This window comes from Triticum urartu, chromosome 5A (genome assembly GCF_056163025.1).
Source record: "Triticum urartu cultivar PI428250 chromosome 5A, HENAU_Tu73, whole genome shotgun sequence".
In the NCBI taxonomy this organism is placed as follows: Eukaryota; Viridiplantae; Streptophyta; class Magnoliopsida; order Poales; family Poaceae; genus Triticum; species Triticum urartu.
This window is the reverse complement of record NC_141877.1, coordinates 639,142,419-639,212,104: the sequence shown is the minus strand read 5'-3', so window position 1 is coordinate 639,212,104 and position 69,686 is coordinate 639,142,419. Positions and strand designations below refer to the sequence as shown.

The following is a 69,686-nucleotide window of genomic DNA, read 5'->3' as shown; positions in this document are numbered from 1 at the left end:
TTGGGTGTCGAGGAACTTCAGGCACTTGTGAATCCACGGCCTCCCCAGAAGGGCCGAGTAGGAGGTGTTCGCTTCGATGACAAAGAACCGCACCTTGAAGCTGAACGTAGACATCTGGATCTTCACCGTGATGGCGCCCAACGTTGCCTTTCCCTGGTTGTCGAAGCCGCAGATCATTACATCTGTGGACTCCAAGTCGTCCACCGTGAAACCAGCCCGCGTCAAGCTCCGAAGGGGCAGAATATTCACGGCAGACCCTGGGTCGATGAGGATCCTGCGAAGGTGTGCAGTGCCAATGTTACCTTCCACGTAGAGCGGTCGGTTGTGGTCACTATCATCTATGAGCTTGTCTTCCTCGTCGAATGTTATTTCATTCACGAATAGGGGGTTGGAGAAGAGGCGATGCTTCGCCATGGACACCTTGTATAGCTCCGGAGCTTGAAGCGCCTTGATGAGGGCTTCGCGAATGTCGGGCACCATCATCAGGGCATCATGCACACTCAAAAGTGCGGGGATTCGCTTGAGGTGGGCGATGATGTTGTAGTCGACGTCATGTTGCTTTGTCTTCCCTTGGCCTTGTTCTTCATGCACTTCCTCTTGCAAGGGCGCCTCTTTTGAGGCAGCCGACTTGGGCACCCTTGTTGGCTTGATCTTCAGTGGCTCAGGTAGAACCTTGCCTCCACGCAAGTTCATGTTCACCTCTTCTGCTTGCACGTCCTTCTTCGTGTCTTCGGCATGGAACACCTCTTGCTCTTCGAGTGTGAACACATCTTCTGAATCAGAGCTTGGTGTGTCGCTATAGCTGAGGATGGCGTTGCAACTTTCGATGTTTGATGATTGGGATGGTCTAGCTCCTTCTTGGTCTTCTTGCCTCCCCTTTGCCAGTACCTGCACTCGAGCGCGTGGCATGAACTGCTCCAAGGTGGGTAACACGCGCCCTGGCCGTGGGAACGACTCGTTTCCCTCCGACTTAGGGACGAATCTTTGTGGAGGGCGGCGTTGACTCGGATCAACTCGTCTTAGGATCCTTGGGGCGGCTTGCGCCATGGGAGCTGCGCGTGGAGGTCGAGGTGGAAGGTTCCTCGGGTACGGCTTCTGGCGAACCATTTTCCAAGGCTCCTCCTTGTGGATGGCTGGGGTTGCCCCCTGATGGAGTGAAAGTGCTTGCGTCGTGGACAGAATGAGGCTAGATAGCTGGTCTTCAACCTGCGCGAGTGGCACCCACTTTTCTTCGTGCTCCATCTCTTGACCTGGTGCAGGGGATGAGGCCACACTCACCACGTTCACCGTGTGGTAGTCCGGGTTGATGGCTTCTGGGTCCAAGTTGATCCTCTTCTCATTAACAGCTCTTTGGAGCCATTCTTTGAAGGCGACACAATCCTCGATGACGTGACCCACATACCTGTGATATGGGCAAAACAATGGATTATCAGTCATCCGTACCTGATCGGGCCTCCGAGGTTCTGGAAGGTTCAATGCTCGATGCTCCATTAGCTGACTGAACTTGTCCTTGACAAGTTCACGACGGAAGATGTACTGCTTCTTGAGGAGCTCCTGGATCGATGGGCGTTGTCTTCCTGCTGCTTGTTCGCCTCTTGCTCCCAAGACGGGCACCTGGCCTTGGGGTGCAGACGAGAAGATCTTAGTGGTGTTTGCTTCCGCCGGCGCCTTTAGCTTGCCCCCATTGTTAGCTTGCTTGGATGTCGCGGCGAAGCGCTTGGCAGGGTCGAATGCGCTGGCATTCTTGTAGAGCTCCATTATCTGCGGTGATTTCTCGAACTCAAGCTTCGTGGCTGCTACCGCGGTGCTTAGGGCACTGAAGGTTCTAGGCTCGCGCCGAGAGACCTCAAGTGACCAATGTTGTTGCATCCCATGGACACACATCTCGATGGCGTCCTCAAGGTGCATCTCTCTAGCGAGGCGCACATAGCTGTTGCGGAATCTGATGATGTAGTCGTCGATGGACTCATCTCATCGTTGTCGAACTTGCGCCAGCTCAACGATGGAGAAGTCCTTCTTCATGGTGACGAAGTGATTCTTGAAGACTTCCTTCATGCCCGCCAAACTTCCAATGGATCCGACCGGTAAACGACTGTACAAATGGAATGCAGGTCCCGTTAATGACCCTGAAAATTGACGCAAGAGGAGTGACGAGTTGTTTGTCGTGTCGCCGCATGCCGCCTCAAAGTACGCCAAGTGCTCCCTTGCATCACCGGTTCCATTGAACTGGCGGAACTTCGGTGGGTGCCACCCTGAGGGGTATGCCACCATGTCGTGCCACGCCTCATAAGGCTTCTCTAGCTCGCTCTCGGAGGTGCGAGGTGCTTGATCTATCGTCATTTGCTTGAACTTTTTGGCCACCATATCTTCAACAATGTCGTGGCAGTCCTTCAACATGCTTGCATTTGGCGCCACATTGGCAGAACCAATGGGGCTAACCAATGGTCGAGCGTGCATGCTAGGGTCTTGGCATTGACGTATATCATTAGGAGGCGGCACTGCATGAGTGTCACCAAGTAGCTCTTCTTCTTGTGGATCCACCACCCGTCGCGGCGCGCCTCGTGATGGAGCACCTTGGTTGTTCATCATGAGCTCGATGAACTGGTCAAGCTTTGACGACAACTGGTTGATTGCCTGCCGCTGGTCCCTGACCTGTTCTTCTAAGGAAGCTTGACGCGCCGCTACTACATTTGCGGCACCTGGCTCCTGGACGACGGCACCGGGATCTTCAGGGGCACCGCCACTGTTCACCATGCGAACTAGCGCGGTGTGGAGATCTCCAATGCCATCTTCGGAGTCTGAGAAATCAGACAGGATAAGCTCTTGGTAAGGAGGGGAGTTCGGGTGCCTCTCCAACGAAGGCAAAGAAGATGAGTCGGAGAAGCCCTCTTCGTCGTCAGGGTCATCTTGGTGCTCTCCACCTCCAGCAGGTCCATCTGTTACACTCCGATGTGCAATGGACCTCAGTCGCGTGTTCGCTCCAGGCCGACTTGCAACCTGGTGAAGTTCATTAAGGTCTTCAGGAAGACGAGCCTTGATGTCGGTGTAGCGGCATGGTGATATGTCTCGATGTCGTGAAGTGCTTCCATCCGCTAGTGATCCTTTGCCTGCAGTTACGGGAAGACATGGGGCCTTGGATCTTGCGCCTTCTTGTGATGACGAAGAGCTTGTCTTAGGGCCCCCCTCTGCTCCTTTGAACCATGCACACACATGGCCAAGGCGGGGTAAGAAAGTCTTCCGGAAGTTCGCCTTAGGGTTTGGGACTATCTCTTCATCTGAAGGATAGCCAAACTCGTGGGTGATGCGAGGAGGTCGCCATCCATTACTTGACTCTTGACTGGGTTGCACTCCTAGTGTACCACACAAAGCAAGGTTCTTCTCAACTGGTTCCTTCACTTTGTCTGCCTCGTGCTGAAGCTTATTAGCCTCCCCATCTTGGTCCAACCTATCAAAAGGGACAAGAGGAGGATTCGTGGGAAGTGTTGCGTCTGGTTCAAGAGCGGACTTGGATGTAGCATCAGGAGCCGCTTCATTGTTGGTGGAGGTCGTAAGCTTGGTTACTTCGATGTCGTCCATCGGTGTGGCCGTCGGGGGCGGTGTCTTCCGGTCCTCCAATGGGGGTGGTGTCGTGGCCGCCTTCACCTGTTCACCGTCTTTTGGGGGAAGGGATGAAGAAGGCATCTCCTTGCTCCTTTGCTCTGCGCTGCTTGTGGAGGACTTGCGCGGTTTCGGCGCCAAACGACTGAGCAGGTAGTTATACCGCTCGTGCCGTTCTAAGTCGGGGGAGATGCGGAACCTGATTCTGTCATTTTCTTGAACGACCGCGCCATCGGGTCATAGGCGTATCTGGGTGTGTCGAAGGACTAAGTCCTCGAGTTCTTTATATAGAACTTGTCGGTTTCTCCGGCGCCGCTCGCGCTTGCGTTGGTTATCCGTCGGCACGCCGCCAGCCCTTACTGGCACTGGTGGCATGGGGAGAAGTGGTGGTGCAGGTCGCCACGTGGATGAGGAAGTCCTGTCCATCGTTACCTGTAATTGTGGTCGATCTCCCCGCCTGGGAGAAGATGGTCGTGGTGGGAGCGTCGGTCGCGAAGGCTCCCGTGGTCGCCATTGCTGAGTGGGTTGTGTGTTCCTTTCTTCCTCCTGGTGTCTTGACCATCGGTTCCAATGTGGGGGCATGTTGGGATGCCTCCATTGTTGAAAGTGTCGGGTTGGTGACGGTGGTCGTCGAGGTGCCAATGTGTGGCGCTCATGTTGAGGGCGATGACTCAGGGCCTGACGTCTGGTCCCTCCTGCACCCTGTGTTGATGATGTACTTGGTGCCGCGGGATCAAGTAGCCGCCTCTGGATGTTGTTCATCTGCTCTTGGAGTTGGCGAAATTCTTGCCGCAGGTCTTCGTCACGTGGCGCTGGTGCTTCATGGCGAAGGACAGAAAACCTGTTGTTGTTGGTGAGAGATCGTCCGTCAACCGCTGAAGTGTGGAGGCATGGCGCCCATGCCCCCCGTCGAGTATCTTCAAGGTTGATGGAGACTGTAGGGCCCGGTAGAACAGGCTCCTTGCGTGAACGCCGCTTCCAGAACTCCTTCATAATGGCCCGCCTCACCAGCTGCTTGATCTCGGTTGGCTCGTACGCCCAGTCGTCAGGGAACAAGTCGTACGGAGGGGCCTGGGTGCTCTGGTAAGTGAACACCTTTTCCGCCAAGTCCCTTGCTCCGAGGAACCAATCATCCTCAGGCACCGTGCTCTGAGCAAGGCGTGAGGTAATTTGCTGGTGGAGTCGTTGTACCTTGCGATACTTCCTCCTATAGTTCCGAAGAGGGTGCGGGCTTTCCGACAAACGTGCGTTCGCCATGAGTTTCCGCAAGTTCTGGGCGATGGCCTCCAAACCTTCGAGCAGCTCAACCTCGGTGCGTCGGGGTGCTGGTCGTGAAGGCTTCAAGTGTGGAAATGGGGTAGGGGCGTGATGGGACGCTGCTCTTGCCCGCCTGTTGGCAGCCTTGGCGCGAAGGCGTTGAGGTGCCTCCACGTCTCCTTTCATATCCGCCCTTGTCGACTCCTTCAACAAGGCACGTGCCTCGAGCATTAGCTCGCGACGCTCCTTCTTCGCCTTGGCGGCCTCCCGCCTTTGCGCCTTCCTCGATTGCACAGTTTGGAACTGCGCAGGATCTTGAGCTTCATACACGTAGACCTTGTCACCGAGCTCGATGACGATCATTGCTGGCATCGATCCAAACTGAAGCACCGATGGCTCCGAGTTGCATCCGTGTGAGAGTCCACCTGCAGAAAAAGGGATCTCGATCAACGGAAATCCTCGTTGATGCCTTGTCATGCAGCATGTTGTGTGGATTGGGAGACGGGCGAAGACGATTCAGACGACCACAGCAAAGCAGAGATGGGAGGAGAACCACGTCCCACCGGGCGTGCCAATTTGTTTGACACGAGAAAAACATCTAAAACTCCTGGGAGAAGGGAGAAGGGAGTGTGTTTCTTTCAGACGCCGGGAAAAGAAAACTGAGTATGCGGGCGTGCCAGTGTACCGTAGTACACAAAGAAAAAGAGATACGGGAACATGTATTTCATTAATCTCATTGGAGAAATAAAATTACAATATCCCATAAAAAAAGGTGCGCTCCGTGGCCTACTAGCACGGCCAAGCTGGTTGTGGCGATTGTGTGATCTCCTGTTTCCCGGGGCCTCGGAAGGCTCCCGGTTAATTACTCCCGCGGGTTGCTCCGCGGGATACCTCCGATTGAGCTGTGTGGTCGTTTTCGTCGTCTTCGCTTCGCGTTCTCCATGCATGATGATGGCGATGTGTGTGTGTGGGCGGCGGCAGAGCCCGTGTCCTCGTCGGTACACGCGCCGCAAGTAGCGTGGCCTTTGCGGTGGCCGCGCTTGCCCTTGCCGTCGTGCCTCGTCAGTCTTGACGGTGTTGGAAGAGTTGTTGTTGGGGTAGCATGGATCGCGCTCGGCTCGGACTTCTCGACGACCAGTAGCTTCTCAGGGTGTGCAAGGGGCTACGCCTTGCGAGAGTAATTGTCGGTGGAGACCATCATCGGTGATGACTGTCGCGTTGCTCGCGCCAGCGTGGCCTGAGTGGTCGACACCTTGTCCCGGCCAGACGCTGAGTCCACGACAGTCGGCGTAGTCAAGGCATCATCTCACGAGATCATAGAGGAGCGGTGTTGTTGTTGAAGTCGTGTCGCCCTGCAGCCGCGCCTTGTCCTCGGGCGGTGCCAACCTGCTCGGCTCCGGCCTATGAATGAGCGTGACGCGTGTAGCAGCGGCACCGCGGCAAGGCACCATCTTCACAAGCAGGATACAGGCGCCGTTGTAAGGTGTCATCTTCACGATGTGGCGTCACTTGCAGGGACTCTTCCTTGAGCGTGCGGCGCCACGAATGTACGACGCTGTGACGAGCTCCACCTCTTCTTCTTGAATGATGTAAGACGCGCTGAAGCGAACGACGACCAGCGGTGAGCATGCCACCTCGCCATTGGCTACGTGCATGGCCCATGCATGTGCAAAGGCCACTTACGTAGTGCACTGCCACACATTCAGACGTACTTAATGTTCAGTTTCATTCTTCTATAGCATTTGATGTAGACGAAATCCTCCGGCTGGAAATGGACGGCATGTGCGGCGACATCCCGAGTACCACGTCCATTGCTTCATGCGGTGGTGAGCCAAACGGCCATCTTCACGCCTTAGACGCACACGAGTATGTATCAGGAGCATGCCTTCTTGTTCTTGTGTAGACCACTTCATGATGTTTGGCTGGACTAACGTGACACCATCACCAAGGCACCATCGAGTCCGGGCGAGATGAAGGATAGGCACTACCCCGATGCCAAATGGGATCTCGTTTCCCTTGAAGGAGACGCGAGCAGCACCGTCATGCCACGTGAAGGAGTCGCTGATGTTGACATGGTCCGCGGCTTCGTCCTTCATGGTACCGGCTCGTCGAGGTGGGCGAAGGGTGTGACGGGTGATTTGAACGCCGGGAGGCATCGTGGCGAGCACCATGTCGTGGTCCTCGGCATGATGAAATGGAGGTGAGCAGTGTGATGGCGAGTTCTGCGTCGTCGACTTCTACGGCACCATCTTGATGAAGTGAACTAATGGCCCGACGGCGAACTCCAGATCACCGTCTTCAGCGGCGTCCCTCCAGCGCGACGAAGCGGACGACGGGCTCCATAGAGCGGTGAGGTTGACCTACGTGTCATCGACCTCCAAGGCACCAGCTTGACGATATTGACGGTGGGCGGCGCCGTGACGTGCCCTGTGTCATTGTGTTCCGCGGCACCGTGTGACGAAGTGGGCGCGAGGAGTGGGGGTGGTCTCCGTGGCATCGGCCTCCATGGCGCCGGCTTGGCGACATCGAACGGTGGGCGGCATCGTGGCATGCTCCGTGTCGTTGTCCTTCCACGGCGCCTCGTGGCGAAGTGGGCGTGAGTGGTGATAATGACTTGTGTGCCGTTGGCCTCCATGGAGCTAGCTTGGTGAAGAATCCGGTGGGGAGCACCACGGTTGGCTAAACGGCATCATCGTCTAGCGGCGATGAGTGGAGGGCGGCCATCGTGGCGTTGACCTCCGGGACATCGACCTCGATGGCGTCAGCATCCATAGCGCGGGCTTGGTGAAGACGAGCTCCCGCGACGCGTCGTCCTCATTGAGCGGTGATGAGTGGGGATGGCCACCGTGGCGTCGACCTCCGTGACATCGACCTTGGTGGCGTCAGCGTCCATAGCGCGGGCTTGGTGAAGATGAGCTCCGGCGACTCGTCGTCCTCATCGAGCGGTGATGAGTGGGGATGGCCACCGTGGCGTCGACCTCCGTGACATCGACCTTGGTGGCGTCAGCGTCCATAGCGCGGGCTTGGTGAAGATGAGCTCCGGCGACTCGTCGTCCTCATCGAGCGGTGATGAGTGGGGGTGGCCACCGTGGCGTCGACCTCCGTGACACCGACCTCGGTGGCGTCAGCGTCCATAGCGCGGGCTTGGTGAAGATGAGCTCCGGCGACGCGTCGTCCTCATCGAGCGGTGATGAGTGGGGGTGGCCACCGTGGCGTCGACCTCCGTGACACCAACCTCGGTGGCGTCAGCGTCCATAGCGCAGGCTTGGTAAAGATGAGCTCCGGCGACGCGTTGTCCTCATCGAGCGGTGATGAGTGTAGGTGGCCACCGTGGCGTCGACCTCCGTGACACCGACCTCGGTGGCGTTAGCGTCCATAGCGCGGGCTTGGTGAAGATGAGCTCCGGCGACGCGTCGTCCTCGTCGTGCGGTGATGAGTGGGGTGGCCACCGTGGCGTCAATCTCCGGGGCATCGACCTGGCGACCTCGACGGTGGGCGGCGTCGTGGCGTGCTCCGTGTCGTCCTGGCCGAACCGTCGTGACGAGACGAACCGCAGGTGGTGATGACGACCTCCTCGTCGTTCTTTGTGGCGCTGGCTTGGTGAAGACCATCTCCGGCAACGTCGACTTCATCTTCCGGTCCGGCGGCTCCATCTCCGACGGGGTCCGATCATGCGAACATTGCTTTTGGCAACGCTCCTGACCTGTGTGCGTGCATGCTATATGCAAAGAAGGAACAAGGAAAGGGGTGGGTTAGATCAAAGTTTTACCCTCGGGGAAGGTGAGCTTCTCGTCCATGTCACAGCCGCCGAGCTCCCTGTACGCCGGCCTCCTCTCTCCGTGTATGCCGGCTCGGGTGCCTGCGTTCTTCCTCCTGCCGGGTATATGCGAGCCGGTGCGTGAGGGAGTTCCTCTGCAGGCTTGCGTGATGAATGAATGGAGTGTTGCGTGGTGGATGAACGGGTGCTTGAGGTGTTGTGCGATGGATGCGTGCTGAAGGTGTTATGCGATTGCCTTCAGAATGGGTGTGTACGTGAGTCCCCTCTGCGTAGCTAGGTGTGTGTATTTATAGACAGGAGATGGGCGACCCGGCGGATGGAGACGGGCCAAACGTCCCGATTTTCTTGGACTAGATATGGATGCAATCTCCCCGAATCTTATCACCTCGCTGATGTTTATCTTTCTTCTTCTTGACGCGTACGCCTGCACACAGAAAATGAAAACCGTCTCATGCGTACCTAGCTACCTGACTGACGGTGGGCCTGGTTCCTTCGATCGCCACCTTCATGCTTATCTCCGGTGTTTGCTAGTTGAAATAATCACAAGTATTCAAGTACGTATACGCGCGCTTGCCGGCCGGTATATACGGTACTTAAAGAAATACGCATACTATATGTAATCTTGTGGGCGCGCCGTAGATATGGACTCAGCCTTCTGATTGTAACCTGCATGTGTGTATAAGTCTATGCCACGGAGCATCAAGTGCAAGTATACATTGGTTAGTACGTGAGCAAACTCAAAATGCATGCACGTACCATTGCATCGAGAATTGCCTAATGCGTGTGTGTACGTATACACTCAATATAAAACATAGATGTGCATAACTTGCAATTAAAAGAAAAAAAAATACATTTATACTTATATCTTCTGAAAATAGTAATCACAAAAATACGTCGAACAGTGCTGACCGGTGTTAGTTTAATTTGGTGATGATAGATGGACTGATCCAGCTAGCACGGTGGTGAGACTAACATGAGAGAAAAATGCACCGTCGCCGTTGAACTGAATAACCGCCGGGCACTGGATAGTGATGGTGGAAGCACGTCAATTTCCCGGCGTGAGACATGCAAATTCCGCATGGTGGTACTAAGGCTCGATTGCTTCATGAGTTGGAAACACAACTCATGGAGGCGTTTTCTACCACGCATGCCAATCTTTCTAGAACATCTGGTACCTTGTTGATCCGGGGCTCTGAACTGTTGGTCCAGTGGTAGACTCCTGCTGGGGCGGGCCCACGTTGCGTCCCTGGAATGTACCGTTCGAGTATTATATTTTAAAGGGTGGGGGAGGCGGCTCGGATAGAGCGGGGTGGAAGGTGACGGTGGAGGTGACGCTAAGGCGGGGGGGGGGGGGAGGGGGGAGGGAGGGGGGGTGGCTAACGCTAGGAAGCCCGGCCTCATGAACTACAAGGGGCCCACTAGGCCCAAAACAAGGAGCAAACCGTAGGACGCGAAGACGACCTTCGTGGCCTCCAAGACTAGAGGGCGGCAGCGCCACAAATCGCATCTACCGCTATGTAAACCCTAGACCACGGCTGCCTATATAAAGGGAGGTCTAGGGTCCTCTTCATCATCTGCCGACGGATATGAAACTCTCGGTAGCAATCTCATACACCATCGTAACCCCTCGTACGAGGTATCCCTCGACCATGAATAACGAAAACCAGCAGGACGTAGGGTTTTACTCTCTGGAGGCCCGAACCTAGATAAACCCCTCGTGTGACCCCAGATCCAGGACTTCCAGCTATGCTTGGACCCCTACCGAGGGATCTAATAGTATTTTGCACCGTTAGTTGGCGCGCCAAGCACGGGAGGCGCCGGCTGGAGACAGATCTTGGATCGGATATTTTTCTGCTCCTGGCGGCCTTTCGCCGGGAGAGAGCCTGAGCTTTGGCTCCCTCATGTTCGCCGCTAACGGGGCAGGCCGGGTCGACATCAAACCGCCAGATCGCCCCACACGCACCATCTACATCGGCAGCATCCCTTTCGTCAACAACGCCCGCGGCAATCTCCGGTTGTGCCTACCACCTATCTGGCACGAAACACGGTGTTAGGGTATATTTCCTCCTTAGTGGTTTTGGTGATTGATGACACAATTCTTTTGCGAACTAATCGTGTGCATTGAGTATTTCAGATAATCTATCATATGACACAAGACGATTCGTGACCCTGGAGATATAAAGTCAAGATGGTTATTTTTCATGTGTTTCTTTTTCGGCGGACTTGAGTTTTGGGAAACCATACTATTAAGAAAGGGTCCACTTCGAAAAAGTTTGGGTGAAATAATCAAGTACACATCTTCTTTTGCACCCACCTTCCATCTCGCTTGGTTGCAATTCCATCATTTTTCTAAAAACTTGTCCTATGGCTACCCAGCGGTAGTACCTCTCTGGGCAGCGGTAGTACCACTTGTAAGCAGTACTTCCGTTGATCCTGTACCACATGTACTCAATGGCGGAGACAGGGGGTGGCACCACGGGCCCTGGCCCCCCCTAACAACATGAATTTACTACTAAATTACTGGTGAATAGTGCTGAATTAGAAAAAAAAAATTACTACTAAACATCTATTTTTCTATGGATTGGCCCTCCCCAACCTATTTCAGTGGCACTTGGCCCCCCTAATCTAAATTTTCTGCCTCCGCCACTGCATGTACTACCGCTTATTTAGGGTGTTCTATTGTCTATTTGAGCTCAGCGAAAGTAGTGCGGCAGTAAGGCTTGCGGTACTACCGCCCCTACCACCGCTGATCTTGCTGTAGCTCAGAATGCTAAGCGGAAGTAGGGCGACAGTGGGACTGATCCTGTAAGCAGTATGTAAGCAGTACTACCGCCCAGACACTACCGCTTATTTTTATGCCTCTGGACTGCTTTGCCACATCGCGGTAGTAGGGCGCGGGCTCTGCTCTACCACCGTTGTACCAAAACGTTTACAGCATCGCTCGAAATAAAATTACATAGTTCATCCACACGATCTGCTGCTGTCTAAACTTCCCCGGATGGTTCAGCTGAACGGTTGCTCTCTCAGCATCAAGGGGATGTGAGTGGTCAGATGAATTACTCCCATCCGTTCCCACGTCCCCGGCCAACATGTCTGTTGTGAGCAGTACTGGTTGTGAGTATTGATTGTGTATGTTAGTTAGGTCAAGGTAACGAGCGAATGTTAGTTATGGTCAAGGTAACGAACGAATCAGGCAGCCGCAGCCAGCGACTCGGCGGTGGCTTTTGAATTGCAAATTTGCCACAGAGGCAGTAGAGTCATTTCGCGTGGTAAAAACAGAGATAAAACATCAAAAATGATTACAGTAAATAAAAAAGTCAATATCATCCAAAGGAAAAAGGAAAGTTGGGCAAATAATACGTATAATCCTATGTAAAGTAGGGCAAACTATCAAATGCCCAACTAAATTGGGGCAAATAATCCAATCTCCCCACCCAATGTTAGTAGTTTAAGTTGGTGATGGTAGATGGACGATGGTGAGACTGACCCGAGAAAACTGCAGCGGAGCGTGCTATCACCGTTGACCTGAATAACCGCCGCTGGATATTATAGTGGAAGAAATTAAGCTTTCTTATGTGGAGTTCATATATCCACATGAAGAAATGCATTATTTTCTGTATGAAAAAGCTTAATTTCTCCATGTGTATAGACATGGGGGCGTTTTCTACCCTGCCAACCCTTCTAGAGCATCTGCCTTGCTAATCTGAAGTTCTCAACTGTTGGTACAGTCTTAGGGCCTCTTTCAAGGCTTCTTTGATTCAAAGGATTTTCTCGAGGATTAGAATCCATAGGAAGTTTTTCACTTTGGTCATTTGAATTGTAGGCTTCAATCATTTGGGATTTTTTTTTCTTAATTCATAGTAAATCTAGCATCTACTCAAACCTCTCAAAAGAGTCCCTAATTGTTCTGCAAACAAACTCAAATCTTGTACGGTTCGAATGGGTATGACATTCAAATCATGTGTTTTTACAATACTAATGTGAGACAAAGAGGCTCTCTGTGTGTGTGCGGGTGGGCGCGGGAGGGGGGAGCTCAAATGAGAACGTCACATGTGAAACAGAGAAATCCGTGCAACCAATGCTTCCTGTTACTTTGGGATACCTCGGGTTTCATCGAAATCAATCCACTATAATGAAGTCGTGGTGCAAACTGAACCACGGGTTGATTTTGAAGAAATATGATGTTCTTTTCGTGAAATGTGTTCACTTGTCCATTGCTTTCTCATCTAGCGGCCCAAATCAGTTTGATGCATTGGGTGCATAGGAAGGATCTCTCGTCCCGGTTAGATCCGGGTAGAGGGTGATGGTAGTTCGACGGTGTCCGAAGTGGGTCGATGGTGGAGGTGGTGCTGCTTGCAAAGGAAAGGCTGAAGGAGGACGGGGTGGAGGCCGACTGGCGTCAAGATAAATCTTCATGCAACTCACGAAATAGCTAGTCCTATTTCTGGAAAAAAAAATATCAGGTGATACGGGAGCTAGGATGCTCCGGTGCTCCAGGAACGTCTCTGCCGTTGGATCCTGGATCCTGGATCCAGTAGTCAACAGGAGAGCTTCCACAATTCTGCAAAAACCCTACAAGAGTGCTGCAATTAAATCTTGGTCCAGATGCTTCGATGTAGACCGTTGGATCCACGGTCCACGGTCAAAAAGCTCCTTGCGAGCATCCAAGTTCCAGTATCACTTGATACACTCCATATTTATGCTTAGAGCATCTGCAGCCGGCGCCTCGAACCCCCCTCATACACCCAGACGTACGTCCCGGCCATTCTTCGGTCAAAAAAAACAACCTAGACGGGCTCCTCAAACCAGTATCAAACGCTCAACCTAGACGCATGGATGTCGTCCGATGCAAAGATGGTGCGACGTGCCCGATGTGCGAGGTATGAGCACGGGATGCGGTGGCAGACGTTGACGAGGCGGAGTCGCATTCCCGGCGCCCCGTATGGTGCACGGACACCTCAGGCACCGCACCCGCGTCGTGGTGGACGTTGCTGACTCCTCCCAAGACGGATCCATCATCGACTTCACGTCCATCGGCACCGTGAAGGTTTCAGACTCTGACAAGGAAGAGCAGGGCATGGGAGACGGCGGGGCCTCAATTCCCGTGAGTCGGTTCGTGTCCTATGTCCTACTCTACATTGTCGACGACCGGCCGCCGGACATGGACATGGCCACGGCGGAGCTGAACACGGCTCCGCTTTAGATTAGGTTTTCCGTGCATGTATAATATGGATTTTTTTTAAATGAGGCAAAATAATTGCCATTTTCATTGATTAAGAAGAAGATAATTGCCCGGTTAATTGACGAAAAAAAGGGCTAAAACCGATACAACACAACCCATATGACATGGGCATCACCGGCCAACCCGGCCACCGACATGGAACAGAAGCCACGACGGCACATGCCAACGGATGGCCACACGCGCAAGCAACTGACTGCTCCGACTTTGACGACGAGCAACACAAGGGAAATATGCAGGACTTGCGCCGAGCGTGCCCTCTACAAAAGACCACCGAATGCCTGTCATCGTCACCACCTGAACTCGCTCCAACGCAGCTCCGACTTCCAAGCAACTACGGAAGAGCACCTCGGACACGCCGGGAAGAACCGACCGCGGAAGACCACGCCGCGACCCAAGCTGGTTGTGGAAGAGAACATCTGAGGCATGACAAGTCACTGTTCACGCGTGCGATGTGGCTATAGAGGACGCGTATCAGATGCTCCGAGTGAGTGCATGCAGCCTTGGGAGCTTCTTCTCAGATGACCGACCGGGCGCTTTGCTTTTGGACTTTGCTCGCCGTTGCTTCTAGAGCGCAAAGACTTCCATGCTTGCAACCCAAGGCACACAGCGCACCCAGATGCCTTCGCTTTCACTTTCACCGAGCAGGCCGGAGCCACAGCTCGTAGCAAAGCTGACACCTTCGCCTTCTAGCAGATAGATCCCAGCGTATCCGGCGCGGTCACCATCGGCAGATCACGAGCCCGCCCCTGTGGCCCGGATCCATACGCGTACGCGCGTCCTCGTCTCCACGCGCACCGCCTTTCCCTCCTCCCCGGCCGGCCTCCCTCCTCCTCAAGTACCAAATCAGCCGTCGCGCTCTCCACCACCACCACAGCCACCTCCCCCTCCCCTCCTTGCGCCGTCGCGTCAGCCTCGTAGCCGAGTCGACGTCGACGACGCGCGCGCCCACCCACAACTGCTGGGCGCCATGCTGCAGGCGGGCTCGGAGCGTGCGGCGCCGCTCCCGGGCGCGGCGAGGCTGTGGGTGCCGGGGATGAGCCCCGTGGCGGCGGACGGGGCGGGGGCGTCGGCCAGGGCGCGGGAGATCGCGCGGAGGCGGGACGAGATGCTCGGCATGCTGCGCGACCTCCCCGAGGCCGACTACGAGCTATCCCTCACCGACCTCGTCGACAAGACCGCCGCGCCCGGGGCCAACGGATGCGTGCCGCCCTTGCCCTTGCCGGTCGAGAGGAAAGAGGCGAGCCCGAGCCCGAGCCCGAGCCCGAGCCCCTTGGGTCTGGCCGAGTCCGGCGGGCAGGCCGAGCCGCAGCCGCAGCAGCAGCCGGCGAGGGCGACGGAGAGGAAGGGCTCCGCCTCCGCGAGGCGGCGCGGGGACGGCGGCAGCGGGGGCGGGAGCAGGAGCGGCCTCCGCAGCAGCAGCGACGGCGTCCTGCTCAACTTCTACATGCCGCGCTCCTTCACCCGCAGCTTCACCGCGCCGCGCCCCGCCCGCACCCCCTCCTTCTCCACCTCCGGCCGGGCCGCCAGCGCCGTCGCCCCCGACGACTGCAACAAGAGGTAATTCACTGGCCACAGAGCACGTACTACTTCCCTAGACATTCCATTTCATGCCACGGAACTCTCGTTCGGTCAATTGCCGCCAGAGCACGGCAGGAAGAAGAAATTCATCCAAACATGCACATGCGCGCGCACAAGCAAACTCATCCATACCAATCTCGAATTCTGGATGATTAATTAAGGTTGGCCTGCAAATCATCCGTCGTGCTCTCGTTTGCCCAGTCGTGGATAGATAATCATTACCACTGGTCACTGGATCGATTAGATGGTGCACCTAGTCATGCATAGGAACAAAGAAGCAAGCACATCGTGCTCTCTGTTTCAGTGTTGACCGGAACAGAGCAGCTGGCCGGCCAAATGAGGGCCGGCACGGCACGACAATTCCCGAGGCGAATGTGTGGGTAGATAGATGCCGGGCACGTCAGCCATGGTGCATAGTCGAGGCCACTGGTGCTGCTGATTGTTCCGCTCGCCGACTGAAAATTATATCCTGGAGTATTAGTTGCAGCTGTGAGGCGTTTGCAGCTAGCTAGTTAATTAGCTTGATCGATCATACCCATACATCTGGGCAACATAGGAGCTAGCCGATAGAGAAACCATTTGAAAGTGACTTGCCAAGGCACCGCTAGCTGATGGTGAGACAGCCAGCCAACCACATGAGCGTGGCCTGCCTGCCGGGTGCAGTTTGCAGCTTGCAAGTGTCGTGTTGCGCAGTGCAATCTGATTACTACTCCCTTAACTAAAACTGTGACACTTAGGGCCTGTTCGGAGTCCCTCCGCTCCACGAGGCCGCTCCCGGAGCTGGAGTTCCGGTTAAAAACTGCAGAGCGAGCGAACAGGTACTTCGCAGATCCTGGAATAAATTCCACGCAGCGGGTGGACTGCCGAACAGCTCCTTACTATGAATCGAAGAGAGCGGTACTTAATTAGAAGAATATCTGATCGTGCTAAGGAAGAAAATCTAATATGCGAATCCAGCGTAAATCTCCTTTCGCGTGGAGAAAATCTGCACTTTCATCATGGTTTGCTTTCTTGGTAGTAAAAAAAAATAGTCAGTGCGATGCCAAACAGACTGACAGAGTCTTCTTAACTCTAATGTTTGTGCGTTGCGTTTGGTGGTGGTGCAGGGAGAGAGACGGCGACACGGTCAGGTGCTGGCCGCTGCCGTGGGACCGGCGGTGGCGCAAGTCGAGCCGGCGGCGGCAGGACCCCGCCGCCGCGACGTCCGGCGAGCTGTCGGCGATGCTGACGGCGGCGGACCACTCCGCTGCCGCGGACAGAGTCTGAACACCTTTATCTTTCTTGTTAGGTGAACCATGGTGAGCTCTTCTAAACGGCATCCGCCTCGGAGAAAAGCAAGGCAGATCTACGTACCAAACTACTGTTGAATGTGCACGCGCGTTTCTGCGGTTCTGTACATACGTACGTACGTACTTCACACGCAACGCAATACTGTCTGGTTGTTTAGTTTGTGCTATGAGTGCGGTGTAGGAGTGGCATGGACTCCATGTATCTCGACAACTAATTTGTCTGTACAGCATAGAACAAATATGCTATGGCATTCCCGGGCAGGATCAAATGCAACGGAGAGGCATGTTTTTTATTTACCTGGTTCAGTGCGCAACTTTGTCTGGGCATGTACAATCCAACCCTTAAAACCCTCCCTATACTTCCTGATCACTGCCCGGACCACCCAATCCTCCATTCTCAGCCCATATGTCAGACGGATTTCAGTATCAATGGCATCTAAACGGCATCTGTCTCTCGCCGCCCTATTGCCATCAACCTTTCCGTGTCCTCGACAGTTGGTTTCATAAGGTACTCCGCTCCAAGCACCTTCACCACGGTGAGTGCACATTGTACCGTGGTATTCAGGCATGTGGTCTCTCTCATTCGGATTTTAGTATCAATCGCATCTACAGCCTATATGTGGTCTCTCACATCCGGATTTCAGCATCGACGGCGTCCACGATGCTTGCTTATGATAAGGCCCCACTCGCGACGTGTTCTCGGTCAGGCCGCATTTTCTGGATGCACATAAACCTCTTTGTACGCATTGCACAGGCTGAGGAGGTGGCCCGATGCACATAGACCTACCTCTTTGTACACATAATATGAAGTTAAGTATAGGAGCTGGCCTATATTAATATGAAGTTAAGTGCAACAAAGTTTAGGCTCTTAAATTTTGAAGTGCATCAAGTCCCATGGGAAGGGCTGAGATGGTTACAGTTAAGAGTCTAACCCAGGCATTGGGACAGGGATTTGCTCACACCGCAGCACTGCTGGATGAAGAAACCTAATTAACAAGACGCGCCATCTAGGCTATGTTCTCTAGAATGTATGGCGTCAGAAGAAACCAGCAGTTTCATCATGCTTGTTTTGATAACAACAAGGAGAATGACCCCCTGTATACCTGTTAATTTGTTTCTTAAAAATTTGAATGATTGAAATGTTTTGCAGACCAATCCCGTAAGAGTAAGATGATGGAGGCTGGAGTGAAACAAGTGGGTGAGGTGGCTGGAGAAGTGTTCAAAGCAGCTCATGGATGGCGCCTGAAGACTAGGAGAATTCTGGGGTGACCAGTGTCAACCTACTCGGGACAAAAATGTGTGTGCTGCGAAGAATAGCTCCTTCAACAGCAAACTTGCTTCCTTGTTTTCAGCCTGCCTTTTGATCTTCTGATGCTGAGACATTAATAATGATGTATGCTTTAAAAAGACATGTTTTCCTCCCCCCCAAGTAGGGTGGTGAAAACTGCGTAGGGGAGGAGTTTATGCTGCAGTTTTAGTCGTTTACTTTCCTTTGTAAGATATGGTGATTTCTTTTAATGGAAATCGAAGAGAATGCTCTCTTTTGTCAAAAAAAAAATTGACAGTGCGGTGCTAAGCAGGCTAACGGAGTCAAATATCGTGTTTGTGTTGGTGGCCGGGGAGAGAGACGGCCGCACTGTCAGGCAGTGGCCGAAGCAAAAAAGCAAACCTCACACGTCTGCTCTGTACTGCACGTCTGCGGTGCTGTACATACCTCACACGCCATACGCTAGCCTCCATGGGCGGGCAGGATCACATGGCCGCAGATTATCTATCGCTTTGTCACGTTGCGACCTAGACAAAAAATACATACAAAATGATCAATCTATCCTCTCCTCTGGATCAGCAGCGACATGATCCAGATCTTTTTTTCCAGGTCTCACAACGCAACGCAACAAGCCGAGATCAAAATGGCGTCCCCTCCACCTCAGCCAACAAGATAAGCAGCGCCTGTCCCGGCCACAACCTTACAATCTCGTCCATATCGGATTCTCTCTGCACCGCAGCATTGCTAGATGAACAACAAATCAAACCAGACCAAACGGCATCTACTACGTACATACGCTTGTGGCAAAGAAAGGCGAACAAAGGGAACAAGAAGAACAGACAGACAGACAGGGACATGGGGAAGAACGGACGGACGGACTACAAGAATCCTTTATTTAACACCATTCCTCGCGTCTTATTGCGGAGCTCTGCTGCTCGCCAAGCAACCTCGACCTCAGCAGCTCTGTGTCAACAACAAGGTTTTGGAAAGTGTCATGCTCTCTGTACCTAGCTCATCAAACACACACACCTGTGCAACTGATATATTCATAACAAGCCAACAAATGGACATGCTAGTACTTACATTGGAAACCTTAATCCAAGACTCGAGCGTGTTGATGGCCACCCCGGAGCGCTGCGTCTCCTGTGCCAGCGCGACACCCTCATGCAGAGTTTTGACTTTGCCGCTGACAAGGAGGGACGCCGCGGCGTTCAGAACCTATGGAGCAAAGCAGAAAATGATTCAAGTTTGGCACACGATTGAAGAACTGCTTCCCCAATGACATTTACGCTTAAAAAAAAAGAGAGATCTTCAGGGAAATAAAGGGCGGGCTCATCACGACAAACCATATCACTGCTGGGTAACATGATTTTTACAGGATGCTGAGTAAGCTCAATGTACATCGAGGAAGACGCAATCATATTTCTTCAGGGAGTATGCAAGGTACAGTGTAACTAAAATGAGAGGAGTAAGGATGAACTTACAAGGGCATCTGCAATTGAGCCTCTTTGTCCAGCAAGAACATCCTGGAGAACTTTTGCGTTGAACGCAGGATCGCCTCCTTTAAGATCTAATAATGTGCAGCGAGGAATGCCAAAATCCACTGAATTGTAATAAAATGGAAAAAAAAGGTGAGACTGAAGTTTTTTCTTTTAATAATACCATCACTGCATATTTCACAAGTTAACATAAAGCATGTTCAAGGGATTATCTCCATTTCTTTTATGAGTTCCAAGAACAAATCTTACATGGATCGAAGAGCATTTTTTCAATCTTTCCTGGAGTGACATCAAGGATATATCCAGGCCCTACAAAAAGTTGACAAAGAATCTTCAGTTAGATGCAAAATATATCAGTTTTATGATCAGAAAGCTCCAAGTTAATTTCTCAAGTGGCAATAACAGTAGAGCACCATAAGTACACTAGTATTAAGTGTGTGTTCATACCAAGTGGGCTTATTTCGTCCAAACCCTTCGAATGGACAACCAATGCTCTCTGCATTCCAAATTTCTGAGCTGCTTTAGCCATCTTGGTAACCTATCAACAAAAAAATTCCATGGATTAGAACAGAGTATTACATGTAATGACAACAGTTGCATATAGAGCTTGTCACGAGACTATCTCTATGGCTTCTGAAGCGCTTTCCTAGTTACTATTTGCTTGTTCAGTGTCGGTGTATCAGTAATCTTTGTTAACAACGGAATTAACTAGAAACTGAAAAGGAAGAATCACATATTTGAAGGCAAATTCGGTTAGCAACTCTACAACAGATGACTACTGGTTGTGTTTATTTGTTTATCTAATAATATTATGATTGCAGCATATATTAGCTTAAAAAACAACTGTATACATACTCAAGTCCAAAGTTCATAACAACACCGGATGATGACCATGGAATTATGTGGATCATTAAATCATCAATTTAAAAATGGTGTACATAGAACATGCTATGGTTGCTTTTACCGTTTGGTACAAATAGTTACTACAAGAAAATAAAAGATGAATACAAGATACTTACTATGTTCTCATGGTAAACACCAATAACAGCGTAAGGTACCCTTGCTGGATTCAACAGAGGACCAAGGATATTGAAAACTGTCTTTATCTTCAGCTTCTTCCTCACAGGTCTGACAATTTTCATTGCCGGATGGTAATTTGCAGACATCATGAAACCAACACCCACCTCATTGACGCACCGTTTAATACCCTGGTAACAGGAAAGGGAATAACTGATATTAACCCACCAGGTTTTCTTAAGATGCACACACAGCACTGAAATATAATATGTGAGGGGTTAGAAGTTCAAGGACAGCTACCATTCCATGCGTGACTGAAAGAATAAACATTATAAGCAAATAACCGACGTGCCGGTCGACTATGCGTTTATGCAACTATATAATGCACAAAGCTACAAGATCTGGAATAAATATTGCAAAAAAGGTCATGACCAACAATCAACTCCATAGTATGTAGTTTATGCAACTATATAATGCACAAAGCTACAAGATCTGGAATAAATATTGCAAAAAAGGTCATGACCAACAATCAACTCCATAGCATGTAGTTTATGTGACACAAAAGTGGGTGTCATTGCGTATTTTGATTGGTTAAGAAAAGTATGTAGCACCATGCAACCCCAGTTTTTGCCCAGTTGGACCAATTGTGTGAGTAACTTTGAATGTTTGTTTACATGATTTGATAGGTGGAAACCAACATTCAACCGGGAGCGTGTTCCTTCTTTACCAATAATAAGAATACCAAAATAAAGATGAGAGTCAAAGGCCCAGATCTATGCATCCATCTCAACGCATTGATTTATTTAGATGAAAAGGGGGTGTATGTTTGCCTAAGTCACGGTGGTTGGTAAGATGCCCGTGCTACTTTGCAGTACCAACATATAGAAAAGTTCCCTAAAAAAACATACATAGAAAAGTCAAAGCAGCCAAGAGGTGCCTCTGACAGTCTGATTACTTCTCAAGGAATACATCAAGTGATGTCTGATAACAACGGCTGTTTCATCCGACAAGTCGCAATCTATCTCCAGTAGCAGGAGGCACCCCTTGCGGTATGATTTGCATTCGATGTGCTAGCTAGTACAGCATTAGAAATCGATGCACACATACTGTACAGGCTATTAATAAGATATCAGGCACCAGAAAAGCAAGTGCAGAACGGAGGAAAAAGAGCAATCATAAGGCCAATCGGGCAGTACCTCGGGTCCCAACTCGATGTTGACGCCCAGCGCCTCAAGCACATCGGCGCTGCCGCAGGCCGACGAGCTCGCCCTGCTCCCTTGCTGCAGAAACGCACGGGAGAGGACATCAGTACAGTACATAACGCGCGTGTGCAATCCGATACAAAAGGTGGGGGCGAGAAGTCAGAATACCTTGGCGACCTTGGCGCCGGCCGCGGCGGCGAGGATGGTGGAGCCGGTGGAGATGTTGACGGTGTCCGCGCCGTCGCCGCCGGTGCCGACAATGTCGACGGCGTCGTGGAGCCCCTCGACCAGGACGCAGTTGTTCATCATCGCCTTGGCCAGCCCGACAATCTGAAGAACGGCTTGGAAAAAAAAACCAGATCAGTGGCCGCAGAAATTTCGCTCCATTCCTGGCAGCGTGTCAGTTCAGAAAAAATCAGAGACCTCGTCGTAGGTCTCGCCCTTGGCCCGGAGGAGCACGAGGAAGGCGGCGATCCGCGCCTCGTTCTTCTCGTTGAGCAGCAGCTGCAGCGTCGCCTCCGCCTCGTCCTCGGAGAAGTCGGCCCCGCCGATCAGCTGCTCCAGCACCTGGCGCCGTCACGGCCACAGGACACGAGATTGAAAGGAAACACGGTCAATCACCGAAGGGGAACAGAGGGAGGAGGCATTGCGGCGCGCGCGAACCTGCTCGAAGGTGGCGGTGCCCGGGGAGGCGGCGGGGGCCGGCGCGGCGGCGGGCTGCACGGCGACGCGGGCCGGTGGGAGGCGCCGGGCGGGGGCGATGGGCCGCGCGGCGCTGGGGCGGCGGAGGAGGGGGGAGGGGGCCCCCGGGGCGAGGGGTTTGGGGGAGCAGAGCTTGAGCGAGGCGGTCGCCATTGGATGGATTCGGGGGGTTGGTGGGGGAGAGATCCGGTGGCAGAGGAGGGAGGCGCCGGCGGCAGGCGGTTTTATATGCGGCCGCCGCTGACTGGGCTTGGATTTTTGTCACTCCGGGGGAGGCCCGCCGTCTGCCTTGTGATCCTGTCCGTCTGCAGCAGCCACGGGAGCCACCCACACCGAGCGGCCTTTTCTTTGACGTGCAAAATATTCAATTGCCTTTTTCTTGCAAAAACCCTCGTGTAAGGGCATCCTCCCTCGAACCACCCCTGAATTTTGTCGTCAAACACGGTCGTGTATCAATCCGCTAAGCAGTCCGGACATCATTTTTCTCACAAATTGAGAAACAGTAAAACGGGGCGAGCTATGCCCCTCCACAGTGATTCGACTTCTTCAGCCGTTGGATTCTGCATACAAATGCACCAGATCGCTCAACTATCCCGCAGTGCACGCGTGAGCCTTTTTTATCTCGCCAGTCCCGAGCTTCATGACTGGCCCATGTCTATGGGCTGCTGCTCCGTTGACCGACTTGGACGTCCTCACATTAATCGGGCCGAGGAACCGTCAACGGGCCGCAGTTTCTCTCTTATGTATGAATTGGGTGTTAATCCGTGGGCTTCTTGTATGCAGTTGTCTCATGGATCGTGGCGCGTGAGATGACGGGTGGCGGCGGCAGGTTATTGGCGACGGCGACAGCGGCGGCAGGCGATGTGGACAGGACGAGGTGCGGCACCACCAACGACTTAAGAGTACGAAGAAAGAAGAGGAGTGCTTGATCCATCTAGCACAACTGCTTAGGAAGAGAAAGAGGGTTGAAGAAGACATGGGATCCAATCCAGGTGTCCACCGTTGCACCATCTGGCCGCAACATCTACGATTTACCAGAGTCAGCGCCTTCCGTCATGGTAAGATTTCGTTATGAATTGTTACTAGGATTCCTGCATGGTACAATTATTTTGTTCTGCTCCAATTAGCACTCATATCTTAGTTTGTGTTGCGAACGTTCCGCTGCCAACTCCCTCTAGATGCCCACTCAGCTCCAAATTAATGGTCTACCAAATTGTTTTGGGTATGTGTAAGAAAAGCAAGCAAACGACATGAGCAAATTGTACCATGTAGCTTGGTAGTCACATCATGATTATAGATATATATGTTGCTTGCCATCAGAAAAATGCAGTCCACTATGATTACAAATATATATATACACTGCTTCCTTGGAGAACCTGTTTCTATTGTTTTTTGTTTACGGGCTGTTTCTATTGTTGCTCCTTCAATCGTTTGGTTGCGAGCTCTCTTGAGCATTGCTGTGGCTGCCAGCAAGCACTCGTGGCGCCTTAGGCCTCAATTCATTTGTTCGTGTGCTGTGGCAGGTCTAGGTTAGCTAGGCATTTTTTTTGCTATTCGATGAGGACGGTTTGTTTTGTATTTTATTTTAGTAAATATTTGTACATTTGGCGATTCACACTATCTTAGTGATGTGTTCATAAACAATGACGCACTCCCTGCCATGTTTAAGAAAAAAAATGCTTGAATTTCTCCAATGTTAATTCAATTGTTACAACGGTGGTTGTGCACTTAAATCTTTATGGCAGTAGGTTAAACATGGAGACGGAGTGTTGTCGTTAATTTTAATTTGCTTCGATGAGAACATAGAGCAAAACCTTTTATCTTATGAATCCTCCTTTGTATTGATGGGTGATGACATTATTTGTTATGGCCTTTCATCTAATGTACTCTAATTCAGATGGAACAAATATTTATAATACCAAGATTTTTATTTTCAAATTTTTATGTCATTTCATTCTTAAGATGAACGGGCGCAGCAACGCGTGCTACCATGTTCTAGTACCGCTGCCACGTAGGACTCGGACACCGCCGGCCCACTCAAATCCTTTCTTTCGGTCCCATTCTTTTTCACTCCCCCCTCCTCCCCCCCTCCCCCGCCCCATGCTTTGCATCCGTCCCCTCCTGGGTCGATGTTGTCGATGTACTCTCTGGCCGCCGCCCAGGCATTGCGAGATGTCCACAGCCCCCACCCACGCACCCTCTCGCCTTGTACAACGGCATGCTTCACCCAAGATCCGTCTGCAGCCAGGTACCCTTCGCCCCCCTGTCGATGTTGTCCATGGGGGACACCACGCCCGACAGGTGTTCGGTCAAATGTCACTGGGCTTATTTTCGAACTTCATGTCATTTTTAGAGTAAGAAGGATGGTGGGATACTAGGTGAAGGGGGAAGAGTTATTGTACGATGTGTGATTGGCCGTATTTGCGGACTTCATAGGCTGAAGCAGAAGGGAGCCTTTTGGCAGTGCGTGCATGGTTCGTTTCATGCGCGAAAGCACACTGCGCTCTATGACATGCACATCATCCATGAACATGGTGTCAAATCCTTAGCGTATCGATGGTACACGATCCGGGACTGTGTCATGAAGTATTGTGGTGCGATTGATCGGCTTGCGCGTGACGACCATGGAGATCATAAGTTTTTCTTCTTCTTGCTCTACATATTGATTGATTGCTTCATTCATTCACTCATTTGTTGTTGTACGTTGTGTAGCCTGCACGCATTGCCGTGATAAGCTACATGTCAAAGGGCAGACCATTCACGCATATACATTGTTGGATGAAACTCAAGGGATAGTATGTGTGGGATAACATGATTCATCCGCGAACACCTTGTTGAACACACGGTTAATCTTGTTGCATTTGAACTATTGTTGTACTAGACATATTTATATGTTATTTATGGATGATTTGTACTATTTTTTATCTGAACTTTAGATGAATTCTGTCGTGTTTGATGGAAATCGTCCGGTTAGTTGATCCGGTTTGAAATGTATGTTGCTACAGTTGGATGTCCGGCTCCCGCATCCGTGTATGCAGACTGCTCTCTTCTGTCTGCTGATGGATGCGATGTCTGATTTGGGGGTTAGTTGTGGAGATGCCCTAACCCATACTTTCTCGCACGCCTACTAGCATTCTCTCCTCATCTCTTCTTCGCTGGCGTTATGGGTCGGAGTGGAAGGGAGAGGGGCTCGATTGCCTTGTATATTTCCTCGAAGGCGCTTCTCACTCCTTGGTGCTAGTTGATGATTTGCAATCTCATGTGTCAGAGTGGTTGGTGGCATGGGGGCGTCGACGACCTAGCTTTGTGTCTTGGGCATGAAAGGTGGTGGTGTTGGCGTCGAAGCGTCTGCGGGAACGATGATGCAGGAGCGAGGTCGGAGACACGGCAATGATCGAGGGTAGTCGGCTCTTCTATGGCGTGTCCGCGGTATCGTCTCGGCTTGTTTGTTGCTATGAAGTCTTGCGATGACGGGCAACATGTGGTTCATTGGGTGATCTTCTGCGGCGCTAGCCATGCCTAGTTCTCCCTCGTAGTTCTCAGTCAGAGTCAGAGTAGCATTTGTGTGGTTGCAAGTCGCTGGGTTCTGGCTTGGTTATTCCTACAACCCCACACGGCCTTTTACAGTGTGGGTTGAGTCGACGATCGCCTACGGTGAAATCAGACTCATGTGCTCAAGATTTAGGGATGATGATGACACATCTAGGGAAGGAGTGATGACGATGATGCTTGTGCATTGCCTCGTCGAGGCCCTCTTTGAAGCGGTGTGCGTGGGTACTGTGGTGATTTTTGTCCGGTTTCCATAATTAACTAGACTATCGGGTTTTCGCTTACATTTACTTAATTAACCGATTTTCGTCATAATTAATTTTACAGGAATCTTGTCTTTTCGAACAAAAAAATATTACACAGAAATCTTGTCATTTCAAAGAAAAAAAACACTACGCTACAAGTCTCAAATCCCCTAACTGTTGTAGCACGTGCATATATGCTGCTGTTTTGGCCGTTCAAAGTCGAGGGGAGGAGGGAAAACAGAAAAAGCTCGTGTTCGTGGCGACCCGTCCTGCGAGCTCGTTCGATCAACATCAATGGTAAGTTTTTTCCTCGCCTCTTGTACGTACGATTAGGTCGTCCTGGCTGCACTGGAAACAAAACTTTTTTCACTTTTTTATACCCCGTCAAAACAAAGAAAGAAAACGTCCAGCTTTGCTCGTTCCTCTCGTAATTCTTTGCGCGATCGGTTCACTGTGTGCACCGCACCCCACGTTGTCTCGATCCCTAGATGAGACGGCAACTTATCCCCGAGTCTGAGGCCACCCCACCTACCTACTTACCGCATGACATCATCATGAAGATAATCTTTGTTATCTTTGCTTGGAGGGTGAAATCTCATGTTTTATGGCCCCTACACAGAGATGACACGTATATGTAATCGTCGCCTACCCTACGCTTGACTACTGCATCACCGGCACATCATTGACTCGCCGGTGCTGATGAATCCACCCTGCATATGTTCCTCAGGTGCTCGCACACACGGGCCATCTAGGACGTGATGCTCCCCGACGGTCGTCTCCTCGATGAAAGATCTCTGTCGTGGCGCACCCTTGCCTGGCATGCCCTCCTCCCCTCCCCTACGATCCTCGATGGCGACTGCCACCCTATTGGAGATTTTGAAGAGGAAGAACTCATTGGTCTTTCGTCATGATCACCATCACCACCCTTGCTGGTTGCTCGCAACATTGTCGCTAATGTCCTGCTGTGGCACCGGCGATTCTCTCGGTCAATTTACAAGACCAATCTAGATGTTTGGGTTCAAAATTTCTCTGTTGTAGCGTGAGACTGTGCTAAAAAAAAACAGTGCTCCCGAATGCTTTTAAAAATAGCATTTTCAGAGCATCAATTTTTCTTCATTTGACATGCCTTCTAAGAATGTGATTCCATGATGAATTTTTACAAGCACTTGAAACTTTTGTCACAAAAAAATCAGATTTTTTTTAAAAAACTAATAATTTTGTTCTTATTTTACTGTTTATCCAAACTCATCTGGGAAACTCCGTATCCAGAGAAATGGCACTATTCCATTCCATTCCATTTGCGGACGGGACACACACACGTGCCCGTGCATCACGTACTTTCGTGGCTTGACGGTGATCCGCGAGCGAGGGAGCGGCCGGGTCCAAGGCATACAAGTCCAACGCCGGCTGCGGCGAGGACTGGACTCACTCAACGCCGGCAGCAGTCCGTACCTTTCTTCCCTGCTCCTGCTCGCAGATCGGCGCCCTTCTCCGGACGCCGCCGTCCCGTCCACCGAGTCGCCCTCACGCCTTGCTCTAATTTTGTGCTGCTCCTCCGGCCGTCTCCACTTCCATCTTGGCCCTTGACACGCACGAGAGAAGAGAGCAGCGAGGTTGGTGGCGTGCGTACGGATGCACAACCAAAACTACCGTATGCCGGTACGAATATTCGTGCGGTGCGGTTGGTGAGCCACCGGTTGTGTTGCCGGCGATAGCCCGGCGGGACAGACGTGAAGAAGCTAGCTCGGCGTCTGCGTCGATCCTCTCACCTCACGTGTGGCGTGCACGTGATTGGCGTGCAGATGCTGCGGAGAATACCCGACTAGTACTACGTCATGTGACACACAGATAGTAGAGTCAGTCAGTCGCGGCGATCACACAATGCCATCTAACTTGCGCGCGGTTTCCACGTGGAACGAGAAGCTGTGAAGAAAACACAAGCTTTTTTTTGTTTTGCGCGGGTGAAGAAAACACAAACTTTAGTTCGTCTCCAACCAAACTCGTCGACTGCCCCCTCCGTTTGAACTAAAACCACGTCACTTATTTATGGATGAAAGGAAGTAATAACTTTTTAAACGCTTCCTCATATGCACTGAGCGGCAGGTTTCGCATCTACTACAAAAAAAAGGAAGAATCCACTTCAGATAACCACGTCTCTGTTAGGAAGCGTGTGGAATGGCTGGGAGCTGGGAGTTGAGGCGTGAACAACGATTTGGAATTCCTAGCAAATCCTTCAACTCCTCGAATACGATGGGATTTCACCAGGGGTGGGTGGGAACGACAAGAAAACCAAGAAAAACTTTGTCAGAATAGAGGGAAGACGAGACGAAGGAATCTTTCAATGAGTGTAGCCGGCTGCTCAAATTTGAGCAAGAGGGGGAACTTTTGAGGCTTACCTCCTCAAAAACGAAATCTTTCAAGGAGCTGAGTGTTTTTCAAAGTTTGATTAGAGATGCCCTTACAGTGGAGAGGATCAGATCTAGACTAGATCTACTACTAGTTATATAAGAACAGATACACACAAAATGCCTACTAGGTCCATTCTATACTAGACACGCCAAAACTAGATCGAAATTGACAGCAAACCACACAAAACCAAACCAAACCAAACAGCAAGGAGTCAGTTCATTTCTTTCTTTCATCTCAGCACAGCAGGGCTAATCTAGCCACCGGGTGACTCCATCTTCTTCGCTCGCAGCTGCGAGTACCTCAATGGACACGTCCAATACAGCCTACAGAAATCCCAACCAACAGAAACCAGGGTGTTACAGACAACTAGACAAGTATTTTGAAATATACTCCCTCCGTCCAAAAAAGCTTGTCCCTCAAATGGATGAATCTAGCACCAAGTTAGTGCGAGATACACCCATTTGAGAGATAAGCTTGGGACAAGTTTTTCCGGACGGAGGGAGTAGCAGCATTGTTCTCAAAGCGACATCGAGAATCAATCCATGGCAAAGTGCACGTACCAAGGAATTTCGGCTGTTGATAAGCTTGCACCCCTCCAGCAAGGAGCCTTCCACTTCCAGCACCCAGCCCTCCCAGATATCGAAACTATGGCTTGCAAACACAAACTCCATCTTCCTATTGATCTGTTAACATGTTGAAAGGCGGTTGCATGTCAAGCGTCGTCAACCGAGGGTATCACTATCAGGAAAGATCGCAAGAGAATTTCTATTTCCCAACCACTTTGACTAGCTCCAATGGAATCAAGATTGGGAGACGTATACTTTACGGAAAAAATAAATAGAAATGCACTGGTAGGAATGTGTTGGTTGCATGCTAACTAAGGGCAATCAAGAATCTTTAGTATAAAATTTCAACAGAGTAATTGTGCAAGTAGAGTATTCCTACCCACAAAACTTGAGGTGAAACAAGTAACAGCGACAAAGCATCAAATCCAAAATTATGAGCATACAACACGTGAATGCTGCCTTTTGTTGTTAAGTTCAGATAAAGGCACTTTCTAAAGTCAAACAGAACAGAACAGATTGTGTACATCACCTGCAACAGTTTGCCACCAGCAACAAAGGATCGTAATCCCATCAGATCCTGAAATGTCAATTTGTTTAACCGTTTTAGTACCGAATATGCATCGCACTTGAATAAACTATGAGACTGAACAACCAACAACCAAAATGATAGGGGAACAACTAAAGTCATACCTTGTTTTTGAAAGTGACAAGGAACTGAGCAGCAGGGTCCCTGTTCGTAGCATTTGACACAACATCAAGGATCCAACCACCACCACCAGCAAGTCTTTGTCTTGCAACATGGAACCCTGAATTATCTTTTGCTCTCAAAGCTACAACATAACCATCTTTTAGTGTATCAGGGCATTTTCTACCAAGCACGACAGGTAACTTCTTCTCCGAAGTTATTTCCATTGGGGATTCAGCAGGAGATTTCTGCTTGTACTTTGAGTCCTCAGGGGAAGCAAACCGTGAACTTGAACTTACCACCTGGTCTCTGCCACTCGTTGCATTATCATCATCTCTGCGGAAGGAATAATTACTGTCACTCTCTACAGCAGACAAGTCGTCTGTTTTCTGAGATCTGCGGTGAGCAGGTCTTTTTTTCCCTTTCTTTCCAGAGCGACTACGCCTTCCTTCTGTTCGTGAGCCACTATTTTGTGATGATTGCCCTGGAGCTTGAGATTCTTTATACTGGGATGTGGCTCTTTTCTTTTCATGGTTGAGAGTTAAATGGCTTTCATCAGTCTGATGTTCGCCATCAAAAACTTGTGAATGGTTATCTTTTGTTCCTCTGTCTTGATCATCTTCATTTCCAGCTTCACTAATTTCCTCATCTTCATCAGAAATTGAACTACTTGGAACAACACCATCAAAGAAAAAGGACTGTAGTATTGTGATTGCTTTCTCTCTTATTTCCATCCACACTTCTTCACTATAGTCTGCACTTCGAGGAAGAATTAGAACATTTGGCATCTCCCTAACCTGTAACAAATACATATTAGCCATCAATTTTCCGAGAAACAAGTAATACAGTGATAGCTGTAAAAAGGGGCACCAATTGCCTGCCCTTACTTCACACTAATGGTCTGTCTGTTTGGACAAGAAAGGTCTTGTAGCTAGTTTGTTGTTTCACTGCTACTGTGCTACACATCTTAATGCTATACAAAATGGTCAACTTCTAAATGAAGGAATGTTAAAATAAAATAAATATTTTCTCTTTCATTTTGTTTCAGAGATTCCTCTTCATTGGAGCCATATCAGGAATAATATGGCTTTCGAATGATGATGCAGTTCGATCTTAGATATACTTATTCCAACCCAAGTGGCCATTTACGGACAACATCCATATCATAAGTTTAAATTCCATACCCATGCTTCCATCCATTGTGGACCTTCAACACCATCCAATGCACAACCAGCTATGGTACCATCAAGCAAGAGTTGTTTGAGCGCACAGTCATCTATAAGTTGGCAACTACCAGTGTTGACAATGAATGCTCCTGTGGAATTTAAAAGAAAAGCGACTCACTATTTTAGATCTCAGAGTACTGAAAGTGCTATAAACTTATAATGCAACAAGCAGAACAAAAAAAGAAGCAAGAAAAATCGTACCAGGCTTAATGTGTTGCAGGCAGTCCCCATTAAGTATATGCATTGTGTCATTTGTTAATGTACAATGCAGTGAAACAAGATCACTTGCTGCCAACAGATCATTGAGAGTATCCATTCTCCTAGCAGCAGCAGGAAATACAATGGAAGGCCGCCGCATTTTCCCTTCAGCCTTCAAAGGGCACGATACTGGAGTTAGAAAAATCGAAATCCGACCAACAGTATACACCCACCTATGCGCACTTGCAGGAGTGTGATTTGGAAAATCACCACAGTTTGTACCAATTTTGCATAAGTTACCAGTGTTTTTCATTTGTACTTCCCAGGAAGGAAGAAATTGGTAGGAACCTTAATAACTCAGCAACTTAAGACTAACAGTAGTACTAGACTAGTCAAAATCACAGACGAATGAGAGCATTAATCTCACAGCATTCCAGCCTCATATCATAACCTGAATGGTTAGTGAAAGACTGACTGCGAATCATCAGAAAGCAATTCCTGAAGCGCAGGAGGGAAGTTGCAGATCGGGCGCTTACCAGATAGCGCGGGTCGAAGTAGAGGACGCTCATCCGGAATGCGAGGCTGCGGGTGGCGAGGCAGCGCGCGGCGGCGGAGCGGCCGACGATGCCGAGCACGAGGCCGCGGCAGCGGCGCATCCCGCGGCAGAGCGGCTGGACGGAGCCGAGGCAGCCGGCGGCAACGGCGGCGGGGGAGGAGGAGACGTGGCGCGAGAGCAGGTGGGTGCGGCGGAGCAGGCCGAGGAAGAGCGCCATGACGGTGTCGGCGACCTCCTCGGCGCGGTTGGCGTCGACGTGGACGAGGCGGAGGCCGAGGTCGGCGGCGGCGGCGGCGTCGGCGGCGCGGTCGGGGGAGCCGAGGCAGAGCAGGAGCTGCCAGGGCCGGAGGCGGCGCTGCGCGGCGCGCGGCAGGTAGGCGAGCGACGGGAGCAGGACGGCGGCGGCGGACTCGACGCGGCCCGAGCCGACGGCGGAGAGGGAGACGTGCTCCACCCCCGCCACGCCCGCCAGCAGCTCCCGCTCCGGCGACGGGTCGTCGAGGCAGTTGAGCGACACCACCAGCGGCAGCCCCGCGGCGGCGCCGGCCGGCGAGTGGGCCATCGTGGGCCCGCGGGCGCCGCAGCGCCGGTCGGATCGGGGGGCGGGGAAGCGCTCCGGCGGGGGCTTTTGCTTTGGTTTGGGGGAACGGATTGCTGCGCGACGCGCGACCTGTCAAGAGAGGGAGGGGGAGAGAGGGGTGGGCCCGGGCCCACCGGTTCACGAGGCGAGCGTGGCAACCGCCGGATTCAATTCAATTGTGTGCAGATCTCACTGCCGTTCCGTTGCATCCGTCGCTGCCTGTTTTGGTGTACCAAATTTGCGCCAGCACCTTTGCTGCTAGCAAACGCCTTGTTTTTCTTTTCCATCAAAAAAATTCGGTGAAAACCAGGTTATCACGAAAACCATGCCAAAAACCTATAGGGAGTGCTACAAGTCAGTCGGCGGCATCGCAACCAACCTGTGGTAGGACAGGACAGTGGTATCCCCGGTCCATCAGAGTTCAAGTCATACATTTACATTGGTGCTGGCATTTTCCTGAATTTATTTCAGGCCTTCCGGCGATGTGCATTCAGTGGGAGAAGGTGCTCCCGTCGACTAGGAAGGCGTATGTGGCAACTTCATGAATCTCAAGATGATGTGTCGGCTCCGTCTCTCGAAGGTGCTCGTAGGGATAGGGTGTGTGTGTGCTTCATAGAGATGAGTGTATGATTGTCTACGTATGTACTTGTTTGGAAAAAGAAAGATCCCCCGCCTAACGAGCCATTAATTTAACGCCGGATGGTCGTCAGACGAGCTTTGCAACAAGGATGATGCTGCATTCGGACATTTGCAACAGAGTTCATGTTACAGAACTTTTGCAACATAGGTATTTGTGCAGAATCTTTTTGCACCAGAGCTAATGCTGGAGATTATTTTTTGTCTTTACCTTTTATGTGGTGCTATGGGAGAAAATTATACAACATCACTGGTGTTGCAGAAATCTGTCTTGCAGTAGGGAGGATGTTGCAAGAAAAAAATCCGCCGTCGTACGCCGTGATCTCTCATCGTATGATGGTGAGGGAGGAGCAGCGCCGCCCGTCCTTGCCATCGCGCCACTACCGACAAGTGTCGGGACCTCTGACCAAGTCACCTCGCCGCCATCCTCCTCTCCGATGACGAGCACACCAATGAGCATGCCGGAGCACTGCGATCACCGACCACCGACTTGTTGCAGAAATTCCGACGACCCACCCTACAACACCCACCCATGGTGAGGCGGTCTCCCGCGAAATCCAACGACGACCTACACCACCCGAACATCCTTGTAGTGTCTCCTTCAAAAGGGCCCGGCGACGACGTGGTTTGCAACAAAGGCCGAGTACGGAAATGATTCTGAAACATGGGTCAAGTTGCAGGAAAGTGAAGTGGCGGAGGTTGGCTCCCGACCGTCTGACAATGAAGATTTGACGGGCACGAAGGTGGTTGACGCGGGCAGGTAGATCTGTCGGGTGAACACAAGCGTTTTCCAAAACTATATTACAATTAATCTGAAATTTCTAAAGTAAGAAGTAAATTTGGGAAGGTGATGTTCTACAAGCACGTAAAAAATCAAACTTGGGATCGATGTCATCAAACATGTATGGAAGACCCCAATTCAAGGATGATTAGTGACAAATAGTACAACACTAGGGGTGGATCAACGAGCTGCTCGGCACGTTAAGACTAGGCTCGTTAAACTTAACGAGCAGAAAAACTCTGCTCGGCTCTGTTCGTTTGAAGCTCGTTAAGCTCGTGAGATCTCATGAGCACTCGTTAACAGACAAGACTATGTTACGGCCTACTAAATGAGTGTGTTGGTGTGTTTTATAAAGTAAGACGGTGACTACAAAAGGATGTGCACTAGTTAATTTGTTGCCTCATATGGGCTAGGTTGTGTCGATTTGATTGAATAGATGGTCTGATGTGCTATAAATTGTCGTCACAAGGTAAAAATGCGGTGTGTTGTATTAACGAGCTGCTCGTGAAACTCGTTAGCTCGTTCATTAAGCTTAACAAGCTAAAACCAATGATTAACTCTGATCATTAAGAATCGAGCTACGAGCTTAACGAGCCGAGCTATCGAGCGCTCATTAATCTCGTGAACTACCAGCTTTTGGTCCAACCCTATATAACGCCACTATTCATGCACAGTTTGTAATTTTATTTTCTTCGCTCCCAAATGCACACTACTTTGAACTTCTAACTTCACATGTTTATCAGACAACTTCTTTCCCAAACGTCTATTAAATACTTTTTGAATATATCGAAACATGGTTCCCGTTAAGTCTTTAGTGTAACTTGATTTGCATTGGAGATTTCCTCGTTTTCCAGGTGACAAACGCCTTGTGCTGTGCCCCCTCTGCTCATGTAACTAGTAATCGATAAGGATGAGTCTTACCAATTGGTGTTTAGATGAGCTCTAGTTCATCTAGTTATGAATCCGGGTAGAGGTAATTTCGCACAGAAAATGGGCTCGAGGTGTAGAAAAATGTCCAGAAAATATATAAAACCTCTGTGTAATATGAAATAGTAGTACAATACACTGATTTTGCACAAATCTTCACATCTCTTGCTATTTGAAAAAGACGTAAGGTTGCGAGTCAGTCCATTCCTCCTTCGTCAGACCCTTATTTTATCACTACTCGGTTTTCCCACCGTTTTCCTTGAAAACCGCCGCAATGCCCATCACTTATTGAATTTCCAAATAAAATATATTTTCTTTAGTAAGCCAATAAGTACTTACCAAATAAGTATTTTTATCAATATTTTTACACAATCATATTAATACTGATAGGTAAATCACATACTAACATATTAGAAAATTTATACATTCCTGTAATACACAAACAATTATCTATTTTTAAAGATAAAAGTACCTAAGGCTCGGCTATGAGAAATCTTCCAACCGAAAACAAAGGCGAGAAAGGCTATATGTTTATAAATCAAATAGCTATTTAAAAATAACATCCAGTCTCAGATGTAACATCAAATCTTTTAGGAAAATATTTCAATCAATAAAAGGATTAGAGCATCGAGCATAACTCCCGATGGGAAGGGATCAAAAGAGGAGACGTGTCAAATTGACATTGAGACATGGTGATGGCTATGATGGATAAGTTATCGATTTTTGGATTGATTTATTCATGAATAAATTATGAACATGTCATTAACAGTGTTAAACTCATATTGATATCTTATCATGTAAGCATGTGCTACGTATATAGCAGATACATCTACGTAAATAGCTAGTACGTTAACCACAGAAATAAACATGAGGGGGATGAACAGATCATACCCTCCTATCGGCCAAGCCATAGTCGCGATGGTGATTGTATCCTCGGTAGCCTTCTTCTCGGACTCGGTCTGACTCACGATTAGTGGCTAATCACACGGGGTAGCGGACGAAGACGAACGGTGGCGAGCAGCCGCATATGAGACGCTCCTCAAAAACCTAACCCCCTTCTCCTAGTGCAGGATTGCAAAGGACAAAGGTCTGGAGGCCTGCTCTCCCATATAGCCGTGCACGTGGCGGGCGGGATGGGATCACCGAAAGCAGCAACAACGAGTGGAGCGCCGGTGGGTTGTGTGTGAGGAGGCAAATGCGAGCTGATGTGGGTGAATGCTAGGGTTGTTGATGCCTCCAATATATTAGGGTTGTGGTAAGAAGACGTGGGCTCGACCATGCTCGAGTAGACAACAATTCATGATTTGACGTTTCGGATTCGTAGCGCGTTCGTTAACAATCGTAATTAATTACTTCATCTACCCCATAATGTAAGACATTTTTTTATTTTAGTGTAGTGTCAAAAAATATCTTACATTATTGGATGGATGGAGTACTAATTAGATTTTCGTTTCTAACCGGCAAAAAATAACTACACACATGACATAGGCCTGAGCTCGGCTCATTCATGAAACATGACGCAAGTGAGGCGAGACGGGTGGCGGAGGAGGAGCAAGCAGGAACCACTTTTATTCTCATGCTTCAATAACATGTGAAATAGAATCCTTGTACGCCTTGTTCAATTAAACCTTCGCTCAAAGAGATTGGAGAGGATTGAAGGGGATTTAGAGAGATTTAGACCTCTCGGGATTTAATCCCTCTTAATCCTCTTCAAATCCACCTCAACCGAACAAGGCCTTAAAAAGGTCTAAAACTTTCTCCTCTCCTGGGATAGCATTAAACTTACATTATGGGATGGATGAAGTACTAATTAAATTTTCGTTCCTAACCGGTAAAAAATAACCGCACACATGACGCAAGCAAGGCGAGACGAGTGGCGGAGGAGGAGCACGCAGGAATCACTTTTATTCTCATGCTCCAATAGCATGTGAAAGAGAATCCCTTGTAGGCATTGTTCAGTTAAACCTTCTCTCGGGATTTAAACCCTCTCAATCCCCTTCAAATCCATCTCAACCGAACAAGGCTTTAAGAAGGTCTAAAACTTTCTTCACTCTTCAGATAGTATTAAATTTTGACCACCTAGTCATGACACCTGCATGGGCCTTTAGAGTTTTTTTTTCTGAAATTGTTTTATGGGCCTAAAGCCCATCTATATAACAAGCTAAGGCCGGCGATTTACACGCTTGGTGGGGTGTGAGAGGGCAAGGGCATTTCAGTCTTTACATACGAGCCCCCAAGAAAGCTAGGGCAAAGGGCATTTTGGTCCTTGCATCTGAATCCGACGAAGAAAAACTTGGACAAAAATGAGGGACAAGGGCATTTTGGTCTTTACATATGGAATCGATGAGAAAACCTAGGGCGAGGGTATTTTCGTCTTTTCACGCTAAATCGAGAGGAAAAATTGACAAGAAAAGCTAGGGCAATATATATGTATTGCAAAGTAAACGAAGGCAAATCGTCGAAATCCAGTCAAAATCATCAAATCTCAAAAACAAAACCACTGTTCCCCGTCCCCATTTTTTTCCGGGCATAAACACGGGGCTCGTCCCGTGCTTGCTCGCCGCCGCCGGCGGGTCGTGGCGAGGCCGCCGCCTCCCCGTCTTCTGCTTCCCCGCCGCTGCCAACCCCTTCGCTTCTCCCCCCGCGTCCGGTCTCTGTCGCGGGCGCCTCCTCATCTCGCTTCTCCGCCGCCGGCGCGGCCTTCTACCCTTTCCGTGCTTCCCCGCCGCCACCGCCGCCGCCGTACCCATCCAGAGCGACGGACCTCTTGAGCGTCTGCAGATTCCTTCCACTCTCGGTTTGATTAGGTGCAGATTTGGTGCTCCTTAGTGCTAGTTTGATTCCCCGCTCATGAACTGTTTATGAATATCCTTGAAAATTGTCGGACTTGATGCTTTCTTTTGAACTAAATTACAACTGCCTGCTGACATACCAGTGTAAACTGAATACAAGCGAATAAGTTCGCTGTTTTCATCCAGCAATTCTCCTAGTTAATTCCCACCAGGGGGGTGGGGTGGACCGGGGGGGGGGGGGGGGGGGGGGGCACCATCTAGAATTCTAGATCCACTGAGGGCACTGTTTGAGTTGGATGTACTTATAATTCAGTTATGCACCCTGATGGTTGGAATTGTACCAAAATTATGTATCTTCAGTTGATCTTTCGTATCTCTGTGACGTTCATGCACTCTATAGGGCGGTGTTTGGGTTTTGTGTAGTTATAATCACTGTCATGCTGGAGAGGACTGTATTTGTCAAAAATCTTGATGCTGCAATTAGTTGTATATACTATGATTTTTGTTAACATTTGATCCCTTTTGGGCAGGGCTTGGAAGGTTTGTTTGGTCACACTCTCAGCGCTGATTGGTGGAAGGTGTTGTGGTTCTCTGTTGTCTGATATCTCGCTCGAATCCATAGTGAGAGCGTGGCTGCTGTTCGTACCTTTTTGAGCTGTGACGGAATGGAGTGCAACAAGGATGAGGCCCTTAGGGCGAAGGAAATTGCAGAGAGGAAGTTCCAATCCAGGGACCTGCAGGGGGCCAAGAAATTCGCCCTCAAGGCCAAGGCTCTCTTTCCGGATCTCGAAGGTATTGTGCAGATGATCACTACCTTGGATGTTTACCTTACTTCGGAGGTGAAGATTGCTGGTGGGAAGGACTGGTACTCTATCCTTTCCGTGGACATGTCGGCAGATGATGAAACTCTGAAGAAGCAGTACAGGAAGTTGGTGCTTCAGCTCCATCCCGACAAGAACAAGTCAGTTGGTGCTGAGGGTGCTTTCCAGATGGTTCAAGAGGCATGGACCGTGCTGTCCGACAAAACCAAGAGAGCGCTGTTTGACCAAAAAAGGAAACTGATTGCAATGCAACAGAAGACATCTCAATCAAATAAGACAAGTGCAGCCAATGGCTTTGAACATTTCGCAGCCAAAGCACCCGCTTCCAAGGCAAGTGCAAACAAAGAAAAGACAGGATCAGCAACATCTGCAGTGCGCCAGCGCCCGCCCCCGCCCCCACCCCCACAGCGCCCGTCTCCACCCCCGCCACCACAGCGGCCGCTTCCCCGCCATCAGGCTGCTGCTCCAGCTCCACCTCCAGCAGCACAACCTACATTTTGGACCTCATGCAACAGGTGCAAGATGAATTTTGAATACCTCAGAGAGTATTTAAATCGCAATCTGCTTTGCCCTAGCTGCCGCGAGCCATTCATAGCAAAAGAGGTTCCGATGCCACCACCTGAGGTTGTTCAGGCAGTACGTGATTCAAACATCCGTGGTGCAACTCACGATGCAAGCACTGGCAGAAAGTTTCAGTGGGGTCTGTTCTCAAGGACAGCTGGTCCAGCTAGTGCTACTGCATCATCTGCTGCTGGTGCTCAAGCTGCTAATATGGTTCATCAGACGTATGAGAAAGTCAAGAGAGAGAGGGAGGAGGCGCAAGCTGCAGCAAGAAGGGAAGAAGCTCTTCAGAGGAAGCACAATCCTCTAAAAAGGAAAGCAAATGTGTCCGAGAATGTTAACCATGGAATGGGTGATGTTGCATCTGGAAAGAAGATGAAAACTGTGGGTAACGATGCTGGAGTTGGTTCTTCCTCCATTCTCTCAGGTCCATGGGCCAATTATGTTGGAACGCCTGGTGGAGCTATACCATTTTCAAGCAACAGTGGAGCCTTTGAGTTTCAAGGTGCTAATGGTGTGATACCGAATTGGAGACCCAGGCCTTCTACTCGGATCAGCGTAACTAGGACTTTCTCTAAGAAGGATATTAGGAGCATTTTGATTGACAAGATGAAGAGCAATTTGAGGGAGAATCTAAAGGAGATAAGAAGTAAACCACTCCAAGTTACAGTTAATGGAAAAGCTAGCGAGAAACATGTGGTTAACAAACATGTTGAGGGTAATGAAACTCTTGCATCAGATGATTCTACCGCAAACAAAGATGTCTCTGCTGATCCAGAGGAGAATGGTTCTTCTAATAGCGCAGATGCTGAAAATGAAGATGACAACACTTTCTCCTATACTGTTCCTGATCCTGATTTCCATGATTTTGACAAGGATCGTACTGAGGAATCTTTTCAGAGTGATCAAATTTGGGCTTCATATGATGATGAAGATGGTATGCCTCGTTATTACGCATACATTCAGAAAGTTATCTCCTTGACTCCATTTAAGGTCAAAATAAGTTATCTTGCATCGAGGACAAATAGTGAATTTGGACCATTGAATTGGGCTTCTTCTGGCTTCATAAAGACATGCGGTGATTTCAGGATTGGTAAATATGAAACCGTAGATATAATCAATATGTTCTCTCACCAGATAAAATGGGAGAAAGGTCCACGTGGGGTGGTCAAAATTTATCCGCGGAAAGGTGATATCTGGGCTTTGTACCGAAATTGGTCCCCTGACTGGAATGGAGATACTCCTGATAATGTGCTTCATGTTTATGATCTGGTTGAGGTACAGGATGATTATGATGAAGATAATGGAATTTCTGTCATTCCCTTGATTAAGCTCACTGGATTTCGAACAGTTTTCCAGCATCATCAGGACCGGGATGCCATCAAGAGGATTCCAAAGGGAGAGATGTTTCGGTTTTCACATCAGGTTCCCTTTTACAGGATGTCAGGGGAAGAAGCTCCAAATGTCCCTAAAGGTAGCTTTGAGGTAGATCCAGCTGCTATCTCTAAAGAACTTCTTCAGGGAATCACTGAAACTGTGAAGGAGGCAGAGGGAACTTCTAAATGCTGATTAAAACAGTTGATGCTGACTCGGTTACGCCTTTGTTGACCTGCCGTTTTGAATCAAATATTTGTTGACATCTGCTAGTTTCTATAGTTTCCTAGCCTCTACTACTTTTGACTATCACCTTTGTATACAGTTGTTGGTCTGGGGCTAGCCATTCCTAAATCATCTTGTATGGCATCTGGGCATGTGTCTTGTCATCTCAAAACTTAAACAGTGATGCTGATAATGTGAGTTAGAGACATAGTCATTTTGTATGTCACAAAAACTTGGAAGTGCTGATACTTCTACAATATGTTGTTTTATCTCTAGCTGTATGAGAATGAAGGTTTTGCTATTTTATCTGGTTGCTCAACATACCACTTGGTTAACATTATGGATGGTTTGGATCGGTACTCCACGAACATCCTTTTCCAGGTTGTTACCAGCAGTACTGATATTTGTGGCCGAACAGTGTATCACAGTATTGTTTTGTCCTTATTGTCAGCGAAGTTTTTCCCTTTTCTGGAGTTTTCTTTTAATTCTTTTACTCCCTCCGGTCCATATTGGTTGTCGCAGCTTTAGTACAACTTTGTACTAAAGCCGCGGATCAGAGGGAGTACTGCTAACCAAATCCTGAATGGCATTAATATTTGGACATATGAAGAAGAAAGTTCTTTGCAGAATATCCGCTGTTTGTTTTCAGGTATGCGGACTGTCCATGTAATGCTTACCTACAACCTTTTTTGTGGGCAAAAACATGTACTCATTAGATTCACAGCTTACTATGTACAGATTGCCTCTTCTGGACCTCACAGCCGCGATCTATAATGCCCCACAGCTGCGGTGTACAACCCCTCCTATTTCCAGAAGAAAAGAGTCTGGCAGCAATCGAAGGCAGAACCAGTTACTTGGTGAGCCTCATGGATGATGCACACTTGTGGAGAGTGAGCAATCAAGCATGGTTCAATCCTGAGGTGTCATTGTGGTTGTGGAAACTGAGGAACTAAGCAAGGTTCTTCAACCTCAGTTGACCTTTGTTGACAGTGAGTGGCCTGGCATGGCTAAGTGAAGCAAAATCGGTTCTTATCATAACTGCGCCCAGGGAAAGTCAAGGTATCAACTGTCATTTACTCATTTTTCTCCTGTCTTCCTGCATTTGCACAATACCGTTTGCTTTTCTTCTGACGTCCTTGTCTTGAAATATACTTTAGCTATTGTATGTCTGCATAAGATAGTATTACTGTCGATGTGAAACTTTTCCGCTGGAACTACTGTTACTATTAGACTTAGCAAAAACTTGTGTCTTGCTTGGCTTGGTGTACTTGCATTTATTTCATTATTATTAGTAAAATAGCGCGTCTGCTGAACTAGCCTATGTATTTTTTGTTATAAAGATATTGGAATATGTCCTTTTTGGCAAATTCCCCTTAACTTTACTCGAAGAACATTTAAGAGTTGCTGGTGACATAGCCCTTTTAGGTCCATATCACCAGGAACAAGAATCTCTGTCTTAAAGGAAAGAATGTAAGCAAAGCCAGAACGCATCGCATTTCCTTCACCCAAAGTCGAGATGGACATGTGAGCTTGTGTTTGATCTAGCTCCGGATATACTGCTTTGCATATATGGACTCAGGTGGAGCTATGTGGACCAAAGGGACTTTAGATATTTCCTAGGTACAGTAGTATGTTGCGCCAACGGTCTCTCGTCTCTCTGTTATCCGATTTAAGCTTTAACAAGCTATATGTAAGGTCATGTCTTACTGTGTGCCTTATGAAGGCTAGTTTTCCATTATCACGTGCTCACCATAGAGGCGCAAAAATTAATAAGCAATTGAACGGGAAAATGGGTGGAAAGCCTTGTGTGCTTACAAAGTGTTTGTACCGTGTTAGTTGTCTCTTATATTTCCGATGACCTACATTGATCTGATAATTTACTATCGGTTAGAGGTTGAGGCAGGTCTAACATCAGCTATTTTTGATGGCAACAGAACAGAGTATGGATGACGCATCTCTGGCCTGAGCACGACATGATCCAGGCGTTATCTAGGTAGGGTTGGTTATCGATCCTCTGTGATAACATTTATGTTCCCTGGATGTGAGTATGAAATCTGCTTTTTTTTATAACAGGCGAGTATGAAATCTTGCAGGTTGTTGGAATAGACTGCCCTGACGGTGAGGGTCGGTCAAATGCGGTCTTGATTGGTTGCCCACGGACACACTTGTCGGTCGGTTGCTACTGATTTTATCTTTCTTATTATTTTCATTTCTGATTGCCGTAAACCATGAAAGGAGTACCCGTCCATTCATCTTAATGGTTCTACAGTGGGTTTTCAGTAATGAAAATCGGAAGGGGGAAGCCCTTCTTTGATCAAAAATAATAATTCATAATGGAGGTTCGGGATTTGCATTGGATTGCGTGGCTATGGTTTGTTAGTGAATGAATGGCTGTGGTCCATCTTATAGGCTGGTACCAAATTGTTGCATACGGCCAGGCTCAAGTTTGAGCCCAAGAAATTGAAAAATCTGCAGACACAGCACATGCACATTGGCACATATCCGTTCATTTTGAAATGGCAGCAATCCAGCCAGGGCTGGAGCACGGCACTCTCCTTGTTCAATGGCGTTTCATTTCATTCAAGTGGACTGATGTCAACTCTGGATTGCATCTAGCGTCACGTTGATTAGTATCGTTAATTCGTTGGAGGTCGATCGGGTGGCTAGCGAACTAGCATTGCCGATAGAACCATGGCCTCCACTCCAGGCGCATCCCCGTGCCCGCTCGGCCGTCTTGTCCCCGCCGCGGAAGAGTACGCGGACGTCATCTCCGCCGTCGCCCAGGTTGATCAACACGCAATGCACCACTCCTCCTGCCCCCCCCCCCCCCCCCCCCCCCCTCGGTCGCCCCACACACTGCAAGATCGTCTACGTTTGCAGGTACGCCAATTTTACACAGATGGCGGCACCTACGCCTTCTCTGGGGAAGCACGCCAACGGCCCCAAACATACCATATGGCGAGCAGAGCCGGCCCGGGGAGGGTCCTCTCCTCTTCCCGCGGCACGAGGAGATGCTGCGTCGGCAATGCCAGGGAGCTGGCGCGGCTTCTCGGAGCGCTGCTGCCGAGGAGGCGGCGGGGCTGCCGGCGGACTCGTGAGGCTGTGCAGCATGGGCATGGAGACGCTGAGAGGCATCGGCGCCATCGTCCTTCTCGAGGAAAGGGAATGTGTGTGACCGTATGCATCGTTCTGATGCAGAGGCCGGAGAGTCCCCTCTTTTCGAAAAATAGGTGAACCATGTGACGAGGATCATCTTCTAAGTGTTAGTCGTGAGTAATCTACTCTTCTCACAAGTACTGGGAGCCCTCCTCTAGCGACACGGGGGCGCCCTGTTCGCACCGCCGCTCCCCTCCCTCCCTCGCACCCAGTCTCGCCGCCACCTGAGGAGGCCGCCGGCAAAGGCCGCGCGCGCTCCGGGGATGGTGGCGGCGAGACGCTTCTCCTCCACCGCACAGCCACCGTTTCGTCAGAGGAGGGACGACAGGCTGCATCAGATTGGATCGGGCGCCTGGCCTCGGAGGCGGGCGGAGGCAACGCCCGTCGGCGTCGTCCCAGTGTCCCTGCCAGCCAGTCCCGGCCCCCTGTGTGCGGCGGCCCGTTGCTGCTTGCTCGGGCGCTGCTGGTCTGGGACGGGGGCGGATCTGGGGCTTCCTTCCCAGATCCGGTCGGTGTTGGCTGGGCCGCCAGGTGGGGTCAGCCGGGGAGGTGGTGTTGCTGGGTGGTGGAGGTGGGAGTGGTGGAGGCTGGTGGCGGTGGGTGCTGTTGGTGGTGCTTGGTGGACTGCTGCGCCGGTTTTCGATCACCCCCGCCTTTGGTCAGTGCTATGGCGTTTCGGATCTGGTCTCCGGCAAGTGCACGGTGGCGCGCGTGGGGCGTGTTCGTGCTCCTGATGTTTGGCTACAGCCCGGGACCATGGTGGTTCCTGGCCTCGGGTAGCGCTCCTCTGCTCCTCGCCGGCATGGTGCTCGGTTAGGTTCGGCGGCTCGCGCTGCGTCCGGTGGCCCTGCGTTCGGACGGCCATTGGTGGTTCCAGTGCCTAGTGCTGATGTTTGGCCGTATGCGGTCTCCGCGGGGTGCGGTTGGCTGCGACGATTCATGTGCTTCTTTGTCTCGGAGGGGCCCGATGGTGCTGGTGGTCAGCTATCGTCTTGCTGTAAGTATGTGCTCAAACTCCGGGTGAGAACCTTGCATCGACTATGTCGATGTCGGCGGCAATGGTGTCTGTGGACATCGTTTTCCTCGTAGGAGGTGTCGTTGTGGAGCTCCAGCACCTGCAGTACCTTGTTTTGTGGTATCCAGGTGAAAACCTAAGATCTGGCTTCTCGGATCGGATGGCGGTCTTGTGTCCTTGTCGGCACTACCTCCCTGGAGGCGTCATCTTGGAGACCCAAACGGTGGCTTCTGTGCCTGCGTGTGGTTGAGGGTGCAGCGTTTGGTGGTGGTGGTGGTGGTGTGGCCAAGTTGGGAACAGTCGGAGGGTCCAATGGTGGTGGTGGTGGTGGTGCGACTGGCTTGGAGTCGACGGTGGTTGTTTGGTGATGTTCTTTGGGGTTTGGTGGCGGTGCCTTTGGTGCCGCAGGGCGGCCATCTGTTTCCCCCTCGTGAAGGTGTCTCGCTATGCATGCTCAAGACTCTCCCTTGGCGGCCGATGTATTGCGGCGAGCGTCGTGCTCTTGGTGATGTCTTGGTTCATCTTTGCTTTTTGATGGCGCTAGATGCCTCCCCAAATTGTTAATCGTTCCGATCTTCCGTGGCGGGGCACCCAGTCAAGGTTCGTGCTTTTCGCACTCGTTGGTTGTGGTTGCTCCTCAGTTGTGCCGTGGGGCTCGGTATGCATGCAATGCGGTGCGTTAGGTTCCTCGCAAAGTCTCAGTATTGTGATCCCTCGACAACACCCCATAACTACTTGTGTCTGCCGTGGTGATGGTCCTTTTAGTCTGCTAGCTAGGTCCCGCCCTTGTTGGGTGTCTTGCTCTTCTCTTCTTCTTGTAACCTTGTTGTACGGTTTTCGGCCCGGTTTCCCTTATAAACGGGTCAACTTGTTTTAGGTTTTCGATCCGGTTTCCCTTATAAACTGGATCACTCTCCTAGCATTTTGGCCACTTTGAGTAATATATTCAGGTGGAGGGACTCCTCCCCCCGGTGATTCTAAAAAAAAAAAATAGCGCCGGCGATGGCACAGCGCTTCGACGCCATTGTGGAGGAAAAGCTTCACGGGTCGTCGGGCTTGTCTTTCAAGTCTTGACCCCTTTTTCAACAACAAAAATTAGGGCCCACTTGTTTCATTATTATCACGGACTAGCACCTCAATTTTGTCAAACTCTGGTGTTATTATTGTTTGGTTCAAGAATTAAGAAACCGTAGTAGTAATAAGTTAGGTGAATGAATACATCTCCATAGCTAGTGTGCGTGGGTGGTGCATCTTGATCCTGCAAAGCATCCTGCCTTTGCCTTTTGCGACGCAGAGAAACGGACCGTACGCATTTCTCTCACTCTTGTGTCTAACAAACACGACAGCTGCCTAAGAACATGAAGACACAACCACAACAACACATTCGGCTCAACCGTGTGTACAAGTAACGTGGAAGGGGAATCAACTTGTCACTTCGCGACACACTGCCAAGACATGGAATGGGATGATGATTGATGAATGATATTCCCTCTGTAGAGAAATATAAACGGTCTTATATTTCTTTTCAGAGGGAGCACTGTACTAATCGACAGCAGGACATGGCAAAAGTTAACTGTAGCGCGGTGCGTTCCGGAGTTCCCCTCGCCCGATTTAACAAGCAGGTCTTCCCTCTGCTCTTCTTCAAACTAGGAACAGAAATTGGGGCCAGACAGATCCATCACCTTGGACATGTGAGCGCTGCTATGACATGATGACACTTCTTCAAATGCAGATCGACGGCCTTAACTTAACTACACCTTAAACAAGCAACAAGTCAACCATTAACGACATACATAGTTCAACGAGTCAGATGGGCTCATGATGAACTAGTGCATCGAATAATCAAGCGTGCTCAACGGCGCGGCACCTGCCGACTGACGAGGCTTCTACTCACCAGAAAAGAACCGTGGAGGGAGGAGAACTTACATCGATCGATCCTCACGCCAGCTCGCAAGGCACCCATTGTTTCACTCTCAGGCTCAGCTCGCTAGGAACGGAGGTTGACCACTCCTCCAAATCCGGAAGGGGACCCGTCAACGCGATGTAGTTTACGCTCTCCTTCTCCGAAAGCCTCTTCCAGTTTAGCTGCGATATAGTAGGGTCGTATCATCAGCAGGAGATCATTTTGCACCAGCAGTCGAGAATACACAGTTTCAGTAGTCTGGTAAAAAAAAAGATTCTTACTTGCCCTGGAAATGCAGAGCATAGAGCCTTGATTGTGGGATTCTGAACCCAGGAGGAAACATCCCCGTCGGCAGCAAGAGATACGGCGGTATCTCCAGCGCCGCAGTTGACCATGATTCGACCATCGGGCATCAGCTTCTTCGCAATCTCTAACCAAGTTTCAACCTGCAACAATGTCGACACCACGGTGAAGACAGCGGAAGTTCGTCGAAATGATGTAAATACTCCGTAAAAGCACCATTCATCAATTTACAATTCTCGGATGTGCTGTTTGTAGAAATATGCAAAATCTTTGTGTACCACAGTTCCTCTAATTCTGTTATAAAGATCATTTCATTTTTATGCATTTGCATTTATTCTGGAATGTATAAGTTTTTTTATGTCAGCTTTTCAATGCCAATTACATACCAGACCGAACTGAGTATGAGCATTCATTTATACAACATGCTAACAGTTCAAATTTGTAACCACCATGAATTTATTTGTGGTGGAGCTATGGTGACCATACCACAATATGGTTCTGTTGTGTTGTGAAGGGAGCACGAGACATATATAATACTGAAAAACTATAAACTCTAAATGCTAGCCATGGTAGAAATACATACAGAATAATAACAAATGAACTAAAAGGGAATAGCAAGGGAGATTTTACTTCCTGTAGCTGAGGTAAGACTTTTCCATCAGCAAATAAATCAACAACAATACCTGCAGACATGAGCTAGGTACCGTCAGGCACGAGCAAGTCAGTTCCCCAAACTAAAAACTTTAAAGCCTCTGAAAAGCCAATTATATGTATTCTATCACCATTTTTTATCACACTGAGTCTAAATTTACTACAGATAATCATTGAAAACTGATTACTAGAGAGCTTGCCATAATTAAATTCCAAGAAGGCAGTAAAACATGCATTATGTTTGCATCAGATAAAATGTTCACCAGCAAATCCTCCTTCGACTGTAGCCGATGGGGAAAGTGCATCGCCAATATGCACTGAAAGTGAACCACCTAGTTCCGTGGTCTTCTCTAAAGTGGACATACCAAAATAATCCCTCGACAATTCAATTACCTGTCATGAAACGATAAAGTTTTTCAGGGTTTTCAGTTATGAAAATATAAATAGATGGCTGTATGATCAGGAAAAGAATAAAACACAAAAAACAAGGCTGAAAAACATGAATAGTTGTAATTGCGTAAGCAATCACAGAATAATGGTAATGGATGTTTTCTTGAAATAGCATAACCAACATTACTGGTATAAAAAAAAGCCCAAAAAAATTACAAAAAAATAATGCTGTTCTGACAAGTTTCCAAGACTACCGTATAACTGAAATTGGTAAAATTCTCCAGACATTCAGTCATGTATTCAGTAAACAAATTGAAGGACAGTGATAACAGTTTTCACCGTCGGATCAATCTCCCATCCGATAAGTTCTATCCAAGGCCAAACTTCTAGCATCATGTGTGCTGCTGTCCCAGCACCCTGAAAGAAGCATGTAGAGAAGAAATGAATCACATCTGCAAGAGGTGTGAATAGCTAATTATTTAAATAAGGAGCGCTATGACGCTGTATTGCTTGTCTAAGTAGATCACCTAATGCTCTTACTAGGAATTGTGACGTACAATACTCTATACAAACTCGTTGCAACTGGTTGAATACTAAAGTAGCGCGTAAAACAGCAGATTTTTTTTACTATTTTTTGGATTTTACTGTTCATGTGAGCCCGAGCTCACAAAGTCACTTTGGTTTCGCAGAAACAATGACGTGTATAGAACAGGAGCATGGCTAAGAAATGTCAGAGAATGGATTTACCAAACCTAGAAGTGCAACAGGGCCGCGTGGAACAACGGTAGGTAGGCTGACACACTCATCCTGAATGAAAAAAAAAACAAAACGGGTTATAAGAATTTACATTCAGTGACCGCTTTGAGGGAAAGAAAAATGGTACTATGTAAATACAAGAGGTGAAAGAATAATATATATGATGCCTTCATTAAGAAATTAACCCCTTGCATTGCACGGCCAACTGGCGATGAATGATGATGCCAGCAATGAGCAGTGTTGGAAGCTGATTAAAACTTTTTCTGTGTGATAAAACATATTTTCCGTGCGATGGTTCTACATATGTAACAAATCCTGTGCGGTGAAAACAACTTTTTTGTTGTCATACCGAAAACGTAGGGGTGCATTTATAATGCTAACAGAGCAACAGACCTATTGGAAGCATCGAGCATAAATTCCTAATGCCTACAGCCTACTAGGTGCTCGATAATATGCTTATAACAATTATGTATTCATACCGGTTAGCATGCTTTGTCCATAGACCCTCTTATCTGGCGACCGTTCGCTGGGAGGGGGTGGCATTTGTGAACGACGACAATTTTAATTGGTTGGGGGGTGGTAGTTTCTTTAAAACAACATGGCATTTTCTGGAATGAAGCCATGGCATTTTCTGGAATGAAGACTCAAAACCGCCATCCTCCAAAAAATGTCATGCTGTTCTGAAGAAATTGTCACCCCCTATACAATTAGAACTGCCAGGAAAAACATTGGAAATGTCACGCTCTTCTAGTATTGAGCCTTTGGTTAGGTTGTGAGTTCAAAACTTTGTATTGTGTTTTTGCTATTTTCATCTATTTTACAATTTTTCACTATTTTTATCCGATGTGATTGCAGGTAATTTCTTTGGAAAATTAAAATTTCAATCAAGATTAATCAGATTTACGGATCATGTGGATGCAACATGTGCAACGCTGTTCAAACAGTTTGGGATGGTCCGAGGATGATATTTCATCTGTTTTAAGACTGATAAAATGCAACGATGTGTTGTTTTAAAATGTCTTAAAAAGGCCCTAGCTTTTTTAAATACAAACATTGGCTCTAATTTTCAACTTGTATTTACCTCCATATCTTTGATAATTCATGATGATTAGTATAAATACATAAAAATAATTGAAATTAATATGAACTAGAAAGATGTTGGTAAAGAAACAACAAGAAGGTGGACTAGAACTTAACACCAAGGCACGTCAAGATCCAACACTCTAGGAGAGCAGTGACCACACGATCCACCGACCTCCTCTATGGTGTCAACATGACCGTCACCAACAAGGTGTATCAAGGTGGACCACCACAATGCCATTACTGGGGAACAAAACTCTTAACCCTAAGAGACCTAACTTTAATGCTGCAACACATATATGGGTCACTCCGCACCGGAGGAGGAGGGGACTCGTGGCTTTGTCGGCGGGGAGTAGGTGGAGCGGTGGCGGCTATTGTGGTTTTATGGAGAGGGATATGGCTACACAACCTATATCGTTCAACATGTCATGACCGGCGAAATAACGTCGTGAGAACCAGAATGACCTCGTCAATCTCAAAATTTCTCCTTCCGAGTAGGACTGGACACTATGAAATTTTGAAATAAAAAACAAAAGCAACCTAAAGTTTAAACATAAATGTCTCACCCCCGCAAAAAAAAACATAAATGTCTCTTAAATTGGCTTTCGTTGGTTTAATTCAGTTAGGAAACATCAATGTACTTGATATATATTATAGAAACCGGACCGTACCATACATCAAAGGAGAAAAGCTAAAACTAGCCTTAGTGGTTTTTAAGCATATCGACTATCCCCATCATCAAACTAGTAAAAACCGGTAGAACCGTTCGATTGATAGTGAACCAGGCTGTTCAATCTCCATCCACAAATATCGCTCAATATTTTTATTTCGTGTGGGAAATATATGGGTAAAAACTTTTACGAACGAAAATAGTAAAGAAAACACGTCAGCTAGGTTTCCTTATCTGGCCTGGACCATGTGATTTGGAGGCGTTTCCGTTTTCTTTTTTGGAAATGGGGGCGTTTCCTTATGTGGCCTGAGGTAAGAGATGACCGGCTAAGGCAAATATATTTACAAGTGTTAATTTTCTCAACTGTTCAGATATTCTATGCCCTCTACTACCTCCCGTGAGGTAAGAGGGGCCATGTTAAAACAGCTCTACCGTCATACGTTTTGTCAAGAAAAGAAAAGAAAAGAAAAGCTCTACCGTCATACGAGGTATATACTCATATGATGGATGTAGAGCGGTAATCTAAAAATGTCGGCTCATGCATCCAAATTCTGTTTAGATTAGTACCCAGTAGGAATTGGTCCAGGCGCTCTTCTTGGGGAGAATGCTGTGGATGTTCCCTGCACGAGACAACCAAACACGGAGCTCGAACTCACTCGATTCAGAAACCAACACCAGTCCAAATCGGCGAGCAACCGGTGACACGTACGGGTGGGGTCGAGGACGAGGTAGCGGTTGGAGGGCGAGTCGATGACCATGATGACCTCGTTGAAGGCGGTGCGGTAGGAGGCGAGGAGCACCAGCTCCTCCTCCTCCCCCTGCTGCTGCTCGGCGGTCGTGGCCGCGACCTCGTCGGGGGCGCAGCGGAGCCGCGCGAGGGAGCGCGGCTGCTGGACCTTGGCTTGGCGGCCGCGGTGGAGGAGGAGGAGGCGGGCCGGGGACAAGGTTAGCGGCATGGTGGCCGGCATTGCTCTTGCTGCTGCGGGATAGAGCTGGGGCTCGGCTCCTTGTTAGTGTTAGCTAAATATAGTTAGCTGTCCCAAGATCAAACCTAAGTGGACCGGAGCAGCTGCACGAGGACTCCAATCCTTATATAGGAGATTACTACAAGGTGACATAGAGCGGCAAATTTTCGTGTTTTGACCCTTTTCTGAAATCTATTCGAGATTTGATCCTAATTTGATTTTTTTTCGAGATCTGATCCTTTTGCTATCGCGAGAGTCCATGGCGATAGGGTCTAACAGCCTACCGCCAGGGACTGTGGCGGTAGGAAACATCGCTACCGCCAACCGGGCTGGTAGTAGCCTGCATAACCCTACCGCCAAGGTGCTTGGCGGTAGGCACGAGCACGCACTGTGTTCAATACTTAGAAGATTTTTGGCGGTAGGGCATGCAACCCTACCGCCAGGGACCTTGGCGGCAGGCTGTTATACCCTACCGTCATGGTCTTTGGCGGTAGCAAAAAGATCAGATCTCGAATTTTTTTTAAACTAGGGTCAAATCTCAAATAGATTTTAAAAAAGAGTCAAAACACAAAATTTAGCCACATAGAGCTGCACGTGAGCAGCCAGCACACATATTGCTAGAAGCTAATACTATAACCGGTAAGGTATCAGCCTTGCCGACTTCCTATATCAGGATATTTCTTCTCTCCAGATATTTGTGCACTGCCGACATGCATGTTAGATATTTCCAGCAATCAGTTCACTGCTAGATGCACTTGCCAGGCAACATGATTATTTGCAACATTTCATGCCTTAATCGTGTTGCCTATCTTTGATATCTTGTATGCCTATTCGCTCTCTTATTTGCAGAAACTTGGGTCTGCCGAGGGGTTTAGTGAGAGATACCTGCTAACTGGCCATCTTTAGTTGAGACGCACTTTGCCTCGATTTTACCATCTTCCATGCACTCATGTATGAAGTTGTACCTTGTGTCGATGTGCTTTGCTTCTGTCGTGATAAACCGGATTCTTGCATAATGCAATTGCTGATTTGTTGTTCACCCTGAGCGTAACCTTGCCATCTGATTGGGTTTTCAATTCATTAAGCAGTCGTGCAACCCATATGTTTCTTAGTTGGTGTTTCCATGTAGCGACTCACAATTCCAACCGCATAAGCTATGTATGGTCTTGTATTCACCAAATATCAAAGGCCTCCAACTACACTGCGGTAGTCTGTCTAATCAACTAGATGCCTCTCGCTTGATTTACTCAACTTTAACCTCGCCTCTATCAGTGTCTGTGACGTTGCAAGTAGCAAGCCGACACTTCTTTAATATTTTTGCTGCATAAGATAATTGACACAAGATAATTTCTTCATCTTTCTGTTTTACCTCAATCCCCAAATAATAGCTTAATAATCCGAGGTCACTCATGCTGAATAATTGCTTCATCTGCATCTTGAATTTTGCAATTTCAATGGGTGCTCTCGTTCCTGTGATAATCAAGTCATCCACATAGACACCAACTAGGAGACTTGTATCACCAATAATTCTCTTGTAGACAGCATGCTCAAGTGGGCTTCTCTCAAACATGAGTGGCACTAGGCCTTTATCAAGTTTTGTGTACCATGCTCTTGGTGCTTTATGAAGTGGATATTCAATTTGGGTCTCGGGTCCAGCACCGCTTCGATGCTTGAAGATAGTGTGCTGGCCTACAACTTCACGCAATCACGCATTAATTCTGGGTCATGAGAATCTTAAATCGTATATCTCCAACTATTATAAACAACTATTCGGGCCTCCGGCAGAGAGCACGGTTTTCCTGAATGAGTCTGTTATTGGAGATATCCCTCAACTTAGGTCAGAGGAAAATGAGATCCTAACTGCACCATTTATCGAGAAGGAGGTTCTAGATGCAATATCACAAATGAAACCGAACAAAGCACCGGGACCAGATGGGTTCCCTGCGGAGTTCTATAGAAAATGTTGGCATATTATTAAGGATGACCTTATGCCTATGTTTCACGATTTTTTTAACGGGCATCTAGAACTATTTTATCTTAACTTTGGTATGGTTACATTATTGCCAAAGAAAGAAGGAGCGATTCGTATCGAGCAGTTTAGGCCGATATGTCTTCTGAACATGAGTTTCAAAATATTCACGAAAGTAGGGACTAATAAACTGACACGGATCGCCCATTCAGTGGTGCATCCTAGTCAGACGGCCTTCATGCCTGGGAGGCACATCCTAGAAGGGGTAGTCGTTCTCCATGAAATGCTCCATGAAATCCATTCGAAGAAGCTAGATGGGGTTATTTTCAAAGTGGATTTTGAGAAGGCATACGATAAAGTTATTGGCCTTTTCTCCAGCAAGCAATGCGCATGAAAGGTTTTAATGAGATACGGCAGAACCAAGTGGGTTCTCTAGTCCAAAAATGTAGTGTCGAAATTAAGGTCAACGATGATATCGGTCACTATTTTCAGATTCATAAAGGTTTGAGACAAGGGATTCGATGTCTCCCCTCTTATTTAATATAGTGACGAATATGTTGACCGTTCTTCATCTAGTTGATGGGGGAGTTTCCATTTTACAATATGCGGATGACACTATTCTTTTCATGGAGCATGACATTGCAAAAGCTCGGAACATGAAATTAGTTTTATGTCTCTTCGAACAATTATCGGGGCTAAAAGTCAACTTCAACAAAAGCGAATTGTTCTGCTTTGGTCGGGCCAAAAAGGAGCAAGACACATATAGACAATTGTTCGGTTGCGAATTAGGTTCTTTGCCCTTTAGTTAATTGGGCATACCAATTCACCATCGCAAACTCTCCAATGAAGAGTGGAAATGCATCGAAGATCGAATTGAAAAGAAGCTTAGCTGTTGGAAGGGAAAGCTAATGTCGTATGGCGGTCAGCTAATGCTTATTAAGTCAGTACTCTGATGTTCCTACTATCTTTCTTTGAGGTACCCAAAGAGGTACATAAGAGACTAGATTTCTTTCGATATCAATTCTTCTGGCAGTCAGATGAGGCCAAGAAGAAATATCGCCTAGCACGATGGGATATAGTATGCCGACCCAAGGATCAGGGAGGTCTCGGTATGGAGAACCTGGAAATTAAGAATAAATGCCTTATGAGTAAATGGCTTTATAGGTTATCAGTAGAGAATGACGATATGTGAGCACAAATATTACACAATAAATATCTGCAACCGAAAACTCTTGCCCAAGTCACCACGAGGCTGAATGATTCGCCATTCTGGAAGGGGCTTATGAGAACGAAAGACTTGTTCTTTCGTAGGACCAAATTTCTTGTTGGCAATGGGATGACAACAAGAATTTTGGGAGGATACGTGGCTAGGGGAGACAACATTAGCCATACAATATCCAAGCCTTTATAATATTGTCCAACGTAAGGAAGATTATGTAGACACAGTATTACAATCGGTTCCCTTGAATATTCAGTTTAGGAGATCTTTAGTTGGGGAGCGGTGAAATTCATGGATGCATTTGGTACGGAGATTGATGGATGTTCAATTATCCGACCAACCTGACTCATTACACTGGAAGTTGGCTAGAAACGGAGTGATTACGGTAAAATCTTTTTATTTGGATCTCATTAATTCTGGCCCAATCCCGAGATCTATTCATATATGGAAAGTTAAGGTTCCCTTGCGTATTAAAATCTTTATGTGGTTTGTCCACAAGCAAGTGATCCTAGCAAAGATAATTTGTTAAAGTGACGATGGGTAGGCAGTTCACAATGTTGTTTTTGTGATCATGATGAAACAATAAAACATCTCTTCATAGACTGCCCTCTCGCCAAATTACTTTGGCGAAAGATTCATATAGCCTTCAACATCTTCAGTTAGCATTGAATCATTATTTGGGACGTGGTTAGCTGGCATGGACCATACTACCGTGGCTCGTATTCGAATTGGAATATGTGCACTTATGTGGGCTATATGGAACTGCAGGAATGATATGATTTTTAATAGACAACATATTTTAACCTTCTTGCAGGTCATCTTCAGAGCTACGGCATGGATCCGTACGTGGTCCTTACTCACTCCTATGGACTTCAGGGAGCCATTGATTATTGGGTGCAACCAATGGAAGATGGTAGCACGGGCTATATTCAACCGGTTGGATGACCGTCGCATAACAAGATAGGAGTCTAGGGCCCTAGTCCTTTAATTCATACCGGTTGTGACTTTGCGTTCTTTTATGTCTATTTGCTCCTTTTGCGAGCTGTAATATTTTGAATACTTTGTACTTCTTTGAGCTTTTAATAATATGACGACATGCATCATTCACATGCAGAGAGGTGGCTACCGTGGACATCGAGGTGGCCGGGGTGGTGGCCGTGGGAGGTTTCGTCGACAGCCTCCGCCCCCGGCTGCTGTTGACCATGCGGCGACAGCTGTTGAGACAGATAAATGCTCAGTCTACTGATCTTACTAGTCAGGCGATGGATGTGGTAACGGCCCTGGCTAATGTTGAGGTTCCTGTGCCTGGGGCTGTGGCTGAGGCGTCTGACAGGTCTGATTCTGAGAGGGCGGCCAAGTGGGCGCGCAAGAAGGAAAAGATGCTCTGTTACCGGTGTGGTGAGAAGGGCCATTTTATTGCAGAGTGCGTGGCAGAGCTGTGTGACTCGTGTGGCAAGCCAGCACATGCTTCGGGAGAGTGCCCGTTATTGCGTGACCAGGCTCCTGCTCTGACTATGTATGGACTATATTGTGCGGAGCTTTTATTCTTCGAGTCCCTGGTCGCGAGGGAGATTCCAGAGGAGACACAAGGCTTGACTACCGGGATTGTGAAAGCAATCCAGGGCGAGGTGACTGAGGCTCAGATTATCCGGAGGCTTCAGGAGTTGGCACCGGGTGACTTCCAGTGGGAGCTGGTCAGCCTCGAAGCTAATGTTTTCAAGGTGGATTTCCCTTCTGTGGAGGATTTGTAGAAACTGCCGAGCTTTGGCTTGTGTAGAGTTCCTGGTACTAAGTGTATTTTGGAGTTTCACGAGTGGACGAAGGTGGAGCCTAAAGGAAAGCCACTTACTGTTGGAAATATTCCCTAGAGGCAATAATAAATTAGTTATTATTATTATATTTCCTTATTCATGATAATCGTTTATTATCCATGCTAGAATTGTATTGATAGGAAACTCAGATACATGTGTGGATACATAGACAACACCATGTCCCTAGTAAGCCTCTAGTTGACTAGCTCGTTGATCAATAGATGGTTACGGTTTCCTGACCATGGACATTGGATGTCGTTGATAACGGGATCACATCATTAGGAGAATGATGTGATGGACAAGACCCAATCCTAAGCATAGCACAAGATCGTGTAGTTCGTATGCTAAAGCTTTTCTAATGTCAAGTATCATTTCCTTAGACCATGAGATTGTGCAACTCCCGGATACCGTAGGAGTGCTTTGGGTGTGCCAAACGTCACAACGTAACTGGGTGGCTATAAAGGTACACTACAGGTATCTCCGAAAGTGTCTGTTGGGTTGGCACGAATCGAGAGTGGGATTTGTCACTCCGTGTAAACGGAGAGGTATCTCTGGGCCCACTCGGTAGGACATCATCATAATGTGCACAATGTGATCAAGGAGTTTATCACGGGATGATGTGTTACGGAACGAGTAAAGAGACTTGCCGGTAACGAGATTGAACAAGGTATCGGGATACCGACGATCGAATCTCGGGCAAGTGTCGTACCGATAGACAAAGGGAATTGTATACGGGATTGATTAAGTCCTTGACATCGTGGTTCATCCGATGAGATCATCGTGGAACATGTGGGAGCCAACATGGGTATCCAGATCCCGCTGTTGGTTATTGACCGGAGAGTCATCTCGGTCATGTCTGCATGTCTCCCGAACCCGTAGGGTCTACACACTTAAGGTTCGGTGACGCTAGGGTTATAGAGATATTAGTATGCGGTAACCCGAAAGTTGTTCGGAGTCCCGGATGAGATCCCGGACTTCACGAGGAGTTCCGGAATGGTCCGGAGGTAAAGAATTATATATAGGAAGTGCTATTTCGGCCATCGGGACAAGTTTCGGGGTCACCGGTATTGTACCGGGACCACCGGAAGGGTCCCGGGGGTCCACCGGGTGGGGCCACCTGCCCCGGGGGGCCACATGGGCTGTAGGGGGTGCGCCTTGGCCTATATGGGCCAAGGGCACCAGCCCCAAGAGGCCCATGCGCCAAGAGAAGAGGGAAAGGAAGAGTCCTAAAGGGGGATGGCACCTCCTAGGTGCCTTGGGGAGGATGGACTCCTCCCTTGGCCGCACCCTTCCTTGGAGGAAGGGCCAAGGCTGCGCCCCCCCTCTCCCTTGGCCCTATATATAGTGGGGGGAAGGGAGGGCAACATAACCTAAGCCCTGGCGCCTCCCTCTCCCTCCCATGACACATCTCCCTCCTCCCGCAGCGCTTGGCGAAGCCCTGTTGGAATCCCGCTACTTCCACCACCACGCCGTCGTGCTGCTGGATCTCCATCAACCTCTCCTCCCCCCTTGCTGGATCAAGAAGGAGGAGACGTCGCTGCTCCGTACATGTGTTGAACACGGAGGTGCCGTCCGTTCGGCGCTAGGATCATCGGTGATTTGGATCACGACGAGTACGACTCCATCAACCCCGTTCTCTTGAACGCTTCCGCGCGCGATCTACAAGGGTATGTAGATCCACTCCTCCCACGTTGCTAGATGACTCCATAGATAGATCTTGGTGACACGTAGGAAAATTTTGAATTTATGCTACGTTACCCAACAGTGGCATCATGAGCTAGGTCTATGCGTAGTTTCTATGCACGAGTAGAACACAAAGTAGTTGTGGGCATTGATTTTGTCAATTTACTTGCCGTTACTAGTCTTATCTTGATTCGGCGGCATCGTGGGATGAAGCGGCCCGGACCAACCTTACACATACGCTTACGTAAGACCGGTTCCACCGACTGACATGCACTAGTTGCATTAGGTGGCTGGCGGGTGTCTGTCTCTCCCACTTTAGTCGGATCGGATTCGATGAAAAGGGTCCTTATGAAGGGTAAATAGGAATTGGCATATCACGTTGTGGTTTTTGCGTAGGTAAGAAACGTTCTTGCTAGAAACCCATAGCAGCCACGTAAAACATGCAAACAACAATTAGAGGACGTCTAACTTGTTTTTGCAGGGTATGCTATGTGATGTGATATGGCCAAAAGGATGTGATGAATGATATGTGATGTATGAGATTGATCATGTTCTTGTAATAGGAATCACGACTTGCATGTCGATGAGTATGACAACCGGCAGGAGCCATAGGAGTTGTCTTAATTTATTTATGACCTGCGTGTCAACATAAACGTCATGTAATTACTTTACTTTATTGCTAACCGTTAGCTATAGTAGTAGAAGTAATAGTTGACGAGACAACTTCATGAAGACACGATGATAGAGATCATGATGATGGAGATCATGGTGTCATGCCGGTGACAAGATGATCATGGAGCCCCAAGATGGAGATCAAAGGAGCTATATGATATTGGCCATATCATGTCACTATTATTTGATTGCATGTGATCTTTATCATGTTTATACATCTTGTTTACTTAGAACGACGGTAGTAAATAAGATGATCCCTCACTAAAATTTCAAGAAGGTGTTCCCCCTAACTGTGCACCGTTGCGACAGTTCATTGTTTCGAAGCACCACGTGATGATCGGGTGTGATAGATTCTAACGTTCACATACAACGGGTGTAAGACAGATTTACACACGCGAAACACTTAGGTTGACTTGATGAGCCTAGCATGTGTACAGACATGGCCTCGGAACACAAGAGACCGAAAGGTCGAGCATGAGTCGTATGGTAGATACGATCAACATGAAGATGTTCACCGATGTTGACTAGTCCGTTTCACGTGATGATCGGACACGGCCTAGTTGACTCGGATCATGTAATCACTTAGATGACTAGAGGGATGTCTATCTGAGTGGGAGTTCATAAGATGAACTTAATTATCCTGAACATAGTCAAAAGGTCTTCGCAAATTATGTCGTAGCTCGCGCTTCAGTTCTACTGTTTAGATATGTTCCTAGAGAAAATTTAGTTGAAAGTTGATAGTAGCAATTATGCGGACTAGGTCCGTAAACTGAGAATTGTCCTCATTGCTTCATAGAAGGCTTATGTCCTTAATGCACCGCTCAGTGTGCTGAACCTCGAACGTTGTCTGTGGATGTTGCGAACATCTGACATACACGTTTTGATGACTACATGATAGTTCAGTGCGTAATGCTAAATGCTTTAGAATTGAGGCACCAAAGATATTTTTTGAAACGTCGCAAAACATATGAGATGTTTTGAGGGCTGAAATTGGGATTTCAGGCTTGTGCCCACGTCAAGAGGTATAAGACCTCCGACGATTTTCTTAGCCTGCAAACTAAGGGAGAAAAGCTCAATTGTTGAACTTGTGCTCAGATTGTCTGAGTACAACAATCGCTTGAATCAAGTGGGAGTTGATCTTCCAGTTGAAATAGTGATGGTTCTCCGAAGTCATTACCACCAAGCTGCTAAAGCTTCGTAATGAACTATAATATATCAGGGACATGTATGATGATCCTTGAGATATTCGCGATGTTTGACACCACAAAAGTAGAGATCAAGAAGGAGCATCAATTGTTGATGGTTGGTGAAACCACTAGTTTCAAGAAGGGTAAGGGCAAAAAGGGATGCTTCATGAAACGGCAAATCAGCTGCTGCTCTAGTGAAGAAACCCAAGGTTGAACCCAAACCCAAGACTAAGTGCTTCTGTAATAAAGGGAACAGCCACTAGAGCAGAATTACCCTAGATACTTGGTAGATAAGAAGGCTGGCAAGGTCGATAGAAGTATATTGGATGTATTATGTTAATGTGTACTTTACTAGTACTCCTAGTAGCACCAGGGTATTAGATACCGGTTCGGTTGCTAAGTGTTAGTAACTCGAAATAAAAGCTACGGAATAAACGGAGACTGGCTAAAGGTGAGATGACGATATGTGTTGGAAGTATTTCCAAGGTTGATCAAATATCGTACGCTCCCTCTACCATCGAGATTGGTGTTTGCGTTGAGCATAGACATGATTGGATTATGTCTATCGCAATACGGTTATTCATTTAAAGAGAATAATAGTTACTCTATTTATTTGAATAATACCTTCAATGGTCTTGCACCTAAAATGAATGGTTTATTGAATCTCGATCGTAGTAATACACATGTTCATGCCAAAAGATATAAGATAGTAATGATGGTACCACCTACTTGTGGCACTGCCACGTAAGTCATATCGGTATAAAACGCATGAAGAAGCTCCATGTTGATGGATCTTTGGGCTCATTCGTTTTGAAAAGTTTGAGACATGCGAACCATGTCTATTGGTGTATATGCATGAAGAAACTCCATGCAAATGGACCGTTTGGACTCACTTGATTTTTGAATCACTTGAGACATGCAAATCATACCACATGGGCAAGATGACTGAAAGCCTCGGTTTCAGTAAAATGGAACCAGAAAGCAACTTGCTGGAAGTAATACATTTTGATGTGTGCAGTCCAATGAGTGCTGAGGCGTGTAGTGGATATCGTTATGTTCTTACTTCACAGATGATTTGAGTAGATGTTGAGTATATTTACTTGATGAATCACGAGTCTGAATTATTGAAAGGTTCAAGTAATTTCAGGGTGAAGTTGTAAGATTGTCGTGACAAGAGGATAAAATATTTATGATATGATCATAGAGATGAATATCTGAATTACGAGTTTGGCACAGAATTAAGACATTGTGGAAATTGTTTCACAACTAATACAGCTTGGAACACCATAGTGTGATGGTGTGTCCGAACATCATAATTGCACCCTATTGGATATGATGCATACCATGATGTCTCTTATCGAATTACCACGATAGTTTATGGGTTAGGCATTAGAGACAACCACATTCACTTTAAATAGGGCACCACGTAATTCCAATGAGATGACACCGTATGAACTATGGTTTAGAGAAACCTAAGCTGTCATTTCTTAAAAGTTTGGGGCTGCGACGCTTATGTGAAAAAGTTTCAGGCTGATAAGCTCGAACCCAAAGCGGATAAATGCATTTTCATAGGACACCCAAAAACAGTTGGGTATACCTCCTGTCTCAGATCCGAAAGCAATTGTTTCTAGAATCCGGTCCTTTCTCGAGGAAAAGTTTCTCTCGAAAGAATTGAGTGGGAGGATGGTGGAGACTTGATGAGGTTATTAAACCGTCTCTTCAACTAGTGTGTGGCAGGGCGCAGAAAGTTGTTCCTGTGGCACCTACACCAATTGAAGTGGAAGCTTATGATAGTGATCATGAAACTTTAGATCAAGTCACTACCAAACCTCGTGGGATGACAAGGATGCGTGCTACTTCAGAGTGGTACGTAATCCTGTCTTGGAAGTCATGTTGCTAGACAACAATGAACCTACGAGCTATGGAGAAGCGATGGTGGGCCCGGATTCCGATAAATGGCTCGAGGCCATATAATCCGAGAGAGGATCCATCTATAAAAACAAAGTGTAGACTTTGGAAGAACTACTTGATGGTCGTAAGGCTGTTAGGTACATATGGATTTTAAAAGGAAGACGGACAATGATGGTAAGTATCACCATTAAGAAAGCTCGACTTGTCGTTAAGATGTTTTCCGACAAGTTCAAGGAGTTGACTACAATGAGACTTTCTCACCCGTAGCGATGCTAAGAGTCTGTTGGAATTATGTTAGCGATTACTGCATTATTTATGAAATCTTGCAGATAGGATGTCAAAACATTGTTTCCTCGACGATTTTCTTGAGGAAAGGTTGTATGTGATACAACCGGAAGGTTTTGTCAATCCAGAAAGATGCTAATAAGTATGCAAAGCTCCAGCAATCCTTCTGAGGACTGGAGTAAGCATCTCGGAGTTGGAATGTATGCTTTGATAATGATCAAAGATTTTGGGTTTGTACAAAGTTTATGAGAAATTTGTATTTCCAAAGAAGTGAGTGGGAGCACTATAGAATTTCTGATGAGTATATGTTGTTGACATATTGTTGATCAGAAATGACATAGAATTTCTGGAAAGCATATAGGGTTATTTGGAAAGTGTTTTTCAATGGAAAGCCTGGATTAAGCTACTTGAACATTGAGCATCAAGATCTATAAGGATAGATCAAAACGCTTAATAGTACTTTCAAATGAGCACATACCTTGACATGATCTTGAAGGTGTTCAAGATGGATCAGTCAAAGAAGGAGTTCTTGCCTGAGTTGTAAGGTATGAAGTTAAGACTTAAAGCTCGACCACGGCAAAATAGAGAGAAAGGACGAAGGTCATCCCCTATGCTTAAGACATAGGCTCTATAGTATGCTATGCTGTGTACCGCACCTGAAGTGTGCCTTGCCATGAGTCAGTCAAGGGGTACAAGAGTGATCTAAGAATGGATCACAGGACAACGGTCAAAGTTATCCTTAGTAACTAGTGGACTAAGGAATTTTCTCGATTATGGAGGTGATAAAGAGTTCGACGTAAAGAGTTACGTCGATGCAAGCTTAACACCTATCCGGATAGCTCTGAGTAGAGATACCGGATACGTATAATGGAGCAACAATTTAGAATAGCTCCAAGTAGAACAGTTATTTGAAATGGCTCCAAATATAGCGTAGTAGCTGCATCTACAAGATGACATAGAGATTTGCGAAGTACATACGGATCTGAAAGATTCAGACCCGTTGACTATAACATCTCTCACAAGCATAACATGATCAAACCCAGAACTCATCGAGTGTTAATCACATGGTAATGTGAACTAGATTATTGACTCTAGTAAACTCTTTGGGTGTTAGTCACATGGGGATGTGACCTTGAGTGTTAGTCACATAGCGATGTGAACTGGATTATTGACTCTAGTGCAAGTGGGAGACTGTTGGAAATATTCCCTAGAGGCAATAATAAATTATTTATTATTATTATATTTCCTTGTTCATGATAATCGTTTATTATCCATGCTAGAATTGTATTGATAGGAAACTCAGATACATGTGTGGATACATAGACAACACCATGTCCCTAGTAAGCCTCTAGTTGACTAGCTCGTTGATCAATAGATGGTTACGGTTTCCTGACCATGGACATTGGATGTCGTTGATAACGGGATCACATCATTAGGAGAATGATGTGATGGACAAGACCCAATCCTAAGCATAGCACAAGATCGTGTAGTTCGTATGCTAAAGCTTTTCTAATGTCAAGTATCATTTCCTTAGACCATGAGATTGTGCAACTCCCGGATACCGTAGGAGTGCTTTGGGTGTGCCAAATGTCACAACGTAACTGGGTGGCTATAAAGGTACACTACAGGTATCTCCGAAAGTGTCTGTTGGGTTGGCACGAATCGAGAGTGGGATTTGTCACTCCGTGTAAACGGAGAGGTATCTCTGGGCCCACTCGGTAGGACATCATCATAATGTGCACAATGTGATCAAGGAGTTTATCACGGGATGATGTGTTACGGAACGAGTAAAGAGACTTGCCGGTAACGAGATTGAACAAGGTATCGGGATACCGACGATCGAATCTCGGGCAAGTGTCGTACCGATAGACAAAGGGAATTGTATACGGGATTGATTAAGTCCTTGACATCGTGGTTCATCCGATGAGATCATCGTGGAACATGTGGGAGCCAACATGGGTATCCAGATCCCGCTGTTGGTTATTGACCGGAGAGTCATCTCGGTCATGTCTGCATGTCTCCCGAACCCGTAGGGTCTACACACTTAAGGTTCGGTGACGCTAGGGTTATAGAGATATTAGTATGCGGTAACCCGAAAGTTGTTCGGAGTCCCGGATGAGATCATGGACGTCACGAGGAGTTCCAGAATGGTCCGGAGGTAAAGAATTATATATAGGAAGTGCTATTTCGGCCATTGGGACAAGTTTCGGGGTCACCGGTATTGTACCGGGACCACCGGAAGGGTCCCGGGGGTCCACCGGGTGGGGCCACCTGCCCCGGGGGGCCACATGGGCTGTAGGGGGTGCGCCTTGGCCTATATGGGCCAAGGGCACCAGCCCCAAGAGGCCCATGCGCCAAGAGAAGAGGGAAAGGAAGAGTCCTAAAGGGGGAAGGCACCTCCTAGGTGCCTTGGGGAGGATGGACTCCTCCCTTGGCTGCACCCTTCCTTGGAGGAAGGGCCAAGGCTGCGCCCCCCCTCTCCCTTGGCCCTATATATAGTGGGGGGAAGGGAGGGCAGCATAACCTAAGCCCTGGCGCCTCCCTCTCCCTCCCACGACACATCTCCCTCCTCCCGCAGCGCTTGGCGAAGCCCTGTTGGAATCCCGCTACTTCCACCACCACGCCGTCGTGCTGCTGGATCTCCATCAACCTCTCCTCCCCCCTTGCTGGATCAAGAAGGAGGAGACGTCGCTGCTCCGTACGTGTGTTGAACGCGGAGGTGCCGTCCGTTCGGCGCTAGGATCATCGGTGATTTGGATCACGACGAGTACGACTCCATCAACCCCGTTCTCTTGAACGCTTCCGCGCACGATCTACAAGGGTATGTAGATCCACTCCTCCCTCGTTGCTAGATGACTCCATAGATAGATCTTGGTGACATGTAGGAAAATTTTGAATTTATGCTACGTTACCCAACCGCAGGTATGGTTGAGGTTTTCTGGGGCCCCATCTAAGCCTTTGCAGGATGTTCGAGTTGTGGCCAGTATGGGTATCATGGTTGGGAAGACGGAGAGAGTGGAAATGGCTTTCACTCGTGCTCATGGAGTGGCCCGGATCTTGGTGAGTGTTCTGAATGTTGATTTCGTGCCTGATGTGGTCCACTGGACATATAGGGGAGAGGTATTTCCGCTTGACATAGAGTTCGAGGACACTGAGATGTTTGCTGAGGAGGTTAATGGGGATGATGTTGATATGCACGAGAGTGACGACGGTGCAGGAGCCAAGGGGGCATCGGCCGAGTCCGCTCAAGAGGGGTCAACCGGGTCTCGCCCAGATGCTCAGTTGCCGGGGGAGGGGACCGGGGTTGAGCCGGCACCCTCACCTTCGGTGCCTATGACGTCACTACGATTTGGGTCTTTTGAGCCTGCTTCTGCGCCTCCCAGACTTTGGAGTGATCGGGTGGAGACTGATGATATGTTTGAACACACGCTTCCTTTGTTGGACTTTGAGGGGGCTGCAGTTCGGGAAGGAGAGCCGGAGGTCGCTTCTATTTCCCTTGCTTCACCGGTGGTCGTGGCTCCGGTGATGTCTTCTACGTTCGAGGTGGGCCTTGGGGGGGGGGGTCAGGGCAGGTGGCCTCGACTTCTCCATTCCCTGTACCGACGCCGGTGACGCCGCTCGCGTCGGGGTCGCCCAACGCTGGGAGTGGGAGCCCGAGGCAGGCAGCCTTGGCTCTTCCTCCTCAGGTCTTGGCGGTGGCACCCGCGTCTCCTGAGGCGCTGGCAGAGGGGGGGGGGTTGGGCCAGGTGGCCCTAGTCCTCCCTTTCTCCACTGCGGTCAGGAGGATCGCGCCTCCTGCGACTTCGACGCTTCGCTCCGAGCCGATGGGTGGGGCAGGGGGAGGGAGCGGGCAGGTGGCCCCAGCTGTCCTGTCTCTTGTCCTACCTGCGGGAAACTTGTCCGAGGGCCCTGGGAGCCCGCAGCCGCCTCCTCTGTTCACTAGAGAGGAGGTTGTTGCCTTTGGCGGGATCCCGGACCCGGTCTCGACGGGGAGACGGATGAGTGCTCGCGTTCAGGACCTTCCGGAGGTGGATGATATGCAGCAGCGGTGCGCTATGAGGGCGGCTAAGCTTCATAATGCTGCGATATCTTCTGGTATGTCCGTCAACATATCTAATTCTTTATTGCATTTTTCTCATGAGGACATTATTAATAATGCGAACCAATTAGGAGTTTCACTTGGTGCTACTGCTAATGAGATCTCTAATTCGGTGAATGATATGTTAGATTTGGAGGCGGAGCGTGCCTTAGAGACTATTCGTAATCTTGCAGTGGTTAAACCCATGAATGATGAGGAGATTGATGCTTTAGGGGTTAGAGTGCTAGATAATCTGTGTGCAGATCTAGCACCTTCTAATCAGGAGTCTGAGGACGATGATGTGCCTTTAGATGTTCCAGCTGTTAGTTCCGTTCAGCCCGGTTATGAGGACTGGGCGACAGAGCCCACTATGCCAAAGCGTAAGTGGAAACGGAAGATTTATCCCGATTCTGCAGTTCGTAGGACTACTAAAAAATTCCATGATGAACTATGAAAGGAATCTTTTGGAATAGCAGAGGTCTGAAAGACTTGGCTAAAAGAAGGTTTCTTGCTGAGGCTTCTCTGGAACACCGGTTAGATTTTATTGCTTTATCAGAAACTGGTCGAGATAATTTTGCGCCACAGTTTCTATCCTCTCTTGTGGGTGGTATTGATTTCGATTGGCATTGCCTCCCTCCGCGAGGAAGATCAGGAGGTATCTTATTGGGTGTGAGATGCGACTCCCTTGAAGTCCGGAGTGTAGTAATGGGCGACTTCGCGGTAAAGTTTCGAGTTAGGTCTAAAGTTGATGGGTTCAACTGGGCATTGGTGGCGGTTTATGGTGCCGCACAGCCCGAACTTAAACCGGACTTTCTAGCGGACCTGGTTCGGATCTGTGGATCCGAGCAGCTTCCGTTGTTGGTCGGGGGTGATTTCAATATCATTAGGAGGAGAGAGGAGAAAAATAATGATAATTTCGACGGCAGGTGGTCGTTTATGTTCAATACCATTATTGAAAGCTTGGATCTAAGGGAGATAGAGCTTTCTGGTAGAAAGTTTACCTGGGCTAATGCTTTGCCAAACCCGACATATGAAAAGCTTGATCGAGTTCTCGCGAGCATGGAGTGGGAACAGAAGTTCCCTCTTGTTACGGTGCAAGCTCTCACGCGGGGAATTTCTGATCACACACCATTGTTCGTCGACTCAGGGGCTTTCTGGTAGAAAGTTTACCTGGGCTAATGCTCTGCCAAACCCGACATATGAAAAGCTTGATCGAGTTCTCGCGAGCGTGGAGTGGGAACAGAAGTTCCCTCTTGTTACGGTGCAAGCTCTCACTCGGGGAATTTCTGATCACACACCATTGTTCGTCGACTCAGGGGAGCCGAACCATTTAGGAAACAAAAACACCTTTTCATTTGAGATGGCCTGGTTCGAACGCGAGGGGTTCTTCGACCTCATAGCCAGGGAATGGGCTAAGGGGGTAGGAGGAAGGACGGCGGTCGAGCGTTGGCAGAATAAGATTAGGCATTTGAGAAGTTTCTTACGGGGTTGGGCTAAGCACCTCAGTGGGGTGTATAAGATCGAGAAGGATAGGCTCCTTTCTCTTGTACAGGCCCTGGACATAAAAGCCGAACCCGCAATTTTGCTGCCTCCTGAGCTTCAGGTCAAAAATGAGGCGGAGAAGAGGCTGAAAGAACTTCTCCGCGAAGAAGAATTGAAGTGGGCTTCGCGAGCTAAGGTCCGCAAAGTGGTCCAAGGGGACGCAAATACTCAATTCTTTCACCTCATTGCTAATGGTAAGCACAGAAAGAAGCGGATCTTTCAGCTTGAACAGGATGAGGGTACGATTTTAGGTCAAGATAATCTCAAAACCTATATTACCGAGTATTATAGACAGTTATTTGGACCTCCGGAGGATAATTGCGTGTCCCTCGATGAGTCCAGGACTGAGGATGTGCCTCAGCTGTCTGCTGCTGATAATGATATCCTGGTTGCCCCGTTCTCAGAGAAGGAGGTGTTCGATGCTATTGCACAAATGAAAAACAATAAGGCTCCCGGACCGGATGGGTTCCCGGCTGAGTTCTATAAAAAGTGCTGGCACATTATTAAGGGGGATTTACTACCTATGTTTTATGATCTCTTCTCTGGACAGCTTCAATTATTTCACCTGAATTTTGGAACTATCACATTGCTCCCTAAGAAAACGGATGCTGTGAGAATTGAGCAGTTCAGACCGATCTGCCTCCTCAATGTTAGTTTTAAAATCTTCACCAAGGCCGGGACCAATAGGCTCACACAGATTGCACATTCTGTGGTGAAACAATCCCAAACCACTTTCATGCCGGACAGGAACATCCTTGAAGGGGTGGTTGTTCTTCATGAAACGCTCCATGAAATCCATTCCAAAAAATTAGATGGAGTAATTTTTAAGGTGGATTTCAAAAAAGCGTACGATAAGGTCAAATGGCCATTCCTCCAACAAGCATTGCGTATGAAGGGTTTTGATGAAGCCTGGCGCCAACAGGTCGAATCCTTTACGCAAAAACGGAGTGTGGGAATTAAAGTGAATGACGATATAGGTCATTACTTCCAGACACATAAAGGCCTCAGACAAGGAGATCCGATGTCCCCTATCTTGTTTAACATTGTGGTGGATATGTTAGCAATTTTGATAGGGAGGGCAAGGAGAATGGTCAAGTGGGTGGTTTGGTATCTCATCTCATTGATGGAGGTGTTTCCATCCTTCAATACGCAGATGATACAATCATCTTTATGGAGCATGATTTGGCCAAGGCGAGAAATATGAAGCTGGTGTTATGCCTTTTTGAACAATTGACCGGGTTAAAGATTAACTTTCATAAGAGCGAGTTGTTTTGCTTTGGTAGATTCAAAGACGACCAGGAGTCTTATAGGCAATTGTTTGGGTGCGAGTTGGGGAGTTTACCTTTCTCATACCTTGGTATTCCGATACAGCATCGTAGGCTAACAAACAGAGAATGGAAGTGCATCGAGGATCGATTTGAGAAAAAACTGAGCTGCTGGAAGGGTAAGCTCATGTCATACGGAGCCCGTTTGATATTGATTAATTCGGTGCTCACGAGTATGCCTATGTTCCTCTTATCATTTTTTGAGGTCCCAGTTGGTGTTAGGAAAAGACTGGACTTCTATCGGTCGCGTTTCTTCTGGCAGGGTGATGATCTTAAAAGAAAATACCGGCTTGCTAAATGGGACATCATCTGTTGACCGAAAGACCAAGGGGGTCTTGGTATTGAAAATCTTGAAGTCAAGAACAGATGCCTTCTTAGTAAGTGGTTGTGGAAGCTTTCTTCCGGGACTGAGGCCATGTGGGCGCAGATCCTCCGCAGCAAGTACCTCCAGACTAAAACATTATCCCAGGTCACAGTCAGACCAACTGATTCGCCTTTCTGGAAAGGACTAATGAAAGTGAAACAATCAATGTTCAATAGTGAAAGAACATGCGGT

General features: G+C 48.3%; 5 protein-coding genes across 8 annotated transcripts; 2 read left to right on the top strand and 3 right to left on the bottom strand.

Moving 5' to 3' along the window:
* Positions 1–14,461: 14,461 nt before the first annotated feature.
* LOC125543830 (uncharacterized) lies at positions 14,462–18,243 on the top strand. Of its 2 annotated transcripts, none has more exons than XM_087522171.1 (2): positions 14,462–15,431; positions 17,892–18,243. In XM_087522171.1, exons 1-2 carry the CDS (start codon positions 14,842–14,844, stop codon positions 17,902–17,904), a joined length of 603 nt encoding a protein of 200 aa, XP_087378297.1. In that variant the 5' UTR covers positions 14,462–14,841; the 3' UTR covers positions 17,905–18,243. The 2 variants fall into 2 exon arrangements, with proteins under 2 accessions (XP_087378297.1, XP_048563272.2); XM_048707315.2 differs by lacking the exon at positions 17,892–18,243 and adding an exon at positions 16,559–17,038 and having other exon boundaries at positions 14,475–15,431.
* Positions 18,244–18,646: 403 nt separating this feature from the next.
* TRP1 (tryptophan biosynthesis 1) lies at positions 18,647–22,749 on the bottom strand. The gene is made up of 10 exons (XM_048707314.2): positions 22,390–22,749; positions 22,150–22,293; positions 21,895–22,056; positions 21,721–21,804; positions 20,527–20,715; positions 19,955–20,045; positions 19,757–19,816; positions 19,493–19,611; positions 19,092–19,226; positions 18,647–18,971 (listed from the first exon to the last, which is right to left on the bottom strand). Exons 1-10 carry the CDS (start codon positions 22,579–22,581, stop codon positions 18,963–18,965), a joined length of 1,185 nt encoding a protein of 394 aa, XP_048563271.1. The 5' UTR covers positions 22,582–22,749; the 3' UTR covers positions 18,647–18,962.
* Positions 22,750–28,601: 5,852 nt separating this feature from the next.
* Positions 28,602–32,523, bottom strand: LOC125543827 (C-terminal binding protein AN-like). Its single transcript, XM_048707313.2, has 7 exons — positions 31,843–32,523; positions 31,310–31,478; positions 31,067–31,197; positions 29,888–30,679; positions 29,727–29,774; positions 29,192–29,314; positions 28,602–28,954 (listed from the first exon to the last, which is right to left on the bottom strand). The coding sequence occupies exons 1-7, from the start codon at positions 32,422–32,424 to the stop codon at positions 28,880–28,882; spliced, it is 1,920 nt and encodes a 639-aa protein (XP_048563270.2). The 5' UTR covers positions 32,425–32,523; the 3' UTR covers positions 28,602–28,879.
* Positions 32,524–37,237: 4,714 nt separating this feature from the next.
* LOC125543825 (uncharacterized) lies at positions 37,238–40,865 on the top strand. Its single transcript, XM_048707308.2, has 2 exons — positions 37,238–37,593; positions 38,109–40,865. The coding sequence occupies exon 2, from the start codon at positions 38,244–38,246 to the stop codon at positions 40,527–40,529; it is 2,286 nt and encodes a 761-aa protein (XP_048563265.2). The 5' UTR covers positions 37,238–37,593; positions 38,109–38,243; the 3' UTR covers positions 40,530–40,865.
* Positions 40,866–46,083: 5,218 nt separating this feature from the next.
* LOC125511314 (uncharacterized) lies at positions 46,084–51,560 on the bottom strand. Of its 3 annotated transcripts, none has more exons than XM_048676652.2 (9): positions 51,193–51,560; positions 51,051–51,103; positions 48,725–48,784; positions 48,317–48,394; positions 47,851–47,980; positions 47,567–47,619; positions 46,915–47,079; positions 46,625–46,815; positions 46,084–46,487 (listed from the first exon to the last, which is right to left on the bottom strand). In XM_048676652.2, the coding sequence occupies exons 1-8, from the start codon at positions 51,449–51,451 to the stop codon at positions 46,669–46,671; spliced, it is 945 nt and encodes a 314-aa protein (XP_048532609.2). In that variant the 5' UTR covers positions 51,452–51,560; the 3' UTR covers positions 46,084–46,487; positions 46,625–46,668. The 3 variants fall into 3 exon arrangements, with proteins under 3 accessions (XP_048532609.2, XP_048532607.2, XP_048532610.2); XM_048676650.2 differs by having other exon boundaries at positions 46,657–46,815; XM_048676653.2 differs by having other exon boundaries at positions 46,084–46,481; positions 46,657–46,815.
* Between the last annotated feature and the right edge of the window lie 18,126 nt (positions 51,561–69,686).

What these genes read in the sequence shown, in the direction of transcription:
- LOC125511314 (XM_048676652.2), bottom strand. Translation starts at nt 51,451, where the DNA reads ATGCCGGCCACCATGCCGCTAACCTTGTCCCCGGCCCGCCTCCTCCTC. An exon ending in GATGGGAGATTGATCCGACG is followed by an intron (nt 47,981 to 48,316) that starts GTGAAAACTGTT and finishes GTTTCATGACAG; the next exon opens with GTAATTGAATTGTCGAGGGA. An exon ending in TCTTACCTCAGCTACAGGAA is followed by an intron (nt 47,080 to 47,566) that starts GTAAAATCTCCC and finishes ACATTGTTGCAG; the next exon opens with GTTGAAACTTGGTTAGAGAT.
- LOC125543825 (XM_048707308.2), top strand. Translation starts at nt 38,244, where the DNA reads ATGGAGTGCAACAAGGATGAGGCCCTTAGGGCGAAGGAAATTGCAGAG.
- LOC125543830 (XM_048707315.2), top strand. Translation starts at nt 14,842, where the DNA reads ATGCTGCAGGCGGGCTCGGAGCGTGCGGCGCCGCTCCCGGGCGCGGCG. An exon ending in CCCGACGACTGCAACAAGAG is followed by an intron (nt 15,432 to 16,558) that starts GTAATTCACTGG and finishes GTGGTGGTGCAG; the next exon opens with GGAGAGAGACGGCGACACGG.
- LOC125543827 (XM_048707313.2), bottom strand. Translation starts at nt 32,424, where the DNA reads ATGGCCCACTCGCCGGCCGGCGCCGCCGCGGGGCTGCCGCTGGTGGTG. An exon ending in ACTTCGACCCGCGCTATCTG is followed by an intron (nt 31,479 to 31,842) that starts GTAAGCGCCCGA and finishes TGCCCTTTGAAG; the next exon opens with GCTGAAGGGAAAATGCGGCG. An exon ending in TCAACAGCCGAAATTCCTTG is followed by an intron (nt 28,955 to 29,191) that starts GTACGTGCACTT and finishes GGATTTCTGTAG; the next exon opens with GCTGTATTGGACGTGTCCAT.
- TRP1 (XM_048707314.2), bottom strand. Translation starts at nt 22,581, where the DNA reads ATGGCGACCGCCTCGCTCAAGCTCTGCTCCCCCAAACCCCTCGCCCCG. An exon ending in CCGGCGCCAAGGTCGCCAAG is followed by an intron (nt 21,805 to 21,894) that starts GTATTCTGACTT and finishes GCGTTTCTGCAG; the next exon opens with CAAGGGAGCAGGGCGAGCTC. An exon ending in AAAAATGCTCTTCGATCCAT is followed by an intron (nt 19,612 to 19,756) that starts GTAAGATTTGTT and finishes ATTACAATTCAG; the next exon opens with TGGATTTTGGCATTCCTCGC.